Source organism: Falco cherrug, chromosome 3, assembly GCF_023634085.1.
Source record: "Falco cherrug isolate bFalChe1 chromosome 3, bFalChe1.pri, whole genome shotgun sequence".
Lineage (NCBI taxonomy): Eukaryota > Metazoa > Chordata > Aves > Falconiformes > Falconidae > Falco > Falco cherrug.
Window position 1 is genome coordinate 82,315,562 of NC_073699.1, and position 66,131 is coordinate 82,381,692.

Below are 66,131 nucleotides of genomic sequence, written 5' to 3' on the forward strand. Positions count from 1 at the left end.
TCACTTCAAAGTTCTACTGATATGCTAAGGAAACATTAAAACAAATCATGTAAATCTGTATCTAAAGCCTGCATTTCAGCCAGAAGCATGCAAACGCCATGCTGACACCTGTCAAATTTCACCAACAGCTTCCCCACACTAGTAAGCCTTGGACAAATCAGTGAGGATGGTAGTTAACACAAAAATAGAAACTGTGTAATTTGGACGTTTGACTTAGTCTTTTCCCTGATTGCTTTGTCTTTCAGTTTGATTGACTTCAGTTGAGAACATCAAACTAACAGCAGTGAAACTGTCATAGTGTTGTTTATTTATAACAGTTCCTTTTGTTCATGCTGCTGAATAAGGTGGCAATAAATATTCATTGCAGTTGTGTTTCACCAAATGGAAATTCAGAGATAACTCCTCACACTCTGAAAACTTTGCATTTCATACTTGGTGTTTACCACCACACTTAGCCTTCATTATCTTTTGCTGTCAATTATTCTTGTGTTTTCTTATTCAGTGACCTCACGTGTTTTAAATTATTTGTGGTTTACTAACAGAAATATTTGAAGTATGTTGCAGGTCCTTTTAGCAAAATCAGTGCAATGTAACTTTGAAATGAAATTTGTGACCAAATCTAATTTTTTAGAGGAGCTCTCCACCTGCCATTTGCATTAACAAGATCTGTAGACTTTTACTAAGATTCCTCTTCCGAAGTTCCTCAACAAAACCGAGACTTCAAATTCAGCACAAAATCCTTGCTGACATGGATTTGCATGCATCTTGGGAATGAAAGCAGACCATCCTTAAGAGAAATTCGAACCATTTCTTCATATATGTCGACATCGTTTAGTTCTGAGAACGTATGATAACAGTACAAATAGAGGTAATGCCTTATACTGGATGAGATTGTTCTTATTTAATTATTACATAAGTATAATTTTATCGTGTATTAATAGAATTGATTGTGATCCCACCAAATTGGGAGGAGTGATCAATATCCTGGAAGGCAGGGCTCACATTCAGAGGGACCTGGACAAGCTGAAGGAACGGGCCAACGGGAACTTCACGAAGTTTGGCAATGACCACTGCTAAACCCTGTACTTTGAGTGGAGGCATCCAGTTCATCAGTGCGGGCTGGGGGATGTCTGGCTAGTGTGCAGCTCTGCAGGAAAGGACTTGGAGGCCTGGGTGGACAGCAGATTTACAAGGGCTCAACAGTGTGCCCTTGTCTTAATGGAGACTAGCCACATACTGGGCTGCACTGGCAAAAGCATAGCCAACTCATAAAGGAAAGCAATTCTTTTCCTCTGTCCATCACTTGTAGTTGACATCTGGAGTACTGTGTCCAGTTTTGGCCCCCCAGAACACAGCCCTTTTTGAGAAATTGGAGGGAATCCAGCAGAGGGGCACCAAGACGGTTAGGGGTCTGGAGCCTGTGATGTGGGGGAAGAGGCTGAGAGAGCAGGTTCTGCTCAGCCTGGAAAGAGAAGGCTGAGAAGGGGCTGACTGCAGTCTTCTGCTACCTAGAAAGGGATTATAGAGGAGATGGAGCCATACTCTCCTCTAAAATGAAGAGCCAAAAAGCAAGAGACAGCAGATACAAGTTGCAGCAAGCAAGGTCCCCAGCTGGGTGGTGGGAAGAACCTTTTCACTGTGCGAACAGGCAAGCATTATTTAAGTTGCACAGAATTAATGGCATCTACATCACAGGAGATTTTTGAAACTCAGCTTGATAATGCCCTGAGTAACCTGATCCAGCTTTGATGTTATTCCTGCTTGAAGCAGGAGTTTGGACTAGATCTTTCCTTAGGTCTCTTCCAAACTTAGTGTTTCTTTGATTCTATTATATTTTTTATATTATAATTTTTGCTATTTGGAGGTATCAGGAAAACAAATTTTATGGCCAATAATATGCTTGTGAAGCTCTACCTGATTCGTAGGGCTGCTAACCTCCAGGAAGGGCCAGCTAATCAGGACTCCCTGCTTAGTGTGAAGTACCCCTTCCAAGCCCCTATGCTCTAACTTAACTGCATGGATGTAGGTGCATGAAGTTGTGCAAACACCTGTGGAAGGTGTCATTGATTAGCATACCCACACTAAAATTTTTGCATATGTACACCAGCTACCAGTCCACTGGTATAAATATTTTCCAAGTAAACAGGTGTTTTGAGAGAACTTTTAATTCTGTTTTCCCTGAAGAACTTTAACAGGTTTTTCATGTTGTCTGTTCCTCTGTGATGCAAAACTGAAAAATACTTCCTTTAGTAGAGACAACAGGAAGGAAACCACGTAAAGCAAGCCTGGAGCTTACAGATGGGATCTTCTGCAGGAAAATTCTCTACATTCTGGAAAACAAGTTACTGTAGTTGAAGTTGTCTCACATTGCGAGGCTGTCATGATTGCTAAGGTGAGCTATTCTTGAATTCCTAGGGCCAGAGCCCCAGTTCTCAGTCTTGCCCTGGCTTTACCTGCATTCTCTAAACATTTTGCAAATTAACATCTGAGGCAAAAAGGATTTTGGTGGCGTTTCTGACAGGGACTTTCACCTGGACTATACCACAGTGCAGTTTATCTGCTTGCGTCTGATGTCCCCATTGTGATGCACAGTAGACCCTAATCTGGTTGATACACATACTTGCCCTGTGCACCTTGTAGAGTCAAAGATGGCCAGCGTAAGGACCTGGATCTGTCTTTCTTTTCCTGCTCCCTGATGCGCTTTGCACGGACCTGGGTTTCTCTTTCCTTCCCTGCTCCCTGATACCCTTTGCATCACTGTTCCTGGACAGGAAAGGCTTCTCTGATTGCCCTTATTTTGACCCTGTTTCTGAGATAAAGTTGTGTTCTCAAGTACCCCTCCCTCGCAAGAGCAGTCAGAGCACTTGGAAAAACAAAAGGCTCGAACAAAGGACCAATGTATTCGAAGTGACTAGCCCTAGAGCACAGCTGTTAACGTTGCAACAGCGAACAGTGTTGTGATTCAGCTCGTTTATCCTCTGCACGGCGCAAAATGGAGTAACACTGGAAGTGCGGTGGGCTTGAATGTTAAGCACTGCAAGCACAGTTTTGCTGCTTTCTGTGCATCCAAGTGGTGCCCAGCCTCTACAGGGTCTCTTGCAAACAAGGTGTATCTATGTTGAGTTGCCTGTCACCTTTCCATCAAGTAGGAAAAAATCTGACTCTTGGTCTGACCTTCTGGACAGTTACCCTACAGGCACTCAGTTATTCTTGATGTATTTTTAATTTTGTATATATATTTTTATATTTACATATATATGTATATATACACATACACACATATGTGTGTGTGTGTATATACGAGAGGGAAGCTTGGACCCAAATCAAGACTAAAGCTGAAACAGACTCTTCTGGTATTCTTTCCACCGTAACACCCATAAGGCTTTCAAACCAGGACTGTAACTACATATACATCTTCTACGGCACTTGGCTTACACATGACAACTTTATCTCCGGGCCATTTATGCTCTTCTTTCTGTACTGGCAGTAATAAATTCAAATGTTCCTGCCCATTAGAAATAACCTGAAGAGAGAATGTATTTCTTGACAAGATTTTCACTGACAGATGACAGGAGGAGACAGCTGGGCACTGCTCGTAGCACCTGTGGGAAAAAAACTCCTTATGAGTGGTGAGGATCCACCATGGAGAACGTGGCAAAGGAAAAGTCAGCAACAGTCCCCACCAGTATACATGGTTACCTACCATAACTTACGGTCAGCATGCTCCTGGAAGAACTTAAGAGGTTTTTGGAAAGAAAATAAGCAGAAGTTATTGCAGCCTCCTGAAGGAGAAGCTCCAGTTTATGGTGTTGATTTCTCTTGTAATCTACTTTTGACAGAGAAAACCCTAAGTTCCTGTTGGTAAAGAAAGCCAGACTGGGAAAGATGAGAAATCAGAGGGTACCTAGAAATTGGAAAGACTACCAGAAAATTCTCCTTCATACCTTTTCCTCCTACATTACTTCACATGCCTGGAGCAGCCGTTCAGTTAAACACACCTTTCCACCTTCCCAGTGTTTTCCCAAAAGATTTGGGGCACATGTGGATCATATCCAAGAGGCCTGGTCACTGACACCACCATGGGGCAGCGTGGCCTCTGTTTAAATGAAAAGGTGTAAGTGCTAGTGGGAGGGAAAGCCCTCACAAATATTTGTGTGATCCCTCCATCCTCAGCCAGCAGGCATCTGTAACTCGCAGGACTCCCGTCTCCTTTGCGGGGCTTTATCTGATTTGATACATTTTTAGGTAAGTTTTGTGCAGTACCAGCTGCAAAGAAAGTGGGAAGTTGCCAGTGTAACAAGTCAATTGATGTGCTTAGCTTAATAAGCACAAATAAACATTGTTGCTGCCTTTGTGTGGTTTAAAGTTATCATCTGCGGGGTCAGGGCAATAGTGACAGCTACCTCCTGTTACAGCTGATGTATGAATCCAAGTGTATACAGCCCTGGTTTATCACATGGTCATGCCATCTCTGTCTCTGAAACCAATTTCAAGAAATAAATTCTCTCTTCAGGACACTTTTTCAAGTGATCTGAGATTTTTGTCACATGACATGTAACAATAGCTCTAATGTAATGGAGAAGTTGAAGCAGCATTCTATTTCCCAATGCCTACATCCCCTTGTCCTCTAATACTGACGCTATAAAACAAATGATGAAAGCTGAAGTATGCTCATTAGCTTATGAAGTTAAACAGCTGGCATATCCAGTTTCAACTGAACAGGGCAAAGCACCAAAGGTTTTTTAAATGTTTGGCCAGATTTTTCTCTATGTAACAGAAAAAAAAAAAAGAGTAAAAGGCTCAGAGGACCTCCCTGTTTCCAATTGAAAAATGTCTTCAAAGGATCTTAGGAACGTCCTTCTTACAGAAGCTAGATTTACACTAAGGACAAACAGCCTTTCAAACAGAATCCCCTGCCCCTATGCCCTGCTTCCAGCTCCCACAGACCTGTCCTGCCTGCGGTTCCCTGATAGACTCAGCCAAGCCAGGACTACCATTGCTCAGCAGATGACAACACTGGCAGTTAGTCAACATCAGTAATGTAAGAGATTATCCTCCTTGATTCAAGCAGCTAGTAAAAATGTAATCTTTTGTAGGCATTATTTCAATTAAATTAAATTCTTTCAATCTAGCAGAGAAGCATTTAGTTATTTTTGATGAAATACACCCACTTGTAAGAAAATACAAAGTTGTCTTACCTTCTTGACGTCAGGACGAAATAAGTGATAGCAGACTGCTTTTTATTTCACAGCTCCTTGACCAGAGAGATCTCTTTGTCTATGGGCCACATATCAAAAAGATTTATTTTTTCTTCATGTTTTTTCCCTTGCTTTCTCCAACAGAATCATCTGCTGCTGCCTAACAGATAAGCCTACCGAATTCCTTGTGGTGGGGTGGAAATGGAGGGAGGAGAGTAGGGCAGGGTGAGAGGAAAGGAAAGGAAAACAAAGTTAGCACCAAACAACTAGCAAAGGTGTTACCAATCTAGCCAAAGGGAGCAAAGGCAGAAGATCAGCTGGTGAGAAAATGAACTCAGCTGAGACAGAGAGCCACCTTCATGTCACTCCTGTACTCTGTTTGCCACTTTCTATCAGCAAGGCAAAAGTCCATTTAAATCTCAGCTCATAGGAAATACTTCACCCTCTCTTCCATCAGTCTTTTCCTTCCTGAGCAATGTAACACTTTGGACTGAACTTGAAAAATTACTTAAAAGAAAGATTCACCTTATAATCCATTTTCAGGGAAGTAATTTTTAAAAAACAACAAAAAAATAGTCCATTTTGTCAGCACTAGTCAGAGGCATGCCTTTTGCTCAAAAATAACTTTTTATGTAGTGTAAAGGGACCCAACTATTTCAGAAAGTGGAAAGTGGCCTTGTGGAAATCAGTGAGCTTTAATTGTGGACTTCAACGGGCCCTGTGTATCATTTGGATGACGTGATGGCTTCTCCAGATTGCTCTGAATGCCACAGCACTGGGGGTGTTGGATTGAAGGATGCCAGAAGGCACTTGAGCTGCCTCAGAGCTGTTCATACCCTCAGGGAGCAACTGAAGGGGATGGTAATCATAGAATGGCTTGGGTTGGAAGGGACCCTTAAAGGTCATCTACTCCAAGCTCCCCTGCAACGAGCTCAGAGCCCCATCCAACCTGACCTTGAATGTTCCCAGGGGCATTTGCCACCTCCCTGAGAAACCTGTGCTGGTGTTTCACCACTCTCATTGTAAAAAATTTCTTTCTAATATCTAGCCTGAAATCTACCCTTTTTTACTTTAAAACCATTACCCCTTGTCCTGTTGCTACAGGTGCTTCTAAAAAGTCTGTCCCCATCTTTCTTTAAGCCCCCTTTAAGTACTGAAAGGCCGCTGTAAGGTGTCCCCAGAGCCTTCTCTTCTCCAGGCTGACAAACCCCAACTCTCTCAGCCTGTCTTCATAGGAGAGGTGCTCCATCCCTCTGATGACTTTTGTGGCCCTTCTGTGGACCCACTCCAACAGGTCCAAGTCCTTTCTGTTCTGAGGACCCCAGAGCTGAACACAGTACTCCAGGTGGGATCTCACAAGAGCAGAGCAGAGGGGCTGAATCACCTCCCTTGTCCTGCTGGTGACGGTTCTTTTGAGGCAGCTCAGGGTACGGTTGGTTTTCTGGGCTGCAAATGCACATTGCTGGTGCCTGTCCAGCTTTTCATCCATCGAATCTTTACAGTTTGCAGTGAGTTCTGATTTTGTCTATTACTGCACCTGATCCCATTGGAAACTTCAGCATGCTCAAAGCTGATTAAAGAGGAATCTTAGTTTTCATATTGTTATGTGTGGGGCAGCTTTGGCTAGTTGGCAACTTTATTGCTAGGGCATTTGAAGACTCTGAATATGCTATACAAACATACAGGCTTTTCCTAAACAATGCCTGATGATATTTATATATTATATCTCAAAATCTTTCAAAATTACTTGCAAATTCCATTCTGTGATCATGAAGTGCAATAAAAACAACTGGTTTACGTTGTGTTAGGCAAGATTTGAAACAGGCATCTGGTTTGTATTTCTGACATAATATAGAAATGTCGAGATCAGTACAAATAAATTGTCCAGCTGGATGAGACAGTCATCTAATTCTGTATTCTGATGGCTCAGAGGGGAGCATCAGACTCTTGTCCTGGGGATAAGAATGATTCACGCTGGAATGGAGATGACCTTGTTCAACCCTTTGCTCCAAAAAGGCCAGCTTCAAGGTTAGATCAGGTTGCTTAGGGCATTGTCCATGCAAGTCCCAGATATCTCAAAAGGTGGACATTCCACCACCTCTTTGGGCAGCCTCTTCCAGTGCTTAGCCACCCTCTGGGATATTCACCTTTTCCTCCTAACTAGTATCATGGCTGCTGGCTGTTTTCTTCTTTCATGAGCACCTCTAAGAGGAGCATGCATTTGGGAGAAGAAAATAAAACCAGTTCAAAAAGAGAAAATAATTGTTACATGTTCCCAGTTTTTGTCTCAACATGGCATCTCAGTGCTTTATCCACCTGGAATCACCCACCAGACAGAGGTCTCCCCTGAGCTGCGTACAGTGGCGCCCAGATCTCACCACCATGTTGGTACTGTCCATCTAAAATTCAAAAAAGTGAAGAGTTCTATCTTTTCCCTCCAATGCTCTTTCCTTTGTATCCACTATGGAGAGCTGTTTGTCACAGTGTCCTCCAGTTACTTGTCTTTCATTAGGTTCTTCTTCATTTGACTTGCCTTGTAATATTCTCAGGTTTTAACTAAAACAAATAGCCATGTCGACTCCACAGATTTTGCTAATTTACTGCTCACATCATTTTTCCAGATTTTCAAGTATGTAATATGTTATGCAGATCCGCTCATGAAGCTTAAAGTTTTTAAATATTTTGATGTTTCTAATCTTTTGCCATCCTGAAAATAGATTTCTTAGTCCTACTCTGTTTCCTGTGTCATGGCCAGATTTGTAGCCATAAGAAGATTCTGCATTTTTATAGATGCTAAGAAAAGACTTCCTCAAAGGTTTTTGAATGATTAATTACATTATGTTGTCCTTTATCTGTTCTTTTTTTAATTTTTGGGGGGGTTTAATTCAAATGATCAATTAAACCTATTTGCCAGCTGCAGGCACAAGGTTTACTGGCTCTGGATCACCCAGAAAGCTTTTTCTTTAATCTAAAAAAAACCAAGAACAAAACAGACACTTAGCCTTTAACCCTCTAGCACGAAATCAGGTCTCAGTGAGAAATGAATTTTTAAATGTGTTATATATATTATTTGATAATTATGTAATACATATTTATATAGATATAATTTATGATGTAATATATGTAAATATATAGAAAACATGTTTACATTATATAATAAATGAAATACAATAATATTAAATAATAGATGCTATTATATAATTTAATAGTACATAACCTATGAATATTAACATATACATCTGTTATATGCTGAGTCATATAAATCTATAACAGTATACATACAGAATATATAGCGTATGTAATATAATTCATCATATATAATGCACAGTTTATAAATAAGTTAAATTTTAAAATAATAGATTTGAAGTATAAATGAAACATAAGGATTTAACATAAATTTAAATCCATAAATTTATTTTTTGTACATCTGTTTAATAAAAACATTGAATAAAAAGTATGCATTAATGTTTATGATTCCATTTGCAGCTCTTTGGTGTCAGGCTTTTGTCCTTTCCAAGCTCTTGAACACACCCTGACCGGGCCGATTGGAAGAAGCTACTCTTTTTTGTTCACCAGTTTGTTCTGGTACTTCCCGTCCTTACAAGACTTCATCATCACTCCCAAGCCCAGAACTGGCATGTGTTCAACACCGCCTGCAGAGGCAGTTGCCATTAAGAAACGATGCAGCTTGCTAGCAATGCCCTTAATTGCTCCCTTTAAGCACTCAGGAGATCAGCGCTTGCATGGACACATCTCCCTCAGGAGCTGGATCCAGTAAGTGCATCGGTGCTTAAATGTGTTGTTCGCTCCTGGAAAGCCAGCTTTAGTGCTATGCATACACATGATGCCCCAGGTGCATATCTTCCTTTTAACATTGGATATCTGACCTTCAGAATCCTTCCAATATTCCTCTGATCCACAGCCAGCCACAATTTCTCCATTTGCTGTTAGTCCAAATGTTGCAGTGCTCCTGTTCCTCCCAGCAATCTCTCCCCGCCTCCCAAGTTTCTCCTAGCGCTTATCCCTTGGCCATCCAGTTCATCACTTCTCCCCGAAGCTTCCTCTCCCTTGCAGCCTCCCCAGGGGACTCACAGCTCATTTCGCTTCCCTGCGAGGAAGCCCAGAGCCGTCTGTGAACGGACACATCCGCGTGAGGAGCAGCAGGCACACCACTTAAGAGCATATTCACAGCAAGGCCAGACAAGCGTTGCCCCTGCGCCAGGAGAGCACTGCCGGGGCACCCCTCGGAGGGAGCGGCTTCCACTCGGTGTTTGCAATAGTTCTGCTTGCCCACCTCTGAGGAAGCCTTGCTCCTGCACACTGCTCCACTCAAGCGGGTTTTCAGCATCCTGGGCTCCTCCAGTCCCATCCTCCAGGGGGACGAGGAGACAGTGCTCTTGAACAGTTTGTTGAACAAGGTCACCCCCCCTCTGAGGAACATTTACATAATAACTTGCAGAGCTGTTATCATGCGCTGCATATGCTTCAGCTTCTTTTGACAGGTTGTTTCTGGGCCATCTCTTACGTGCGCCATACGTAAGAGTGATTTGTGGCTGGCGGCACGCATCTTCTAAATGTGAGGGGTGAGCAGCTCGAGAGCTAGGGCCAGCCTTTCTATCTGTGACCTTCAAGCTGCGTCAGGGGTCTGGAGGCAAATACAGTGGGTTTCCTGTAATTGTAACATATTTGTTAGACTCCTGCCCCAGACCTTGTTTGGTAACAACAGTTGACAGCTTTGCTTGGTGCTACCAGCCATAAATTTGTGTCGTGCTTACCAGTCGTTTGAGGCTTTTTATCTTCTTTTTAGGATCAGCATCTGCTGCTCATTTTTGCACAGTAAGACTCCTCCACTGGCAGTTTTAGCAGTCAGCCTGACAAAAGGTATCATCCATATACATCTCTGTACATTCTGTCTGTAAATCAATGGTAATTTGTTGGTAATCACTCATTTCCTACGAGACCTCTCTGTTCGTCCATGTACTGTCTTTTTTTTTTTTTTTTTGTGTGCATGTGTGTGTGTTAAACACATATACTGTACTTCAGGAAAATACTGTATTTCAGTACAGCTGTGTAAAGAGCTAGCTGATTTTTGTTAAGCTGCACTTTGCTGAATGCCTTCCCTGCAGGAGTGGGTAAACCCTGGAGCAGCTGCCCAGGGAGGCGGTGGACTCTCTTCCCCAGGACATTCCCAAGACCCACCTGGACCCCGAGCAGCCAGCTCCCGTGTGGAAGCTGGCCCTCTGAGGTGCAGGGGCCACACTGCGCAACCTCCCTTCCAAACCCAACTTGTTAAGACTGTTTCTGTGGACCTGTGGTCTTGGTTCAGTGGACAGAGTTGATTTGAAACACAGCCTCGTTTGCCTGGAAAGAAATCTAGAGACGGAAAGTTATGTCAGCTTTTTGTAGATGGCTGACATACTACAAAGAATGTATCAGGAAAATACCCAGTTTCATGATGTTTACCTTTTCAGATTAAATCCGATTTAAAATGTTTTTCTATGAACTTCAGGAAAGAATTGGGCTGAGTTCGGCTCTCCCTTTAATGTAGTTCACAGAGGTCACCAGCATTACCCTGTTACTGGGAGCACTGTACCAAGACAGACTGGAGTACAAAATGTTAATGTTCTGCCCTCAGACTCCTCAGAAAAAAAATGTATTTTTCACCATTAGTATTACATTAGCCTTCCTATTTCTTCTCAGAGAGAACAGCACAGTCTCTTTAATAGCATGGTCAGAGATTTCATGTTATTTTAACCCTGAAAAACCTTAAGTTTTTAAGCATGCCACTTCCATGACCTGTTGCAACTTGTCACATGAAATATTAGAGAGTTAGTTCTTATTTGAGGGATTTCAGTGAGGTATCGTGAGTTTTCCTGAACACTGGATGTGGATTCAAATAACATTTGAATGTAAAAAGAAGGACAACTGGATTATCCATAGGAAGCAAATAAATTGTCAGTTGTGATCACTCCTTTTGTTATTTGATGCGCTTTCTCTAGGTTTTTCTCTAGCTCACATTTTTCCAGTGCAAGGTATACCAGTGCTGCTTGAAAAGGCTTTGCTATAAAAAAAAAAAACCACCAAACACCCTTTTTTTTCCCGAAAAAAACCCCAAGATTAACTGAATTGCTTCTGATATTAGCCAAACACTGAACTCCCACCCACAGGGAAGTAAGATTCAGTTGCCTTAATGTCATCTTCAACAGCCTTTAATATGTTCTAGAGCATCAGAAACATCTCCACGGGACTGGTTGACATCACATGGGACTGACTGGAGGCCCGTCAGCCCACTCATGTATTACTTCTCTCTACAGGCCATTTGTTTTAGAGATGGTCTCATGAGCCATCTAGAGCAAACAACTTGCTTGCTATCAACACTTTCCACCATTATTTCCTGCCTAGACAGGAACTTCCCAATCTCCTTGAAACATACTGTAGTCAGTCCCATCAGGATCAGTGAGTGACTCACAGGCTGTCGTTCCTTTCATATCGACACTTCCTTTCTGAAATGACTGAGAAACTGTATCTCCTGCGCCTCCTGATTTTACTGCATGCCAGCCGGCAAAGTCTTACATCCCCTCTGGTCAAAGCTCAGGCTGGGGCACAGTACTGCTGTGGTGCTTGTTAGGGTGGGTGGCCATCTCTTGGCCAAAGTCGAAGGGAGCATGGGCTTTCCTATGCTGCCTAATAACCAGATAATCCTGCCCTCATTTCAGTTTTTCTTGCAGGAGATGAAGATGTTCTAAAATTGCTCAGATCTGCCCTTTCTATCTGAAATTCATAGTCATTATGTACAACTCATCCTCTGCCTCCAGAGACAATGTAACATTTACAGCTGAACATATGACTTAACAAAAACAGGAACAATTCAGATCTGTAGATGCCTTGCATTACTGCAGTACCGCAGCTTCCTTCAGCTAGGAATGCAACATTGTGAGACACAGGACCCAATTCACCAGCCTTGTACCTTCTGTAGTGTACAAAAAAACCAAGGTGGAGGCTCGTCTCTACCATAGCAATCTAACATTAACCCATTTCATCAACAGTTTCAAATCAGTCCTCTTTTATCCTCTGATTTATGATGTAGTTGAATTAACAATAAAGTTATTGCTACTGCATTTTGGCAGGTTCCACTGAATTAATTTGAATTACAGTAAATGAAAAGCACTTGCAATACTACACCACTGTACATAGTCAGTAGGGGATCCAGCGACTGCGTCATTAAACCATTGCACTCCGGTTTAACTTGCGTTAAACATGTGCACATGCTTCCCTAATTGCTAGATGCAATACTTTGATGTCTGAACAGCCAGAGGGTGGCTGAAGCAGGGTGTATTGAGCAGAGGTGAGCACAGGAGCCTCAGAGGGCTGTGAGTGCCCATACATCACTGACGGCATTCACCTGGAGAGCCATCCTAGAATCAGAAAAGGACTAAGGCTTGAGTTGGCGCTGGAGGTTAAGCTGTTCCAACCCCCTGCTCAAAGCAGGGCTTGCTTCCTGGCTAGGTCAGCTTACTCAGGGCTTCACTCAGCCAAGTTCTGAAGATCTCCAAGAATGGAGACCCACCACCTCTCTGGGCAACCTGCCGCAGTGCTCCTCTTGCAGGGAATAGTATTTTCCTCATGTCCAACTGAAGTCTCCCTTGCTGTATCTTGTAGCCTTTGCGGCGAGTCCCGTCACTTTGCCCTGAGAAGTAGCTTTGTCTTTTCTATAGCCACCTGTCATTTACTGGAAGACAGCAATTAGATCTCGCCTACCATTTCTTCTCCAGGCTGAACAAAGCCGTTGCTCCCAGCCTGTCCTCAAAAGGCACGTGCTCCAGCCTCCTAACCACGTTGGTGGTCTTTCACTGGTGGCCTTTTAAGCAGAAAAAGGACTCATAAAAAGAGTGGAAACTTTTTCTGTTTGCTAAAGTGAAGGTAAGAGAACACATGCATGTAACGAAGAAGTATGTGCACAATGAGATTCAATCTAGCAAAAGAATTAGAGAATAACAAGAAATCATTCTCTGTGGTTTGTTCTTACCTTGTTGAATGGCCTAAAGAAAACACTGATAAATTCAAGGGAAGAGAATCAGTAGATGATTTCAAGCTGGATTGCCTATTACTTCTTTTGAATCTGTCCTCTCTAAATAGTAATTAATGTATCTAAAAAGATGAACTAGCCCTTTAAAAAGATTAGGCTGTTCATGCCCATAGTATCGATGAAAGGTCTCAGGCACCAGAGAAAGAACAAGTGAGAGAGTAATGAAATAAGTTAGACCTAATGAAATAAATTAGACAAGCCTGATAAGCATCATCTAAGAATACCTAGAGAAGCAGCTCTCACTGTCTCAGAAGCCTTAGCAGTCATCTGAAAACTGAGTTACAGGAGATTAGAAAAGAGCAGATGTCTTTGAAAGGCTGAAAGAGAGGAGCTGGGATATAATGGAAAAATCAGCTTAACTTCAAGGCTGTCAGTCTGGCACCTTTCACAAGCTCTAAATTATTTTTACCATAACAATAAAATAGAAATCCAGATAACCTAAGCTGATTTTTCAGCAATCAATTTAAAACCCCCCTCACTTCCCATGAAAATATATTACTAAGGTGTAAAAGAACACATAGTTCTAAGGTGTAGACCACTTCAGAGCAGCTGAGTGCACCTGTCCCTTTACACTTCTAAAAACTCCCTCAGATTCAAAGCTAGGAAATGATAGGCTATAGAAACTTATATAAAAAATAAGTTCACTATAAACAACACAAGGCCTGTGCCTATCCAAATGACAGGCTTAAAAACGGAGAACAGACTGACTGAGACTGCAAAACTCAAGGTGGTATTAAAAAGTCCATAGGAGCAATTAAAGTTGCACAAGAGAAGTAGCAGTGTTGAACCATACTGGAAAGCAGAGGGTTGTTTTCTTCTTGTCCTTGTCAACGGCCACTCAGGAGAAGGTGTCAACTCATTGTTTCTGTGGATTCACGCTGAAGATCCCATAGGCACTAAGAAATTACATTGCAGAAGACAGAGGGAGGTTTCTTCAGAAAAGGTGGATATCTGATTATGGGCCACTAACATCCACCTCCACCCGTTTTCTGCAGGAAAAGGTGAAAACTCAAAAAAGTAAGATATCCTCTTTCTCTGCAGCCTGGAGAGTTTTTTCACCAGTGTGATAGGTAACCTGTTGACACCAGAGAGACTCGTTGGCACTGTGAGGGCCATACACCAAATGGTGTCCGTACTCTGGCCACCCTGGCTATCTGGAGGTGTCTTTGCAACAGACCAAACCTAAGAAAACACATTATCTTCCATCTGCCCTTCTATCACAGTTATCCTTTCAGTTAACTTTTTTTTTTTTTTTTTTTTTTTTTGCTAGGAGAGAGAAGTTTGTTAGATTCAACCCCCCTCGGGATCAGAAACTCCGCTGTCTAAAATCCTAACCTGCAGGTTTAAAAGGATTTCAAACGGAGGCGGAGAAATCCCGACAGGACCTCAGATAAGGGGACGAGCAGCAGTCTGTGGTGCTGTGTCACCAGCACTTTGAGACTGTCCCCAAGAGCAGATCCATTATACACCAACCCAGGCCACAAGACTGAAAGCACCGGAACACTCTGCCTGCAGCACATATGTGTGTAGGCAGCGGACGAAGCCGGGAGCTACTGGCTGTTACTTTTTTTACGACAATGTAGTCATGCCCTGTGGCTCCATTCCGTACTGCAGGCAGTGCTGAGAAACACGTTTTCTGCCTCCATAGCCCATATTTCTAGACCAATGCATTGTTTCACTGAGTGGAGATCACGAGGCACTCCCATGAGGTCCAGTCCTTTTCTGCATTAGGAGGTACGTATTTTGAGTCAGAGAAGAAGGTATGTATCTTTGCATTAAAGACTATCCACAAATTAAATATTTTTTTAAATTGTCATTCAAAATAATTTATGAGTGTGTCACTACTTAAAAAGCCCTTAAGCAACGATTACTGAAAAATCTCTGCATTTCATTTTCTTCTTGAATCCAAGAGAAATTTGCACAAAGCCAGTTGTAACTTCTTGTTGTTCAGTAAATCAGCACATTTTGCACAGCTGCACAGATTTTTTTCTGTCAGCAAGAGAAAAGCAATTTGAAAAATTAAAATATGAAAATGAAGTTACAAGGCACGGAAACCCACCAAGAATATTCCAGAATAAATGCAGCAGCATTAACTTCTTGAAATATAAAACAGTCATGAAGTAGCCAGGGGTTTGAGGGTAGCGATCATTGTTCCCCTCTACTTGTTGCTTGTGAAGGTCCACCTGCAGTCACGTGTCCGGCACAGGGCCCCCGCTAAATCTGCTGATGGACCGGAGAGGCCCATAGTGAAGGCCCACCAAGATGGTTAGGAGGCTACAGTGTACAACAAATGACAAGGAAAAGAGCGTGCTGGGTTCGTGCAGCCTAGAGAAAAGACTGTTACAGGGGTTTCAGCTCTGCCAGGTAGCTGCAGAGATGATGGAGCCAAACTTGACAAGTGCGCACAGTGATAAAACAAGGTGCAACAGGCAGAAGCTGCAGCAGGGGAAACTCCAGCTGGACATACAGAAGAACTTCTTCCCCACAACAATGGTTAAGGATTAGAAGAACTTGACCAGAGAGGTGGTGCAAGTGCCATCCTTAAAGATTTTCAAGGCTGATCTGGACAAAGCTCAGAGCAAAGTGGCCCAATCTTGAAGTTAGCCCTTGTTCAAAAGCCAGCAAACTGGCCCAGTCTTGAAGGAGCTTGCACTAGATGACCTCCAGAGGCCACTTCCAACCTAAATCCTTCTGTGTTTCTGTAGTTTTATAATAAAAAAACCTCTGTGACTGACTGTTTCCTAATGTGCTGTCCTTAGCTGCTGTCTGTAGCATGTCTTCTCTGCAAGCTCTGACTGGCTCACCTCTCCATGGTCAGTACGCGGAACCTACAAGGCCACCTAATTTCACGTACAATTCCTGTAGCATTTCAGAAATAGCTGCTGAGAACCATCCTTCAGCTAGCTCACCTTGAATCATTTAAGGTGGTTAAGATACCCACCACCTGGCTTTATGTCCTACATGTCTGCATCGAGCACCATGAGTGTTACTTTACAGTTTCTGTTTTGCCCTCCCTTCTCTCCATTACTTCAGCCTTTTTCTTTAGCTGAGGAAACTAACCAAATACTGATACATTAGCAACTGGGTTTCAAAAAAATTTCAGAACATTTTAATTATGCTGGTTCTCATTACATCTGCATTTCTTATTGGGAGATGCCACCATGTTATAACAGCGTTAGGTTCAGTTCATGATGCTGTTTGCTACTGTGCAGGACCTGGAATTTCATTCCCCAGGAGATTTTGCATTTGTAAAAGTTCAGATGATGGAGAACGAAGAGTTGAAAAAGCAAAGTTTTCTACAGGGTAAAATGGCTTTTAAACATCACTTGGGACATCTCAGACCAACATTTTTAGTATTTCAGGCTGTTCCCTGTTTCCCCAACTCCTACTTCACTGCTCTAGAGCGTCAGCTGAAGGTATGGGCAGACAGCTGGCCAGAGAGACATTCAGACCTTCAAGGCTCAGAAATCCTGGCAATACAGTGTTCAGGGTATCACCTTGTTGCACAACAAGTTAGCTGGTGAATTTGAAGGCTGAGAAGCCATAGGAAATGGGAGTTTAGGGTGTGGTTCTCAAGAGCCTCACAGATAGACTTCTAGGTTGAGGAGCCCTGGAAAAGATTCAGGGGAGGCTGCCGCAAGTCTGACCGCTATGTTCCTAAGGACACTTCTTTTCCCCTCCAATAAGCTGATATCTTCCAGATGAAAAGCATTCTGTGAGGTTGTGTGGACAGATATTTAATTTTTTAAATATCAGAAAGAAAACACTAGACTCTTTGGTGCTTAGTCATCCTGCTCATCAGCATTTTGATGTGAAATTCTGCTCCTATGATCTTACTGTAATGAAACAAATAGCTCAGGATCCCTTCAGAGCTGCCAAGGACCTGCAGACTTCCAGAAAACTATTCTGGCTGGGACACAACGCAATCAGCAGCTATCTGTTTAGGTCCAGCTACAAAGAACTGCAGAAGGACCTTACAAGACTGAGCAACTGGGTGATAGAACAGCAAATGAAATTCAATACAGATAAAAGCGATTTATGTGGGGAAAAATAATGCTAACATCATATGTAGAACAACAGGTTCTTAACTGTTGCTCAGAACGTGATCATGAGATTATGATAGAAGATTGGAACTACATGATCTTTAAAGGTCCCTTCCAACCCAAACCACTCTATCATTTTAATTCCACTGAAACACAAACTTGATATTTAGTAGCATTTAAAAAGCAAATCAGACAACTGGAGGACAAAGCAGACTTGCACAAACATCACATCCTAAGCACCACGTGCAGTTCTGGTTCCCCCACCTAGAAAAGCACATAAAACCAGAAAATTTCAGAAATGTTTGAAAAAGATGGTCAAAGGTCTGGAGCAGCATCCATACAGGGAACAAACAAGTAAGCTATGACTCTTCAGCTTGGTAAAAAGATGACTGACGAGGGATATGACAAGACAACAATGAAATCACAAGCATCCTGAACAAACCAGTCAGCGATCATAGTCTCTTCCAATGCAAGTGCGGATCAATGCAAGTGCAGATCTATTAGCAGCCAAAATAAGCAAAAGGAGGTAATATTTCACACAACAGGTAGGATCCTGGGGCTCCCTGCCACAGGATGTTATTAGCACTAAAAGTCCACATGCTCTTAGGGAGCAACTGGCAAATTAACGGAGAAGAAATATACAAAGGACCATTAAATCCAAAGACAGTATCTCTTGTCCGAGAAACCCTTGAAGTCTGGGAGAATATTCTGGGCAAGGAACATTGTACATTTGCCCTGTTCTTACATAAATTCTAAGAATGTGTTTGGCTACTGTTCATAGGGATTTTCCATTTAGGAAAAGGCAAAAGTCCATTGCTAACACACTTGAAAGTCGTTAAGCCATAAGAAAAGAAAACTGGGGAGGAGTCAATACTTTCAAGGGATGACAAATGAAAAATGGGAGTGGAAGATGCAAAGCATTAGAACCACAGAGGTATACAGGTGAGGCAGGAGTGTACAGGCACATTCCTGAGGGATGGTTCAGTGGTGGAGTGCCTAGTTACCCATCCTGCCAAAGCCACACATGGGTAACTCATTCAGAAGAAAAAAAAAATATGATTATTGGCCAATACCTATGTAGCCAACAGCCTGCTTAAATATAACTAAATAGGAATACCAAGTGCAGAATTAAGAAACTTAATTTAAATTTCTAATGCTAGCAGCCACACCATAAGAAGCAACCCAGATTTTAGTAAAAAAAACCCAAACCAAACTCAGATTTAAGAAACACAGAGCAACAAATAAAATAATTAAATACAACCATGTGCTTGATACAAGTTTCAGCGGTAGGTGTGGAAAATCCACCTGGACTGACAGAGATGCAGACACCCCACGAGCAACACACCTTGAGGATACACGCAGCCCTCGGTCCCTCCAAAACGGGCCCTTGCTGGCACCCAGCACGGGCAGCGAGGTGCCTCGCACCCTTGTGTGTGCTGCAGGTCCCCTCACACCAACCGCTGCAAAGCGGAGTGGCAAGGCCATGCGGTGCTACCAGCACGCCAGCTGACTTTATCAGGCTGTTTGTTGTGAATAACAGAACTGCTGTTGTATCTGTGCTGCTTTACTAGGGGTTGTTTACAAGATTTGTCCTGGAGACAGCAGGGTAGGACTGCAGGCCAAGCTCAGCTCGGGCAGCAACGTGGCACAAGCACACCGACACCTGACGCATGCACCGATTTCCCTTCGCTGTGGCCTTGGATAGGGGTCATTACAGGAGAAACTGCTTCCTTTTACTGATAAGTCTGAAGTTTACAGACAGGAATTTTTCAAGGGGTCTGTATACTTTGAGAAATCTTGTTGACTTTTAATAGGATTCAGACATTTAGGAAAAAAAATGAAACACCCTGGTGGCACAAGATTATGGTATATTAATTTTGTGGCAAAGTATGAAAATTCTAACAAACTTCCAAAGCAATGACTAATGTTAGGTAAATACCGAAAAATGCTACAAAGGAGTAGCCGATGTGGTGTTTTCCCCTAGTTTTCTTTCCAGGTTTTTCACTCAAGATTATTTTCTGAAGGCTCCAGCAGAACATAATCAGACTATTAATTCAGATGCAAGAAACTTTTTCCTATTTCCCGTCTATCACATATAAAACTCCTGCCATCAGTGCGAAAATATACAGTCCTGTGTTTCTAAAAACCCAGCAGTTAACTAGAGAAATCTCACATTTAATATGCACTGCTTGGAAGGATGGACTTAATTTGTGAGCTTCAAACCTAGTAATTTTTAAAGACATCACATTTTCATACTTAACACAACTACATATTACTTCCTCATCTTCCTTATTAAACCGTCTGCAGCAACCCACATTTCAAAACCACCCAAATAGGAGGTTTGGCCACCTGACTTTCAGAGCCCCAGTAGGGCACAGCTCAGCAGACAAACAAAACACACCCCATTTCATCAGGCCCCCTGCCTGAGAAGCTAGGGACAGTGTTTTCAGCCACTACCTGGAGTTTTGGACATCTTCCTTTCTGGCAATCAAGGAAAGAGTAACTAGGACAGAGCAACTGGTGTAAGGAAACTTGCAGCTTTAAAAAAAATGTAAATAATCTGCCATCTCTGGGGTTTTCTGGAGATACAGAGTAAAACTGCTGTTCAGCACAAGAAAATTAAGACAGCCAGTTTCTTGGCTGAAATCTCCCACTTGCACTTGACAGAAAAAAACCAAACCCCACAAAACTCCAAAATGCCAAGAGCAAAGCAATTTCATAGATAATGCGGGAAAATGAGAATACTCAAAGGACTTAAAATGATGTAGATGCGGGCTCTTACTCTATTACAAGTCTAAGGTGTACCCAATTTCAGTCAGTTTATGATCCAACAACCTACTTCAGCTCCCATACACTCATCTTAGCATGCCACTGGTAAGCTCAGGCCAAAAAAATAACCAGGACTGTTCATCTTCTATACTGTTAGCTTTTTGCTGATTTGTCTGGATTGTCTGTATCAACAAGTATTCTTATCAGCTTAACTTGTCATAAGCTTGCATTTTTAGCAGAGTCACTGACTGAAATGAAGCTTGAACTGCTGCTGCTCAGGGGATGTCAGCAGATAGAGTAAAAGCAGGCATAATTCAAAACAAATTCTGGTTTCTTCACTTAAGTTTTAAACACTTGACCTTCTGCTAATTTACGGAGATCATCAGAGCATAAAAAGATTAGATGGATTAAAATCAGTCATCCTCAGGTTTGAGTACTGCAAACTGTGATGGTAATGAGGACTTAAAAAATGACACTGTCTTCCACCCTTCTTTCATTTCAAATGCCCAGTATGTCAGAACAAATATAAAGATACGAAAACCAATGTTAAGTTTCATGCTTCAAGTTTCAAGTTGCTAAATTTTTTCCCTCGTATACTTAAAGAATTAAAAATTATACTTTGCATATACCTCCATTCAAGAGAAAATTCTGCTATGCTGCTTTTCAGCCTACAGGCTGCCAAAAAAGCCCCTGTCCAATCACAGCCCCCGACCCAAAGAACAAACTCAAACATTAGCAAAATACAAGGGCAAAACCTGATTTTTTTATTAACCTACTTTACGGACTCTCAAGAGGAAAATGAGTCCCGTCAATGGTTCTTCATTCCATGGGACTAGTATCTTATCAGAGGACGTGGCATTATTTCACTTTTACATCTCTCCCTCAAGAATACTCCCTTTGATGAAGTAGTTCAAGGGCAGCCATTAGAAAAATTTGTACCAAGGCACAGCAAAGGGATCCAAGCCACATGAGGACTTCATCAGTAAAAACACACATGGTAAAATTCAGTTTGACAAACAACACAAATTATTTGCATCACCGTGGTCCCAGAGGAGGGCAATACCTTGTACCAGTGGTCACTTTCCTTTCAGGTCAAGTTGACGGAAGTACAAAGAGTATTGCTGAAACTAAGACACAAATGCTGGATTTTATATTGTAAGTTTCTGAGGTAGCCAACTAATTTTTTTTTTTTTTTTTTTAAAGTCAGATTAAGGAAATTACCCTTTTGGACCTTAATAACCTCTTTTAAACAGCTACTATACAACAATATATATACCACCACACTTCTTTTTTTTTTAACTATTATTTCAGCTATAAACAAGTACCTTGCAAAAATTAAAGATTACTCCCACTTGAAGAAATGACAAAGAAACAGATGACCGCAACAGATTTGAGGGACAGTCACAGACTCTTAAACAGGCACATTTCAAGATACGAGTTTGAGGTACACTCAGCATACCTGATAATGTACTTAATGGCATTCACCAGCTGCGCCTGTGAAGCAATTTATCATTCTGAAAAGGAACCTCAGGCATCAGTCTCTGGCAAAATGCATTCTGTATTTTTTTTCCAGGATGCTGTGCAGAGTTTTATTTTGAATAAATGTTAACCAGGCTGTTAGTTAGATATCCTATATATACATTTGTATGCACATTCACACTGATTCCTTTATCCATTAAAGAACCTGCGTAAGTAGTGATCGGATTGGGTGATGGGTGGGGTAAGCAATCTGAAAGAGGAAAAGATGTTTTTCTAGAACTTATGTGCTTTAAATGAAACCCCAGTTTTTTCTTCTGACACAATCCTTGCCCAGTTACACAGGCGGTTCATTTGTACAAACCATCATTCCATTTCAAATACGGGCTTTACATTTTACTGGTGCATGGTCCATTGCCAGCAATGGACACAGAAACCCACCAGTAATATGGAGCTTAAAATGATAAAAAGACGACACGCTTGAAGAGCAATCTCTTTATAGTTTTCATTTAAAAAATAAAATAGGCAAAACTTTAAAAGAGGAACCTCCCATTCCAACAGAAATTTTAAAATACACTTCCATGCTAAAAGCAGAAGTCTGGATGTAAGCCCATGGAAGCTGCCAAGTAATAGAGAAAGAAACCTAATCTTTCACATTACTTGTAACAGTGTCTTTGCTGTCCTGGCTTACATAATTGTTGGTATTTTTACTAGATTGATCTGAATTCTCTATTTTATTTTCTACTTCCATAGCACTGGTTTCTACAGGACTGTGGGAAGATTCCTCACCTATTTCTGCTTCCATTTTTGTGACTAAATCATGTTCTTTATCTTCCACATCCATTCCTTCCTCTGTTTGTGCCAACCTATGTTGAACTTCTTCCTCCGTTTTATTTTCCAATTCCTCCTCTTTCCTCTTTGCTTTAAACACTTCAACTCCCATCATCCTCAGGTAATGAAGTCTCTCATTCTTGGGCACGAAGGCACGGAGTGATGTCTTTCCTTGCCAACCACACAGCACTATAGGACACTGAAGATCATCAGGTTTCCTACAAAAAAGCAGTTGTGTTTCGTCAACTATGAGAAAGTTAATCTTCAAAACTTAATTTTATAGCCATATGCTATAAATAAGTGCACAATCTTTAACAGTGAATGCATTTTATAACTATTGGTAGAAGATGCAAGTATATAGATATAACTTCAATATCTAAACAGGTACCTGCTTGTCTACAACCAAGCAAGCAAGAAAAAATAAAGCTCAGTGCTACTAAATTTCTGCAACAGGGAAAATTTTCTGGCTTTGGTTTCAAAACTAATGTAAGCAACAGCAAGATGAAAGTTTGCATTTAAAAAGTTCTAAAGAGCTTCTAATACTACTTTGTCAACAAAAATGAACAATGAAAAAGTTTAACTTTTTCTATTCCAAATCCTGGACTTCACAGGGAAACAAACAAATAAATCACATGCAGTGATCCTGTGGACCTCTGGCAGAACTACTGGCTCTCCTTTACAAAGCTAAATCCTACAATCGTTTTAGGAATACACAGGCAAGACAGCTTCTTTCCCTGCTATATTCTTTGTATCCTGTCTGGCTTCACTGTTGACCTCACTGTATCTCTGTGCTTCCACTTCTGTTTTTGCTGAGTGAAAATAAATTCTTGCCCAAGTTTTAGAACTCTGTAAATGGAAAGCAACACATCTACTTACTCAGGGTCTGGGTCATACTTCAGAACTATACTTCCCATTGCTATAGGGAAGGGGGGTGGGGAGAACAAAAACAAAACAGATGTGTTATTTGGCACAATGTTAAAATGACTGTAATTTAAAAATGTTCATGAAAACAAGGTTTTTAGACAGCCACACAGCATGGGCTGACTTGCAGTTATCTACATCAGGATAGTTAAACTACAGACAGTATCAGGCTTTACTGTTGGGTTTTTTTTTTTCCTCCAAACCAAAACATTTATATAGTTACAAGAGCAACTGCCAAGCCTGTCCCCTCCCAAACCCCAAACAAAAAAATCTAATTGCAAAACCACATGATGGATTAATCTAATCAGTGAATCTAGCAAAGAACTTTTACTTAAATAAAATGAACATAAGAGTATGCCAGCCCAAATCTTTTCTTCAATTTTGTCTCATCAAACACTGAAGTACAAGGACCAGTGATCACTTGGAAATAAAACAACATAAACAAAAGGACTTCAGTCCTTTCAAGCCACTCTACATTTCTTCAAGCATCCAGCATAGAGGAAATAAAATTTAATGTAAGTAGACATTGCTCCCCATATTTAAGAAAATAAAATCTGAGTAACTGTATTTGCTACATCAAATAATGAAAAACAACTGCAGATGACAATTTCAAATGACAAACAATTTCAGCTGGAGCACTAACAGGCATAACCATCATTAGCATATATAAAATCTTTGTTAATCAGATACTTTAAATGCTGCATCACAGCACTGCTTCACAGAAGTCACAGGTTTGGCAACTCTTCTGTTTGCTGGAATTCATAAACCTTAAAGGCTGTGATCAGAAAGGACTACAGTTTCTCGTAGCACAGTGGGTTTCAGTAACGCTTACTTACCTAATTAACAAACATATTTAAGATAAATTTAGTCAAAATTTTTAGCACCGTTTATGTGACAGGATTTTCATAGTCTTCTGTGTACTGTATAATAATAATTTTATCATATCACAAATTAGAAGGCTTACCCATGTCTTTGACTTTCTTCTGCGTTTCACTGCTAAATTTACTTAAGAATGGATTTTCCTGGGTTAGCAGGATTTTAACATCTTCTATGCAGACATTTATAATCCTTGCATGAATGAATGGGTATAGAGTATAAATTCCCTGTTTAATAAATAAATACAATTATTTCAAAATACAATCTCTACTTTCTGACGGGAAAATGTTAAAAATGGTATGTCTTTTAGTTAATACCAGAAAACAATTTTCACATTTTAATCCATACCGAAAATGAAAATTGCCGTTAATCTGGCAATGTTAATGGCAGCTGTGCCATAGGCTCTAAGGAAACCAAAGTATCTCCTTTGAAAATACAATTCTAAGTAGTTACCTCTTGTGCTAATCTGAATGCGCATCCGAACTGTTCACCATCACTGTTGCGAGACCAGACTTTTATCCCTGTGTTAATAACCTGCAAAAGGCAAAGCCAATAAGCATCATTAAAGAGTATAAATTCTAAATTACCACTCTGAACTTTGTTTTTTTCTCAAGTGTTTGACTAAATGGAGGAAGAAAGGATAATTCTGCCATAACATTTGCACTGAACACTGAATTAAATTCATGTGAAAATTCATTCAAGAGAAAAAGGAATCCCCATTATCAAAACATAGCTCTCTTTCAATGGAAATGCTTTTTACTCCTTTCCATATTGAAAACTGAACACAGTGAGGAAGCTACTGTCTTAAAATGAGGGCAATTAACTACAAAGATCAAATTTTAATTTTAGTTTGAGTAAGAGTTTTCTGGGTGATTCCAGGAAAGTCAATCAAGGATGCAATTTCAAAAATGAAAAAGCGCTTAATACTAGGACACTATATCCTTTGTAGTACCCAAAGTCTCACTACCTAATATAATGCACCAGTTTCTTAAAATTTTGTCAATTTATGTAGCCATTTCCTGCATGTGGGATAAAAGGATAATTATTTATCCATCTCAAAAGATATGTTGCAAAGATGTAATTAATATCCTTGGAGATTTTCAAGATTTGACTGGATGAGACCCGGAACTATATCTGACCTAGCTTTGAAGTCAGACCTGCTTGGGGCAGGAAGGAAGCTAGAATAGATGATCTCATTCTAACTTAAATTATTCAATGACTTTTAAGACAAATCTTTAGTGTTTGCAAGGCATTTTCCATGGGGATTCATATAAAAAAAATTTTTTTTCAAACTCACAAAAACTACTTCTTACACCATTATCATTCAGCCTAACAACTTTTCAGAATGATCAGTTGTTGAAATCACTTTGAAACAATGTCCCCACATAACACAGCCAGCTAGTAATTCAGCTGAGGTTATCTGTTATTTTTGGTATTTAAAATTCTTAATACTCTCATAATTAAGGGGCTCATAAATACAACAGTGTCAATGTAAACTTGTGAAGGCACCCGAAAATAGGATGAAAATCCTCGTACACACACAGCAGTTACATTTTCCCTTCCTCTACTTTTAAGTTCCCTTCTATGTGCCAAAAAACATACTTATTTTAACTTCATTTCTTTAACAGAGGGACAGAGAGGAAAATGTTTATTCTAACTGAAAACAAAAAAGGCCTATCAGCTTGCTATAATCCTCTATATAAACAATAAACTGAGCAATAAAGTTCAAGGAGACATCCAGTGATGCTTACGATCTCTGTTGCAAAAAACCGAAGAGATGAACCATACCTTCATCTTCTCACTGTTGTTCAGAAGCACATTCCTTAGCTCCTTAGAAACCATGTACAGCTGTCTTTTCTTTCCTTCTTGAGTTCGAGTTAGTAAATTCATCTTGGGAAACGATGGGTCCAATGCATAAAACTTCCTGTGGCCATAATACTGGTTTTGATTAACTGAACAATGAAATTACATACTCAAAATGCAGGGGGTTGACCCACTTCCTTAAGCTATCTCTGCAAACACTTTGGGCTCCCAAACACAAAAGATCAGACTTTCTAAGATGCGTGACATCAGAAAAGACAAGCTGCCATAGACACCAAGATACACTTTCAAACTTCCAGTGCAAACTATCATTGATTCTTTTCATTTAAGAAGAGTTTAATTATTGGGGAGAGGGACACCTGCTGCAAAGTTAGGGAAAAATTTTTACATATGGCCAACCAGACCCACCTTTCATAATGAACTGAACTACTAATATTCCTAAAATACTAGGAATCTTACTGCCAAAAGAGAAACATTTTTTGCTTACTGGATAGGAAGGAACAATGGATCATCTTCAGGGAGAAACACAAAAGGGTCTTCTTTAAAACCAAACAACTTCATTTTTTTAGATGGTGGTGGTCTAAAAAGAAAGTATCATTACATTGTCAATTTTAGTAAGAGTGCTTGGTTTGAAATCAGTATATTCAGTTCATTTAGTCAACACTTGCCTTATGGTAATGACAGTATGCCAAACAGAATACTGACATTTTTCTGTGCTTCACTAAGACAACACTACCCACAATTTAACTTCTTACAATGAGGAAGTGAAAGCAATGCTTGAAAACAGAAACCACAAAAACAAATAAAGAGAGATTTCTGAGGGAGTAATTGTGAAGACAGTAAAGCTCTTCCATAAATTAACTTCCGGAAGTACTTTTTTCTTCAACAGAGGATAAAGGACTAACAGACTTTGCAAATGCTAATAAGAAAAGTGGTTATTTTCCTAACCTGCTGAAACACAAGATAGAAAATGTGGAAACGTAGGACGACTGAGCAAAATCATTAATTTTTCTTGAACAACTTCTAAATGAGTCCAGTAACTGAAGAATTCTGTAGAAGCAACTACAAAGCTGTTACAGGACAAATTCATAGGCTTGGTTCTCTTACCCACACACTCCTTCCTTTTTGCTTTGTTCAGTGTCTGAATTCTGCAATTCTTGCATTTTCTTAGACTCTTCATCTTCAGCAAGTGTTGGCTCTTCAGTAATACATTCAGAACCATTATCTGAATTCGCTGCTGTTACTTCAGTATCTCCTGTTTGTTGCAGTAATTTCTGGTGAACCTATTTCAGATTATAGTATTTTCAATAAAGCTAAAGTAGTATCTAATTTGTCTGTGTTCTCTCTTTGCATGTGCTTAATTCTTATCAATTTGTATGTCAGTGCTTAAACATACCCATTTAGGGAGCAAATCTCATTACTAAGTCAAGATACCATTGTAAATTGCATTTACCTCTAGTACTGATCTGAACAATTTCTTACGAACTGTCCAAGAAAGTTATTTTTGTACCATTCACAAAATCACGTCCTAGCACTCACAGAGAAGACTATTTTAAATCACGATCTGTTGTTTTCCTCCTAGAACTCAGTGACACACACATTCAGCTGCTGCACACTTTCTGTACGAGTGCTACAACATTAAACTTAGAACAGCAGAAGCTATTTGGATGACACTTGCTTCTGAATAAATGCTTATTCCTTCTTGCCACATACATGTTACTCATAAGGTGTTCTAATGAAGCAAATCAAATAGTAGCAGCTAAAACGGATTCACACAGGAAGTTTCTCTCAAAAAGACCATCTTAAGAGATCAAACAAATCCTGTCAATTTAAAATCGTGTCGACAGGATTTTAAGACAATTGACAACAAATGGATTAAAGTCAAATGGCTGAAGCTGCTACTGCTCCTAACAGTTTTATATCCATTCCCACTGCTGCTGATCTGCTAGACTAATCTGCTAGTGAATCACTCCTGAGCAACCAGAGTAAGATAAACTGAAATCAGAATTAGCTTACAACACAGCAGAAAAAAGCCTTCAGCAGAGGGACCACACACAGCTCAAGGAACTGACAGCTTTAGCTACCCAATCTAATCTGCTTCTGTAAGTCTTTCAAAGCCTGAACTTTAACTTCAAGTTTTATCTTGCTATTTTACTATGATTTTAAAATCCCCGCTCTTTTTTTTTTTTCTTCTATTTTAAAAGGAGACTTTCTTTTAAAGTTCTTAAGGGATTTAGGAATTTACTTTTAATTGACACACTGAACTACAACCGAAGGGCAGAAAGTTACAGGATGTTTTCAATTCTGTAAGCTTTCAAAAAAAATGTTATTAAAAGTTAACATTTTAGCTCTTTTAAAAGATGTTACCTTAGGCTGGCGTTTATTCCATGGCATTGGAGACTTTTTCACTAACACAGCCACAAAGAAACCTCCTGTGTTCTGGTGATGTGGCAATATCCTAAGACTAGGGGGAAAAAAAGAAAATAAAAATGTTGCAGTATATTCATCACCAGCACTCAGGCTCTCACAAAGTACTAAAAGTGTAACATTTACATTTACTTGGAGGGTAAACTAAGTATTCCTAGTAGGATTGTGCAGATTTATCAAGCTAAAAAAAGGATCTAAAATAGAGCATTCTGGCAAAATAACTTGCATCAGTGCAATGCATTCACTTAACCATTCACATCTGAGCTTTAAGACTCATTTCTAAACATTATTTTTAGAATAGCTGTGGGAAGTCTTTCATAGCAAGTAAGTCACACTGCTACAATGTTAAAGCTTTACATAGTTTTTCAGTAATTTTGGCTATGTATCTCTATTGGTCAAAGAATTTGACCTACCTGTGAGTACTTATTCCTTGTAAGCAACTTTCAGTAATTTCTCTCACTTCACTGGAACTTAAATATTGCGTACCGCCATTACATATGAAGCAATCAAAATATTCAGACCTACACAAGCACAGGTCTGTACTGCCACACGTTCTTAACCTAACCTAATTATAATTTGCCCACCACCATACGAGGTGATAATCAAAGCTTCATAAAATCTACTCTGGCAAAACTTACCAGCGCTCTAGATTCATTGCCTTTAGCTTCTCTTCATCTTTTATTGGAAACATAGTGGGACGTATTTGTGTTTGTCTGTTTGAAGGCACATCTTTCCACTCTTCAAACCACTGTCCATCTTTCAGCATTACCTTCATAGGAATAAATATAAATAGTGTGAAGAATACAGGTCACTATTTTACAAGTTTTAATTTAAATAAGTTCAAACCAAGGTTCAGATGCCAAAAAGAGAAGTTATTTTCTGGTATAGTAAGTTAAGTTCTTTGAAGTGTATGGTTCCTTTGTGCATTGTATAGGGACACTTATGAGATTCTTGCCAGCTGTACCTCTTTGCTCCACTTTGTATGCTTCAAAAAGTGTGCAGTCAAGTAAAGATCAACTGCAGTGATCTCTGGTAACCTGCTAGAACATACAGAACACCAAAATCCAAAGGAAGGACAGCGGTGGAATATATAAGAAGATTAGTAAGCCATAAGATTTAGGATACACTATTTTTTCTCCATTGGACTGGCTGTGAAGCATCCTGCTGTAGGCAGCTTCGAAGCAGTATACAAAGGAAAAGGGCTACTGCAGTCTAATAGAGACTAGAAATGAGGAATCCAAATTTCATTACATAAGGTGCAAGAGTGCAACACAACAGCTTGGTAAGCACAGAGCGCCATGATATAGGCATACACAGGTCACACATAGAGATGCTTTCAAGGAAAGTTACTGAGGAATCACGTCCCCATGAATTTTCTAGTGTAAGTATCTTTATCCAGGACTCAGAACAATATATAAATCCACTCTAAGATACTGTGTGGACATAACATCACATCACTCTAAGAGTCAAAGCTTTTGATGAACTCTTAAGATACAAGCAGGTTAGAGCCCCAACTCTTGCAGCAAGGCATTTTGAATGCTCTTTAAGCAAGAATACCAAAGGAAAAAAACCAACCAAACAAACCACCAAACCGGGAAAATTTGACTTCAGAGCTCTAGATGCCTCATTCTATACTGGCCACCAGCACTGTAAGAAAGGTCACATCCACAGATGCATGGGACAAATGCATAATATTAATGACTGAAATGAAGTCCTGTTTTTGTGGTTAAGTCAACAAAATAGATAAACCACAGCAATGGTGACTTCAGGACCGGCACGTTCGATGAAATGCTTTCATAGATCTTGCTGTGATTGACTTGAAGGTTTAATTAAGTGTTCTACTGAAAACTGAAACAGAACGTTTATCTAGATTACAATTTGACTGAGAATGTTAGAACCCAGATTTCAGCATCATGAAGTCTGGCATTTATCAGTCACTGATCAGATCACACTTAAAATATTGTGCCTTTGCATATTCCTAAAATGGAAATGACTGTACTTCTAGAATTAGTATTTCAAGTCCAAATATGCTACGTCATGCTGCTAGATGGAGGCAAGACAGACTGTGGTTCTGAACTGCTCTTCTTTGGAAGTCATGAGTTCAGCTTGAGAGAAACAAACAATGGGACTGATAAATAACTGGAAGCACAAACAACTCTGGAACTATTTTGGATGTACTAGAGTAACTGCCTAACAGTACTGCTCTGTTCAGTTTTGGTTTACCAGCCTAACCACACAATGTAACTGGTAGAATGACAAAGCATCAAAGAAACGTGTCGAACTCTTCTCTACTGCACATTTCACTAGCCTCTTGTTAGGGCAGAATTAAGACTAAGAGTGTTGCAGAAGTAGATTACCAGATCTGGAGGTAAAAAGATTTCTTCCTTCAAGACTCTGAAATAATTCATTGAAGTTCACTCGTCGTCTAGCTTAAGGAGAGAGTACTGAACGCTATTTCCAAGCACCTATGCATCCCCTTGAACAAAACCTTATTTTTATTTTGCTGTTTCCAGAGATCTACAGTCAACTGAGGCTCAGGAATATTCAATGTAATCACTAAGTTGCAGAGCTCCCACTGAACAAACGTTTCACAAGGAAACAGAAGATGACACCAAGTAAAATCAGCACCAAAGCAAGCAAATATATTCACTGATGAGCTAGACAATGAGGCTTTAAAAAATACAGTAGCAGCGAATAAGGGCTGAAGAACGTCTGGCAAACTTTTAAGAGATTTTATTAGCCTACTTTTAAAAATACCTATTAGGGAGATTTATATTTCAACTGCAAACACAGAAATAAATGTTACAGGGAATATAACAGACTTACTGATCTTCATATATATATAGTAGCTTTATACAGTTAAAAAAAAGTAAGATTGAGATCATAGAGCCACAGTTATGCATTTTACATTTATACTTCAGGTACAAGCATACCATTTATACTTTTGGAACTGTAAGAAGAAAGAAATCAGCTAGTTTCTAAGCTGGATTTCCAATGGCAGAACATAAGCAAATGTTTATTCCATGCGTCTTGTTCATTAGCTTATACACAGGCATAAACCTGCAGACCACCATTTCAAGAGACTAGTGAAATGGTGAGAGAAGACAGAACAACCAACGGCGTTGCAAAGGCACATGCTCATAATTAAAATTTAATCAGAGCTTCTTTCCTTACTACCAGGATGGCTTTCTACCCTTTCTTGATTATACCCATAACAGGATACTGAAACAGCTTTGGGATTTTTTTTGCTGCTCCCTACTAGTCTGTTTCCAGACTTGGAATCACATAAGATTTGGAACAAAATACATGACTATTAATATTCTAGAATTACTCACATCCCTGCAAGTTTTACAGCTTATTTCCAGGAAGGGTTTAACAGCTTTTACTTCCAAATAATTTAAATGAACCAGCTAAAGAACTATAGTATCTAACACTCACAGACTGTAAAGGACAGTGGAGGAGGGATAACTTTCAAAAGTGGCTGAAATTATGTTGCCATCTACAGGCCACATGCACACAGTAGAAAAGGGAATTAAGAAAGCATGAGAGACAGAGCAAAGAAAGCTGGAGGAAAATGAGGACAGCAGATGAAGAGACAAGAACTTACCACCAGAAAGATCTTTAGCCCTTTCCTCTACAATGCCATACCGTCTAAAACTCTAAACAGCAAATCACTATCATCACTTCAGCTTAATCTAATGTTTTGAAATGCTATTCTGCAAAATTTCCCTAATGTAATGTTCTACCACAGACCAAGAACTTCACAGAAATATCAGGTTAAGTACCTTCCATTTTGTAATTCCTGGCATCCTCTTCAAGCCTGGTAACTCAGAAGAGACATCAGCAAGTTCTAAGGCACCTGAAATTCCAAGAATATAAATATTTTTGAAAACAGAATTTGAGAGTCATGTTCCTAATTAACTTCTACAAAAATAGTTTTTCTTCAAGTTTTAAGACCACACTGCTTTTTAAAAATGTCAAGGAACAAAATATTATACAATTACTGTATAATTTACTGTAAACTAACAAGAAAGACGGTAAGAACTGTTCATAACAAATTAACTGTTCACCTCTAAATTAAACGAAATATAATGGTTAGATACTTTCTGTAGCGGCTGCAGAGAATAATGCTCTACAACTTGTATCATTAAACATTAATGTTCCAGGATGCAGTCACATAAGATTTTATTCTCACTTAGCATTTGGATTTACTACACTGGTTAAGTATTTTTCAGAGAAATACTCTTCCAGGATGACAAAGTCTTTTAAAATGCTTGATACATTCTCATTTTATGGACTTAGTCTTAATATATTCCAGTGTGAGAGGAAAAAAAAAATTGTTATTTTTTGAATGAAAAGAAAAATTCCAAAATGTTTAACCATAAGGTAAGTACTATCAACCTAACAGAACAAAAGGCTATGTACCCAAAATGTCAGATTGCTGTAAGAAACATCAACAGAGTTTAGCTTAATCTACAGAATAAAACCTTTAAGGTTCCTGAAGTCCAGAAAGAATAATATAAAAATATACTGTTTAAATAGGTGATCTCTCTAGCAAAGAATACCCTTTAAATTTCTTTTTTGTGAATACTTACTTATTTAAGTTAGGTAGGCTTTCCTTCCTGTCGCACAGAATTTATCAGCCTGTTCTACATGACTAACCATTTACTCTTAAGTGACAGTTTAAGCAAGTCTTTTAAATAAATGAGAAAGTGATACATGAATTCATGGACAAATTCCAAAATCATATTTCAAATCTGATTAAACTTGATGTCTGCATCTGTCCTTCGAATATTCTTGCCTACCTACAGCGACTTCAACTGATGCCTCAGGACTACACCACACTGATCAGGCACTAAACAGTCCACCAGAAGTACTACAATTCCCTGTAGAGAAACACGGTACAAAAGTGCCTTTTCCTTACTCTTTCAGCCCTAAGGGGAAACCAGTCTCTGACCTGCTCCACAAGTAGCAGTGTAACACAGTGAGAGGAACCAAGTTAACACCGAAGAACCAACAAAACTGGACTAACCTGAGCAAATCCTTGATGTCCAATGCCCCTTGCAGACTACTGCACTACCTCACCCTTCTTTAGTTACACGTATGTTCAAGCCCCAAGGATAACGTTCACTTGCTGGGACACACTGCAGCCTCCAAGTAAGCCTCAAAATACCTTTTTTTTTTTTTTTTTTTTTGAGGTATTTTCACATGCCACAGCCAGTCAAGATCCTTACTTCCAAGTACTGAATTTGCCCCGGATGCTGCAATTGTTGGCCTCCATGAACATCCGCATTGCTTCACGCTCCTAGCCAAACTAGTCCTTACTTCCTTCCAATCTTGTCATCGTTAAAACTTAACTCTGGTGTACCACAGCCTTCAATAAGCCAAGCATACCACAATGTACTGGAAACATGTCTATGCTGCTCTTTCACTCAGTCTGCCAAAGAAACTACCTCTAAATAAAAATGTCCTTTGGAAATTAAATATAATTCCTAATTATCTGCAGGCATTTAAGCTAAACTGCTGTTTCTGAGACAATGAAATTTCATGCACAATTTGGGGCCAGAATAGTGACTGGCACAAAGAAAACATTAGACAAAACAGGCCATTCTACTCCCAGAACCAGCTCAGCTCCAGGGGCAATACAGCTGCTCCTGCTCTGTACAAGGATCAACTTAACAAGGTCTGGGGAACTTTTAATGCAAAACCCAATTAAGATGTCTCCAAACTTCAGGTTACTGACACAGAAAAAACAGTGTTCGACAGCTCAAGGCTAGCAATTTGGGCTACTAACTCAACTACCACAAACTGATGCAGTGCAGCTTTCTCAGCTCAATTTTTCCACCTCTTGTTACTTGACGTGATGGACACTTAAGTAAGCTTTCATATGCAAGTCAGAAGTGTAAAAAAACCCACAAGCTTAACGACATTAAAATTCCAAACATCTCAAAATTTGGGTCAAAGGATGCTAAAGGTATCAGACTCCCACCTACTGGTGCACAACATTTCTCTAACTGTTTTAAGTACACTTTGGACTTCTTACCCCTATAGCATACAGCAGTAATGTCCCGTGCCGTGTCTTCCAAAGGAAATACGAATGTCAGACATGAACTCCAACCAGTGGAATGGGTTAGCAGAAGCCAGATAACACAGACTGAATTCCACTGATCTGCAGAAGTCTTTTGTGTACCACTAACCCAACTTCTTCAGGCTTTATATTTGCACCTGATTTAGGCCCATTCAAGAAGGCTGCCCAGATCAACACCAATGAAATCCTAACGGTATCAAAAAATTGCTGCAGTTTTGCATACTAGGAGCACGTTACCCACACTAAGCTTATTACTAGTACTATCATGCGTGTATCCTTTTTTGGGCTGAGGAAAAAAAAGATTTCTCCACTCCATCCAAGCTCGCATTCTCACCTTGACTCTTCTCCAGCAGAGATGCGATCACAGCTTCGTTCTCAATGGGATTCAACGAACACGTAGAATATACCATTCTCCCACCTTCCGCCAGCTGTTCAACACCACGGGTTGCAATTCTTAACTGCAATCTAACAGAACACTCTTGATTTAGCCAGGTATCATTCAGGAACCAGAAAGGTTTACCATCAAAGTTTTTGCAGGTAAAGCTATATTGCAGACACACAACTCTCCATGGACTAAACCAGCACTGACTAGGTTCCACAGCTGTCACAAGTACACAATTTAAAGTCAGTTTTAAACTAAGTCAGCTTAGTGCAGTCTATACTGCAGACACATTTACAATTACACCTGTTAAAACAGCAATTAGGTTAAACGTTAACACTGCATAACTTTCAACACAGCATGCAGTAATTTGTTCTTTCTAGTGTCCCATCAAGTTTATAGTAAAGTACTCAACACTAGACAAGTAACACCCCAAAACCTGACTTTTCTTCTCAGAAATCTAGTTAAAATGAGGAGCAATCTGACTATTACAAATATTATGGACAATACAGCTTAGCTAACATTGGCCTTCTGAGAAAAGCTTCACTGAGACAAACCACCAGCTTATACCCCACCTGCAAACTCACAACTAAAATAAAACCTGTAATTATGAGTTACCGAACGATAACAAGTCACCGCAGGTCAGCTGAGTTACAGTAACTGATGGCATTCCCAGCTTGTTACAAACACACAGCAAAACGTTCTAAACTTTTTCATCTGTGTGTCATGAGCCTGCACTAGCCTAAACACTTATCTACCACCATGTAACATAAATCAGTCTTAAGAAACCAAAACCATTTATGTATGATCGCTAGTATTCTAAAGACTTTAAAATATTACTATCAATCTTACAAGTTTCTGCATTTTCCAACAGTATTTTACCAGCTAAATGCTAGGAATCCCAACCAAATGATTTATTTCCTGTTTTATTAGCTACCTTGCCTAAATTAATTCAATGAACATTCATACGTTAGATATTCATAACAATACAAGCAATTTAGATCCACTACTCGCTTCTGGAACACTACACTTTCTGAATAGCACACAAGCTCTTCATTTGAGAGAAAAGCAACACTTCTTAGAAGTCTCTGCTTTGTCACATATTAACATGTGAATGCATGCAGATGTTAGAGATGTGGGAAAAGGAGGAGAGAGAAATGAAGAAGTGCAGATGTGTAACAAGCATTTTTACCCATGGAGCTGCAAACTGTTTTGTGTTGTCCACTTTTTCCATACATCAATGTTTTTCCTCATGGTTCCATCTCCACTGTAACAGATTGAACAGATTTCTATTATTTGTGGGTAAGACTCATTTCATATCCAAGTCATTCATAGCAGAAAATAAGTAACAGCCCCCCTCCCATATTAACTAGTTCTCCTATGCTGTACTGCTTGTTTCTACATTATCTTTGTACTTGAGTATCCCCAGTGTAAGTTCAAAACTTGAAGCCCTTCAGCTGACCAAATTTAAGTACCACTTGGAATGAAAAATGTTCATTCTAATTTAGTATCCCCTCACCTGAGACAGTTTAAGGCATTCACCTGTTTTGGAAGTTACTATAAATGATAACCAAGCAACACAAAAAGCGTAACTCAGCAACACTAAAATTCTAGCACTGCACTTAGTGCAATAAAATCTGTGTATTGAAGATTACATGCTAGATACCTGCAAGGGACGTCACATAAAATCCTGTCATAGAAGAGGACTTCTTTTCTTCCATCAACATCTATTTGTAGATTAGGAATACTGGAGGCATCATGATTTACCACCATGATGCACGGACTGTTTAATCTTTTAGCCTGATGAACCAGCAAATAGCAGCGCTTGTTGTCGACATCATTAGCAATTACAAAACCCTCTGGGAACATAAAATAGTGGGAAGATGCTTTACTATTCAACAGCTAAATAATTGTACATATTTTATTACCTTATCTTCAAAGCTTCGTAAACCTTTCACTACAGATTTCTACTTACAAGACTGCTTATGAATAGAGGACCCCTTAATGAATGTGAAATAACATAAAGTATGTCTAGGTTTAACTGATGTGTCAAATATAGTCTCAAGAGCACTAGCTTCCATACAGTAACAATAGAACACAACCAAGGGCCTTTCAACTTTTCAAAATAAAACCCTTGTAACAGAAAAATCCTCCACTGCCACTGATCGCTGTACATCAGCAGATTTTCAGTAGAACGTAGAAAGAATCCACTCCCCCTAACTTGATACCTTCTATTTTCTGGAAGCATCTAACTGAAAGTAAAGATTTTGAAGCTTAAAGAAAAAAGATAAATATCACGACCATTTTAAGGCTACAGCAGATTAATCCAGTGTTGCAGGATACCACTAAAACAAAGGGCTCACGGGCCACCATCTACTAAGTAAACCTGATTTATATACAAAAATTAAGCTCTAATCACATCTACCACAGTCTGAACTGTGAAGATATAGAGATACACCTACATACATATATATAAATTCACGTCTCTCCTTCAAGCCGAGGAAGCCCACAAAATTGTAAGGAAAAGGTGGGGTACTTCCTATCTCATATCACTCAACCACTCTGGAAATTCAGTATGTAGTTAAATGTAGTTACTTATCTGAGATACTAAAAATAATCCTCAAGAAAAAGCAGAAATTCAAAGTCATAGAAGTTTTTGGTAGTTTTTCCAGACTTACTGGGAAAAGGAACATTCATGTCTGCGTGCAACATTTCAATGAGTTGTGCAGTCTTAGATCCAGGTGCAGCACACATATCTAGAATCTACAAACACCAGAAAATTAAAAAAACCCACCTCCTACCTCATATTTTTTTAACTACTTCAGAAATTTTAAACTAAATATGTTTGAATACACTTGCACAACTAGGATTATCCTGAACACTGATTTGTAAAAACATAAAAGTACAGTTTCGTTCTTTGTATGCTTTATCTCTGAAGGTCTAAAATATAAAAAGGACTTTTGTTTGTAGGGAACAAATACATCAGCTGAAAAAAATCCGAAAGAAAAATCTGAATCTAGATACAGGGATATGTCCTTGTATCAGCTCACAGGCAATTCCGACTGAAGTTAACTGGAACTTCACATATACACACACACGTCAAGGGCAAAGTTACATTCAAAAGCAAGTAGTACTTTTCTTTATCTATCAATAAATTAATCAGAGGCTATCCAACACCGTTGATTAAATAGGTTTTATAAAAATGGACTGCTATCCCTCCCCACACCTTTTCATTTTAATGCAAAAAATTGGGGTAGCATAAACTGCTTGTTGCTATATCCTGGAAGCAGCACTTGGAAGTCTTCGAAATCACCCTCAGGCAGAACAGAACAGCATAGACACCACCACCTGATTTCTAGCATAGTTCTCCCTCATGGTTCATCACGAACTTGGTTTGTGATCAAGAGTCACTTTCACAGCAAACCATCTGACAGCTAACACTGCTTTCTTAAGGAAGCTTAAAATCTTTCCTCTTGCCTATTTACAAACTTTTCAGAAACATATGACTAACTTCTGGACCTTTAGCTCCAGAAAAAGTTAGCTGAAGTCACGCAACAGGGTAAAAGATGGGGATGGATTGGCTCAGACCCCAGAGAAATGCAAAGAGCATTTACTGAGAGCTTCAGAGAGCATGTGATAGGTGCTGCCACACAGCAGTGTTAATGCATCATGAAACACACTCAGTAATAACTGTGTCACATCTGCTGTTAAAAGTGACAGTTGTGATGATACCGGTTGCTACTGACTTTGTAGGCAATGCAAAAGATAATGAAGAATAAGCAAGCCTAAACATGCTCTAAACTTGCCCAGCAAACTAATGGTGAATGAAAACTAAACTGCGAAGGACAGATTAAAACCGCACACAACTACAGAAAGGTTTGACAGTCATCAAGTTTATCCTTGTGCAAGAATCATCATGTAAGACATCAAACATGTACAGAGAACATGCCAGTTAAGCACTAAAGCAACCTGCAATTCTGGTCAAAACCAGCAGCTCAGAAAATAAGGCACTAAAGACCATAAAAGGTCCTACATGACAACAGCCAAGGAACTGTTACAACAGCTATTCGCTATCTTGTCACAAGAGAGGATAAAGAACCTATTCTGGGTCTCACTTATAAGCAAATTCGTGAAATCTTACATGCATTTCTGCAAAGGGTTTGCTGAAATACAGTCACCAAAGTTAAACATTCAATGCAAAAAACCATACAGTTAGCTTAATATATGCAACATAAGGTGTGTACAAAAATATTCACACAACTTGTGTCTTACATTAAGTAGAACGCATTCACTACCCGTTCAACCCCAGATAAAACTCAAAACGTACATGTGACACATTAGTACTGAATATACCACCCAATTCATTGTTCATTCAAGAGAGATGAGAAGATCTTGCCTCATGTACAATAGCCATCAGCCCCACGTCATACATTGGGTTGGGGTGAGAACAGAAGAAACCAAACTGAGAAGTTATGTATGCTAACTGATGTTAATTCAAAACCGAGTATGTACAAACAAGCCTTTAAAACATAGGTTAAAAGTTTGAAAAACTTTAAATTTCAAGATGCACAACATAGCTGCTTGAGATAGCAAGGTGCTTGTAACTAGCTCGTTAACTTAACAGATTAAGAGAGTAAGGCCATGTGACAGATTCATTCTGCAAACACGCACAGAACATGCAAACTTCACTAGGGTTAGAACAAGAAGCTTGCTACCATATTCCACAATTTGCCATTAGAAAATATCACAGACATTCCTCAGACACCTTGGTTAAAGTCAGCAACCTATTTAGCCAACACCAACAGCATGTTTCAGCTCACCCAAATTATTCTGCCTAACGTTTATAGAGCAGAAGTTTGCAACTTTTTCAAAAGGCATAGAGGGGTAAAAACTATCTGGTAGAGAACATTATCATTTGGATCTGGAAAACTACATCTGCTCAAAGCGTGATGGATAGCAAGTAGTTAAAAGCAGTCATCTTACTTTAAAAGGAGGTTGAAACATGAATACATAACTTAGATGCAACTAAATACATTCAGACTTTGAAACTATATGATTATGCAACTACTAACCTAAATGTTTTTTACAGGGTATTATATAGCTGAAAAAGCAGATGTTCCTCTGACAGCGTATTTGTGATCTGAACACTAGTTGACTGTTGTTTATGTACAGAAAGCATAAAACATACCAACACAAAACAGAATTGTGTATCAGCATTGATACTGCTGTTGTAATTTACAGTTTAATTGAACTATCTTCTAGGAAAAAAACTAGTATGCAGTATATTCCAGAGTTACCTTATGATGAGGGTTAACGTTAAGCAGCAGAGGTGGGATCATACTAACAGCCTCTTGACGACTGATATTTCCCTTGAAAGGAAAAAAACAACCAAAACAACAAACCCAAACTTTTTTATATCACAGAAGAATGCATTACTTTTGCAATAAATTTTTTAAAACTCTATGTAGTAAAACAATAAAGCATTTTATCAAACACTATTATCATCTTAGGATTAAATTTTATTAACATTTAACAAAAAAATCACAGTATTTTACCCAACTGAAATTTCTGATGATTGCATACTTACTCCAATTTTATTAATTCTATTGATATAGTTTCCACTCAACAGAAATGAGAAACTGGCTTCAACCAAGTGAGAAACATCCATCACTAAAGGTAACTCTCATTACATACGCACACACACTTTTACCAAATTGAAACATCTGTTTTCAAACACCAACTATTTTACAGGGACTCATTTTCACATTCCCAAACAAAAAAAAAAAAATGCAGTTTGTTTAGGATAAAAATTTGTAACTGCAGTTACATGCTGGAACCATGGGATAAATCACTGTCAACATCAACATAAAATCCAGATTCTCCTGAGCTACTCAACTTCTGAGAGAAAAGGTACAGTCTCAGTTTCTCATAATGCATTTGAATAAAACACCGCTCAGGACAGGAGAGAAGAAAAAAAGAAAAAGAAAGTAAGATCTATCCAAAACTTACACATTCTGTCTCGCTAACCAGAAACTGATGAAACTTTTCCAGCTGTGGCGACTTGCGTAAGATTTTTCTACTCAAGTTGGTGTGCCAGGCTAACTCTTCTGGATACCTGGGGGGAAAAAAAGACGGAGAAAGGGCAGAAGTTGAAGACCCCAACCCCTCAGGCTCGACACCGGGGACACGCAGCGCGCCTTACTCCACGGCCAGCTCACCTACCAGCTCAGCGGCTGCGGCATTTCGACCTTCTGGCCATCCACCTCCAGGTCCTGCAGCTCTCTGAAGTACTTCTCCCTCAGGCAGTGCAGGATCTCCCTGGCGTGGCTGCAGGGCAGAGACGCGCACCAGGCGGCCGGCTGGGGACGCGCCTTTCCCCGCCAGCCGGCACCGGCCCGCCCCGGGACCCAGGGCAGCGGCACGCCGGGCCCCGCCCGCCCCGCCCCGCGGCCCTACCTCCGGTAGCCGGTGATGCGCAGCGTGGCGGGCAGCGGCTCCCTCAGCGCCGCCATGAAGGCGTCCCACTCGCCGGCGGGCACGATGCCCAGCTCCCGGTAGTACCGCTCGAACAGCTCGTTCTCCTTCACGATCTCGGGGTAGCCACCGGCCCAGCCCTGAAACACGCCGCCGCCGTCAGCCCGTCGGCCCTGCCGCGCACCGCCCCGCCCCACCCCGCCCCGGCTCTCACCGCTTGGTCCCCGCCGCCGCCGCCCCGCTCCTGCCGCTGCTGCTGCTGCCGCCTGCGGTCGCGCGCCCGGCGGCCCATGGCGACCAGGAAGCGGCCGAGCACCCTCGTCGCAGCGGCCCCCTCCGTCCTTCCCGGCCTGCAGCACCGCGGAACCTAGGCTGCGGCGCCGCGTGCTCCCGGCGCCGCGCGCATGCGCGGGCCCGCCCCCGGCGCTCTTTCCGGGCGGCAGCACGTCGCGCCGCCGCCGCCCCGGCGGGACTTCCGCTCTCAGGCGCCCCTCCCGCACGCAGCGGCCCCACCAACCGCCGGCCGGGGGCGGGAGGGGGCGGTGTAGGCCACGCCCACCCCCGCGCCGATTGGTTCGCGGTGCCGGTGGGCGTGGCTCCCGCCGGCCGGTGAATGGAAGCACCGCGGCGCGGGCGAGCTCGTGCAGGTGGCGGGGGATGGGGGCCGGCAACGCGTGCGAGTTCTGGCGGCGGGTGTCGGGCCCGGAGGAGCAGCGGCTGCTGGAGCTCCTCTCCTACGGGCTGGTGGCCCTGGGCGCCGCCTCCGCCGTGCTGCTCTGCTTCATCCCCATGCCCTACGGCCGGTACTCCTCGCGGCGCTTCGGCTGGCTGCTGCCCGCCCGCCCCGCCTGGACGCTGCAGGAGCTGCCCTCCCTCCTCGTCCCCCTGGGGCTGGCCGCCTGCGGCGGGGCGGTCGCCGCCGCCTGGCCCAACCGCCTGCTGCTGGGCTGCTTCGCCGTGCACTACGCACACAGGTGCGGCCCTTCGGCCGGGGCGGGGGCCGCCCTCGGGTGCTCCTGCTCGGGCCCGCCCGGGGGGTGGGGGGTGGCGGGGGGCGGGCGAAGCGCGGGTCGGGGTCCGTCTTGATGGACGCGCCCGGCTACTGCTTTCTGGCTGCAGGAACTGAAATTCCGATGCAAACTAATGTTTTTTAAGGAATGCAATAATCGGTGGAGCCTTTTGTGCCCCTTGAGTCAGGGAGCTCCGTGCCGGTGCTTGCGGCGCTGCTGCGGTGACTGTCGGCCGTGTCACAGGCGGGGGGGCACGGGGCGCGCTCCCGGCGGGGTGCACCGTCCTGCCCAGTTGCTGCAGCTCTTGGCGGTGGCCTCCCTTTAAGCAATGACTTGACCAGGTAGTTTTAAAGGACACCGTGTCCCAATATGGGGAGTTCAGCGCTGGATGCAGATATAGTTTTAATATGATAGGAAGTGGTGATGCTAAAGGGTCAAAAAGTGACGTCGCTATGAATGCTTGGCCACCACAAGCCGGTTATCCCCGTGATTTTATGATTCTGTCCTGTGATTACCTCTGTTATCTCCATGGTTCTATAATTCTTATTTTAAAGCTGTGAAACAGTAGATATTTTCCTTCCAATGATGTTTTTTCAACGCAGGGCTTGTTTCGTGAGTTGGACTCAATGATCTTTGTGGGTCCGTTCCAGTTCAGGATGTTCACTAAAATACTAGTGAAGCTTAAGCAGAGTGTCCCGCGTTGCCCTGTAGTCAATGGTATTTCGTAAAACTACTTGGGAGAAGGCGTTTAGCTGCAGCTCAGATACGGTTTTGCTGTTGCCTTCAGGTCTCTGGCAATACTCCACAGGTATTTTGCCACCATACTAATACAGCAGAGGGAGATTTGTCTGGCTAATTTTAAGCGGGGTGTGTGGCAGGTGATACGGTTGTCTTTCAGTGTTTGTTGCAAGAGGCTGTTGCTTTTGACCGTGAATATTCCACGTCCTCACAGCCAAGAGAGACGCAACATATGGCTGGCCTGGTGGCTGACAGGCTTTGCCAAACTCAGGAGTGTGTCTTTACTCCCTCTTTTTCCACTCTTGAGAGTAAAGAGATCAGCTTTGGTGATTAACTCATCTTTGATGTCTGGGCAAAAGCTAGAAATGTGAGGTGAAGGTTTGTACAGAAAGCAGAGCTGTACTGCGGTTCCTTTTTTCCAGCTGCTTATTGCTGTTGCCAGACTGAGCGACTGTTCTGAAGGTGAATGCAGACTGGAAGTAGACCTCTCTTATCCAATTCTGTTTACTGTAATGTAGCGGGCTTTAAATAATCATGTTAATGAATTTATCACTCTTTCTTGAAAGCTGTTAAGGTTTTGTTTCCTTTGGAAAGGCTCCTCTAAAGCAGTAGTCCTTGGTTAGCTGGAAAATACATGGAAGAATGCTCAGGCTTCAGTAGTCCTGTGCCTGTATTGTTATAGATTGTAATAAAATCAATAGGTGATTGGGAGTTGGCTAGTTACACCAGAAAGACCATAAAAACCTTCACCTGTTTTTCTTGTTTGGAGCTTGTTTATTTACTCATGTAATCCCCTGGGAAAAGTGATTGAGATTCCTTTTCCAGATGGTATGGCAGTTGTAGATTTATTGCATCTTGCACAGGTGTCATAGGGAAGACCAAGATTATCAAGACAAAGCAATTAATGTTTTTAAGTGACTTTTAAGGCAAGGAGGAAACTGAGCTCAATTAGGTTAATTTCAAGGGGACTGACTTTCCTCCTGGAAGTGCTGGTGCATTTGGAGTAGAGATTGCGAGAGCTGGCTCATACCAGAAACCCTGGTGATACTACTGAGGGTTTAGGAACAAAGGAAGACAAAAATATACTGTGCTTAACCTCAGCTGCCTTTGCTACTCTGGTCAAAGTAATTGCCTTGGATATGAAGTTCAAAACTTGTGTCATAGGGGAGAGAGGACTGATCTTGTCATTCTGATGAGGCAGCAAAATCAACATTTAGGTGTTAAAGCAAGCATAACCTTTGAACTGGGATCAAAAACTCCACTGACAATTTGGTGAGCAGGATAATTTGGAATACGGATTACAGTTTAGGACATCAAAAGTATCTTTTCTGTTTGTTAATGCAACAATTTTTTCTTTTCTTATTTGCTATAGGGCACTCATATTTCCTCTTCTGATTCGGGAAGGAAAACCAACACCGTTTTTCACTTTTGTGCTAGCGCTTCTGTTCTGTGTTTACAATGGATACTTGCAAGGCCGCAGCTTGAGCAACTACGCAAAATACCCTTCAGGCTGGTTAAAAGATCCATGTTTCATCACAGGTGAGTTAAAACATGTTATGAGAACATTAGGTGTAATTTTCCTTTGTCTTCACAGCTTTTTATTTTTTACTGTAATCTTATGGTCTCTTCAATCCTATTTTATAGCTTTTGCCATCATTAATTATCTTGTTTGCTGTAGCTGTAAGCCTTTTAACCTTTTTTTTATTTTAGAACTGTGAACTCACACTTCCCACAATGTCAGTGCTGGATGAGCTGACTATCATCTTTATTCATTAACACCAAAGTAAATATGGGTCATGCATTTTTTTTTTGGGGGGTATAGGAGCTTAAAGCCTGTCCTGGTTACAGCTGGGATAGAGTTAATTTCCTTCTTAGTAGTTAATACAGTGCTGTGTTTTGGCTCTGATGTGAGAACAAGTTGATAGGACACTGATGCTTTCAGTTGTTGCTGGGTGATGTTTATACTAAATCAAGGACTTTTCAGTTCCTTGGGCCCTGCCAGCGAGAGGGATGGAGGGGACACAGCCAGGACAGGTGACCCAAGCTAGCCAAAGGGATATTCCATGTCATATGACATCATGCTGAGTATATAAACTGGGGGAAGAAGAAGGAAGAGGAGAACATTTGGCATTATGGCGTTTGTCTGCCCAAGTAACTGTTACGCGTGGTGGAGCCCTGCTGTCCTGGGGATGGCCGAACACCTGCCTGCCCATGGGAAGTGATGAATGAATTCCTTGCTTTGCTTTGCATGTGTGTGAGGCTTTTGCTTTACTGATTAAATCATTCTTATCTCGACCCATGAGTTTTACATTACTTTCAGATTCTCAAGTGTGGGGCTTGGTTGCTGGCTGGGGTTAAACCATGAGGCTTTAAATGGAACCAGCCGCATACCGGTTTAGAACAAAGCAGGTTATCCACATTACATGTAGATTAAATGGAAATCCCTTGTTTCTTGATGTCATATGTACTGCAGGTTTGTATGTGGTCAAACAGAAGTGAACAAATTAGTGGAGTAAAAATCCAGTAAGGGTAGCTGCTAAATACCAAGATAACACTTCTGGTGCCAAAAGTCTTTGATGTTGGGATATTTACACGTGCGTGCACACAGACACCAACCCACCCACCCTTGTGATAGGACTGGGCTTTGTCCAAGAACAAAACTGCCCTACAAGGAAGGGCATGGAGGGATTGAACATTCACCTCTATTGGGAAGTGAGGTTACATTTATACTTGAAACCATGCTTATGGATTAAAAAGCTAAGATTAAGTGACAAATTATTGTCTTTGCTCTATTCTTTTGTTTTGTAGGCATCTACTTCTGCCTACTGTCAAAAACATAGTATCCTTTCCCAAGGAAATCTTTACTGAAAGATCACTTTGATCTGAAGACAAACCAGAATGTTTGGCCTTGTCAGTCAAAGGTATAATACTGAGCTGTGTAGATCCCTGATCTGAACCAATGTCGGGGTTTAACCCCAGCTGGCAACTGAGCACTATGCAGCTGCTTGCTTGCTTCGCTCCAATGGGATGAGGGAGAGAATTGGAAAAGTGAGAACTCATGGGCTGAGATAAAGACGGTTTAGTAGGTAAAGCAAAAGCCGTCCACGCAAGCAAAGCAAGGAATTCATTCACCGCTTCCCATGGGCAGGCAGGTGCTCGGCCATCCCCAGGACAGCAGAGCTCCAACATGTGTAGCAGCTGGGCAGACAAACGCCATCACTCTGAACATTCCCCCACCCCTTCCTTCTTCTCTCGGCTTTATATGCTGAGCACGGTGTCGTGGTATGGAATATCCCTTCGGTCAGTTGGGCTCAGCTGTCCCAACTGTGTCCCCTCCCAGCTTCTTGTCCCCCCTGCCCCAGCCTGCTTGCTGGTGGGTGAGGAGCAGAAAAGGCTTTGGCTCTGTGTGAGCACAGCTCAGCAGTAATGAAAACATCTCTGCATTATCCGTGGTATTTTCATCACAAGTCCTATACACAGCCCCATACTAGCTACTATGAAGACAATTACCTCTATCCCAGCCAAACCCAGCACACCCAGTACAATTCTTGTTGTTATTCTGGAGCCAGAGAAAGTTAGTGTTTCTTCCAGATTTCCTAAGCCTTTTACAGCAAGAATAAGTTTTTATCTGTATTATGGTGTTATAGCAGATGACAATAGAGGGCCACTGTGCTAAATGCTGTCATGAATGTAAGACTGAAGAAATTTAAATTGAAATAGATTCTTGCCTGCCAAGATTAGGAGGCAGTACTGCTTGTGCTCTAAAAATGGAAAAATTGAAAGTACAAGGGAATGACTTCAGTGGGCACTGGGAAATTGGATATACTTTTGAAATTCCAGTCTCCTTAAACTTTGATCCAACAAAAAACTTCTTAAATGATCTGTTGATCAAAATTTAAGACTTTGATGCAATGCAAACTTTGTTTCCAGTGTCCTAATTTAGCATCTAAATCAAAAAATATCTCAATACAGTGTTGTAAACAAGTAATGAGTCAGGAGCCATACATCAATTCCTTCTTACTGAAAGATCTTAAATTAAGGTAATAAGAATGTTGCTCAGGTTTCCTTGGGTGTTCTAGGTTTTTTTGTGTTTTGTTTTGTTTTTTTATTTTCAAGCATTTCTGAAAGGGATAAATGAAAATGGTTAGGTTCATATGCCTTCAGTTATGAATACTTCCGTGTATGAATTAGTCTGGCTTGCGTTTAAGTTTTGCATTGTGGGTTGTGGTTTTCCTCTCCCCACCGCGCCCCCCCCCCCCAATGCTAGTTTGCAATATCTACTTAAATGTATTTTTTTTCCAGTACTGCTAATCATAAGCAGAGTGTTGCTTTCATGATGATTTAAAGCAATACTTTGACTTATAAAAGTTATCCTGAAAACTAAGAAAGGTTCTTGGTATACATAGCAACCATTTCAATAGTATCACTCACTGGCTTTTTTGACACTGTTATTACACAAATCTTTCCATAAAGTTTGGTGTGGCTATGAAACAGGCAAACCTAAGACTTGTTTCCTTTATTCCTGTAACTAGAATATCTTTTGGGCTTTTTTATTTTTGTTTTGTAGTGGACATCAACGTAATTGGAACATAGTGGATAGATATAATTGCTATTTGGTATTTATCCCAGCTAGGTACCTCCAAATATCTGCAATTTATGCTTGTAGCTTTGGTCATCTGAAATGCAGAAGTGCTTTATTGTATACTGGATGCTCCCTGAACAACTGGACTGTTATGTTCTAGTTCTTCAGAAACATCTGGCAGTGCCTTTAAGCCTCTGTTTGAAGTGACTAAAATAAAAAATAATTGAGTAGAAGACTAGAAAATAACAATAGTAAGAAAGCATATTTGCTGAGGGCTAGCAAGATATTTCTTCAATCTATATGAAGTTATATATGGAAGGGAAATGGGAGAGTGTCTACAAGTAGCAGCCAAACGAAGTTCAGTAGTTGGAAGCTGAAAGGAGATAAATTTGCAGTGAAAACAGAAATTTGGAGAAATTAGGCTGATTAACCATCATGGGTGTGTGGGTGTGTGTGTTCAAACAATGGATGCATTTGGTCTGTGGAACCTTAGTTATACAGATTGACTGTTTTCAGATGTTTAGGAGTTAATTCTGGGAAAGTAATAACTTATATCTACACTAGCAATTAATTTGGAGCAGCAATACAGTTTTGATGTGGTTCTTTCATGGTTTCTCTGGACAGTATTGATTTAGTTCAGAACACTGAACTCTTCCGTTTTCAGAAGAAATGGAAATGTTCAGTTTCAAACGCAGTACAATGGTTGATAAAACCATAAGCTTGCAAACCAATGTGAGAACAACTTCATCATCTTGCAGCGTGTACCTTACATGTATGTGCTAATAAAAAGCTTGTGAACTTACCAAGAGTACCTGCATGTTTCACCCTTGTGTTTTTTCCTAATCTGTCTGCATCTCTAACTGGAAACTCCTTCCTTTGCTTGCTTTAGCTTCATCAATCTCTTGGCAATATGTTGTATGTCTTTTCTTACTCCTTTAAATCCCCATTCAACTACTTTCTCCTAATGTTGATGGCTAACCCTTCTGTGCATCAAACCACTTTTCTTCGCAGAGGCTGTGCAAAGCAGAGAAGTACCTATAACTCGGAAGGTGCAGGTGATGGAACATCAGAACCTAGTCTGTTGCGTGAAGCACTTAATCTGTCAGTCAGGCAACCAGGCACACATGGCATTTCTGCTTTCTACACGGAACAGACATGGAGGGAGCATGGGCATTGTCTCCATCTGGATATGGTCTTGTGATGGAGGGATGGGGGTTAGTCAGTATCTCTCCTAATATCTACAGGCGTCTGGATGATCCAAATGATTCTGTGCCTTCTTGGAATGACTAACTACACAGTATGACATGAGGCACTGGTTCACCTGAGGTGTCTACCAGGCACCTTCAGTGCAGCTGTAGAAACTGGCCTCCTGATGTTTCTATACAGCATCTGGCACTATGTATTTTCGAAACCCAGAGTGGGGAGGTCAGCCAGACAGCAGTTCCCATACTGTCACTCTGAAAGAGCCTGCAGAACAAGAGCAGGCTCATTTTGCATGAGATTTTTATATGGGCCAGTGTAAAGAGGACACTGGTGCAACAGCGCACCTGTGCTTTTCTGTTGCACTAGTTTGTTTGGTAATACAGACCTAGTTACTGTCCTTCTTATGCAAATGTTCTGGTACAAACCCAGGACTTAATCTCCAGTTTTATCCTGATGAAGGAAAAAAGCCTGTTGAGTTTAATAGCCTCATGAGGTCATCTACGTCGTGTGGTGCATCCTGTGGCTCCCTCCCTGTTTACATATCTGTTTCCCTGTGGTGGAAGCCAAGTCATGCAGGTCATGGTGCGTAACCAGCTCTTGGCTTTGTAGAGTGCAGTCCTGGGACTCTGCCATGGTGGGAATCTGAGGATGAGGACAGTGAAGTACAATGCCCGGAGAGAACAGGCACAGGGAAGTGGGTCTTCAAATTGAAGAGGAGTGCTGTGAAAATAGCCCATGTTCATCAGCTTGTTGTCCATGAAGAGAGATTTGTTTTCTTCTGACATGTGGTAGTTTTCAAGTAAGAGGAGTAAAAATGCACAGAATCAACTGATCTTATGTAGTAATTGGGCACTCCTAAAGCAAGCTCCGGTCTTTTTTGCATTATCTGGAAAGTTCTTAGTAGCTCATATATATTTTACAAACAGACACCAATTTAGAGTACACTAACATTGTCCAAAACTACGGTGGCATTTCAGGGAAATCAAAGGGTCTCTGATTTCCTCAGGAGGAAATTTAGTGTTCTTTCTAGAACTGCTACTACCTTTCAGGATAGATTTTTCTTCATGCCAATACTGAAGTAAATTAGTAGAAACATTGTTTATATTTAAGTAGCATTAATCTGTTCAGAAATTTCCTTTCAAATGGTCTTATGGATAGACATAACTTGCTTATTTAGTTGTATGAATAACATCCCTTGTTTTCCAAGGTAGTCTCAATCTTCTCTGGCAATTTGCAAACTGATACATAATTACTAATGCTGAGAGAAACAAACTATTTTTGTTGCTGGATGCAGTGGGGATCCAATATTCTCTATTGGGATAAAGATCTCTTTTGCAGGGAAAAGAAGTTAAAAATTACCTCTTCCTCAAAGTAGAATTCGACAGCATTTGAAGTATTCTCTCAGTTTTGGAATGCTGTCATTACATGAATTGGTTTGTAAAATCCTCATTACGTTGATCTAATCTGTCTCATGATGGTATAATTACATTGATTATATAGTTGAAAGTATTATGGTAGATTTCCTATGGAAAACACTTTGTGGCATATACACACCTTGATTGCTAATTGAAGCTTCTGGCACTGTGCTGTATAAACAAAAAGTTAAGAAACGTGCTTTTTCTGCAGAACTAAATTCTGCTACTAGTTTTTTAATGTCAGCAGATTGTAAGAAGCTAATTGAACAATGTTTTTATTTATATAGGTAAATATGGAGAAAGCTTTCATGCAGAAACCTCTATTTCTATGCAGAGCAGTCATTTATTTCCTCCTGATCCATGTGGAAGCAGACAGCTAAGTCCTTTAAAGTAAACACAGCCCACAAAGGGCTGAGAGAAGAAAGCTGTCTATCTAATAACTTGTTTGAGAGGCAAGATCCACTTACATCTGCAGCTTCCCTTTGAAATTGGCTTAAGTTTTGGTAAAGTATGCTCTGACAACTTGCAAGATGGCCTTATACCTCTGGATGTCTACTTCATGTCTTTGCTGAGATGGTCGTACTACTGGATTTCTCTGAATTGAGAGCAAGCCATCTGAAAGACTTGAGTGATGGGTGCAAAAAAGCAAAACTTTCTATATCTGGCATGTTCTAGAAGAGCATCATTGGCATTTTCTTGGTAATTTAAATAAAAATTGATAACTTTAGAAGTGGTTTCAAAACAATATAATGGATCTACCCTGACAACCTGAATCTTGTCTGCTCATAGTAACAAGGAACACTGCCTTCAGAGGAAGATTTACATAGGTAACATGTAGCCAAAGACTGAGAATGGAAGGGTGAAAATACTGAATTTCAATCCTAAATTCCTTTTTGATTTATCCCATACAGTTATGGCAACAAGATGTAAGGATGTAGAATGCAACAATAAGTTCAGTTTCTGTGAAAGCCTGGTATAAATCATGAAAACATTTTGTTGAATGACATAAGTAAATAGTGCGTGAATTCCTTCCAATTCTATTATTCCTTTTATTGCATGGAAGTCTGCTGTGGAAACTCTGGTATATTTTCAGTACAAAAAAAAAAGGGAACTAAGATGTGTCCCTCTGGCAGGAATGAGATTGGCTGTTTCTTTGGCTGTTTAAGATTTTGGTGTATTTGTTTTTCTATGTGGAAGTTAGGGAAATAGACACATTACATCTGTATATATGCACATGGATACATTTATATAAGTCTAGCAACACAGGGATAGTACTGTGAGTATATTCTTATCTACAAACCTGTTAATTACTGTGAACTCTGCTGACTTAAGAGCTCAGTGTGGGACTGGGATTGTGCAGGATGTCACCAGAATTGCTTAAGCTGCTTGCATTACTACTGCTTTGAGATAACGTGCCTAACGTGATATATGACTGTGGTTTGTTTTCTGAACAAGCACTTTGGCTCAGTATACTAAAGATAGTATTTTAAATATTTCTCTTCAGGTTTTATAGGGTGGCTGATGGGCATGGCAATCAATATTCATTCTGATCATATTCTCAGAAATCTGAGAAAGCCAGGAGAAACTGGTTACAAGATACCAAGAGGTGAGTAAAAATGTTACAGAAATTTCTGTAGCAATAAAATATCTCTCATGAGGAGAGGTGGAGAGAGCTGGGACTGTTCAGCCTGGAGACGAGAAGGTTCAGCGAGTTCTTATCAATGTGTATAAGTACTTGATGGGAGAGAATGAAGAGGAGGGAGCCAGGCTCTTCTCAGTGGCGCCTGGTGACAAGAGCAGAGTCACTGGGCAAAAAATTCAGAAGACCTGAAATCATATCTGAACACAGTGTTTGACTACCCTCACAGCAAAAACTGGAACAGGTTGCTCAGAGGAATTGTGGAGTCTCCATCTGCAGAGATACTCACAACTGGACTGGACATGGTCCTGGGTAACCTGCTCTAGCTGACACTGCTTGAGCCAAGGGGGTTGGACTACGTGATCTCAGGAGGTCCCTTCCAACCTAAAATGATTCTGTGTAAAGATGACCTTTTAAAGCTTGGGTTTTTTTAGGGAAGATAGTAATTTGTGATACAAGGGGAAACTGGAAATAGTAGTGGTCTATTCAGAGAAGTGATTTCATAGCGTGGGAAACACTTCCCCCCTCCCCTCGCCCTTAAGCCAAGTATTGTAAGGGATCTATTTCATGATATCATGTGGCTTGTGCAAGTCATTTGATTTCTTGACCAACTTTGGCTGCATTTTTAGAAAGTGTTAAAAATGTAACATAGCATCCCACAACTTTTATGAGACTCAGCAGGTAGGTGGAGAAAGATGACCTGAATTATCATCCCAGTGCGGGGGCAGGAAGGGAAGGCAGAAAGTACTCAGCAACTATGTGTGGCTGGCCCATCTTAAGCTGTCCCACATATGAAGAGGGAGGGATCTTAGGTAACTGGAGAGCAGCTACTGCCATAAGAGACACATGGGGAAAAGAGGACAGAAACCCAAAGGAAGTCAGGCACTATAAATTCTGGCCTTCCTGGGAAAATGAAGAATATGAAAGGACTTCTTAAGGAGCCTATTGAAGTGTTAAAGTTTATTGACACTTCTGGAAATGTTAGATTCTTCTAGGTATATTACACTCGGTGAGAGCGTAAAAATAATAGCTTACCTCTGAATTCTGCTGTTTATCTAAGTGTTTTCCTTTAGCTGTTGCTTTCTTAGTTTTTAGTGAGATTTCTTAATAAAACTGGTAGAACTAGGTATATAAGGCAGTGGACTTATTCGTCACCAGGAAAGGTAACTTTTAACAGATGCAAATCCAAGTGCCCATGAGTAAAAGAACATGAACATACTGTATTATGTTCAGTGTACAAAAAAATTCTGAAGGAAATAAGATATTTGCTGCATGATCAGGAGGAGTTGATGTTGTTGATATTGATTATCCAGTTTAAGTGCTAGAATTCTGCTTTTGTCACGAAGGTGAAGTAAATTAAAGCAAAGTCAAAGCATGTCTTTTATTACACTTGGCAAATACTTGTTTAGGCCTGCTGCTAAAGCACATACCAAGATGTTACCAGTTTTTACACTAACTTTGGAATTAGGGTGAAAGTTCTTACTTTATAAAATTCCCAGCAGGTGAGTACTGATTGTTCATGCATAATTGGCTGTAAAATACATTTAATGTGGACTGCCAATTACTTCTTTCATGGAGTGTCAGGGCCAAAGCAGTAGACCTGAAAGTGGAGGGGAACAAAAGGGCAACACATTTTAAACTAGAGGATAACTTTGGAACTGTAAATTAACTAAGAATTTAAAGAATTAAATTAATTAAATTATGTATGTTAACTAACCCTATGAATATTTTCTGGGACTCTTGAAGGGGAGCATATTTTCTATTTTTACAGGATTTAAGAAAGGTTTAGTTTATGATCAAAGAGCTAGTTTGATATCAGTAATTATTTAGAGGCATGAACTCACTTCTGATGCTGATAAATCTGCTTTTCTTTCATGATTTGAAGAGGCAAAATGACGCTGGGGAAGGTCTGTCTATAAATGAGGTATTAAGTAATGCTTCATAGAATAGCTTGAACTGAAAAACTGGATTTAAAAATCGGACATTAGTGATACAGCTCTTATTTGACTTACAGTGAAAGATAGCATTGCACATCTCCTAGATTAAGGTGCTTTTAAAATTACTCTGTCCTGCTTTCAGGAGGAATGTTTGAGTATGTCAGTGGAGCCAACTTTTTTGGAGAGATCCTGGAATGGTTTGGGTTTGCCCTTGCCTGCTGCACCATTGAAAGCCTTGCATTTGCACTGTGTACACTTTTCATCTTGGGTTCAAGGGCAAAACAACACCATCAGTAAGTGTTTGTGTCTTATAATTTCTGTACACTTCATTTCCATTCAACAAATTATGCCTCATTCCATAGGGATGTTGCACAGCAAGTCTTGTGAGGCTGCTACTGTAGTGGAGAATATGATAGAGAATACTTTGAGTAGCATCAAGCACTGCAGAATTTCAATGGGAGAATACTGAGCATAAACACACAGTGTGTACAATGAGGTAGTCAAAATAATGTTTAAATGACCATAGTTCATTCTGGATCTGTAAAGATTATAGAAAAGTTTGGGAAAATTGTTTTAATTGATAATACACTATACTTCCCCTTGCAGCTCAAACTTGTTTCTATAATACTAAAATTTGAAGTTACAGAAGACAGAAGGATCATAATTTGAGAAAACTTGTTTCTTGAAAGAATTGCCTTTAAGGAATAGCATGTTTAGAAGAATTTGATCACCTTAATCTTAATCTAGTTACTTTCAGTTTCCTGCTTAGATTCTTGTGCTGAAACTTAGGGGTATAAAAGCAAATAAACATGAGTATATGGAGGAAGTAAGTTGAAAAAAATGCAACTGCTAACAGTCTGTCAGGGTGGCCATGGCTCTGTCTAGTGGAGTCTTGAAAACCTCCAGAAACAGAGGTTTTCCTGCACCTTGTTTGTAGTGTGTTCCAGGTCTGCATTACCCTACCAGTGAACAAGTTTTTCCTACTATCCAACCTGAACCATCCAAGCCTGTTGCCTGTGACCATCTTTCCTTGTTTTACCACCAGCTATTACTGAGAAGAGTCACAGGATATCTTGGGTTGGGAGTAGCATCTGAAGGTTGTGCAGTCATCTGGTGTGACCTGCTCCAACCAGGGCTAACCGCAAGGCTATACCTGGTTGCCCAGGGCCTCATCCAGTTGAGTGCTGAGTGTCTATCTCCAGGGGTGGAGGCCTCAGCACATCTCTGGCAAAGCACTGGGACAGGAATTTTCTCATTCCCATGGGGAAGAGGTTTTTTTTTTTCCTTATGTCCAGCTGGATTTTTTCCATGTTGCAACTTTTATCCCCTGCCACTTGTCCACTTGCTGTGTGCTCCCAGGAGGGGTATGGTTCTGCCTTCTCTCCGACACCACTGTAGGCAGTGGAAGACTGCAGTCAGATCTGCCTCTTAACTTCTTTTCCAGGCTGAACAAGCCTAGGTCCCTCAACTTCTCATATGTTCCAGCTATGCAGTTGTCTTAATGACCATCTGCTGGATTCTTCTCCAGCTTGTGGACATCTTTATTGCACAGGAGGCCAAGAGCTGGAGGCAGTAAGGCAGATGCAGGCTCTCAACTGCTGAATAGCACAGAATAAGCACTTCCCTTGAACTGATGCTCTATACTTGTAGGCAGGCCAGTATGCAGTTAGCCTTCATCGTTGCACAGACCCATTACTGACTCATGTTCAAAATGTTCACCAGGATGTCTGTCCTTTTGTGTAGAGCTGCTAGCTAGCCAGTCAGTCCCTGGTCTCCACTTCTGCGTGAGGCCATTGCGTTCCAGCTACAAGACTTTGCATTTCATTCATAGTTTTGCTCCATTGTCTCCCCTTCCAGTACCCGTAGGCAGCAGTAACAGTGCCCCTTAGTCCCTTCCTCACCAGACTAAGCAATGTCAGGTTCCTCAGCCTCTCCTTGTATGATGTTCTTCAGGCTCAAATTCCATTGCTGGTTCCTGTCTGTTAAGCCTTGACAGCACTCTTTCAGAACTCTTGACTTAGAAAGCATTATGAAAAAACTAAACTTCATTAAAGGAAGTAATTTGCACTAAAGAAAAAATGCATAAAAATGGAAGGGGGGTACAGAAAAAACCCACTAAACAAAAAACCCGAAACACGCTAACAAATCTGTGTAAGTGAAGAAATAATTTTGGTGTAGTGTGTTTAGTTTGAAAAACTTAGATAAAGGGCTGAAAAGGATAAATACTGTAATGCTGATATTCCACAGCTGCAGGTTAGCATGCATTTTATGTTTTGTTCTCTGCTTATTCCAGCTTTATTCTTGCAGTTAGCTAATTAATAATATGAATACCTGTACCTTGGAGGAGCCCGGATGAAGTTCATTCTTTTTTTTATTTTAAAGAAGCAGAGGAATAAGTACTTGAAAATGGGAGTAAAATTGTTTTATAAGGTGACCAGACAAATAATATTTGGTAGTGCTATGCATTTATTCTCTTAACATTGTCTGATTTGAAAGCAGTGGTGGTCTTTGAGGGGGATTAGCAGTAAGGTTAGTGTAATGTTTGCCATGTTAAGTTTGATTATCCAAATCCCGACTGGAACTGAAGATGTTTCTATCTAGAACAGTGACTGTCATCCCAGTATGTGGAGTATCCCCTGCTTCCATGTGAAGTCATTGTACAATTTGATATGTTAGCCCCTTGGATGTTTTTTTTATATTATTTTTTCCCCTTGACTGCTAAAATGCGAATAGTCAGGATGCATAACAACATACATTTTGAAAAAACAGGCTATTCCTTTCCTGTCTGCTTTCACCACATCCGTTGGTTTGATTTCCCACTGCTGGCAGCAGTAACTGTTTCGTTCGTAGTTGGTGATTAGATGTCATTAGCATGGGTGTGGTAAATGGCAGTTTTCCATCCAGAGTAGGTTCTAAAGGCATTTTTTCAGTTTGTATCCAGAAAATACATGGATTAAATTGAACACATTGTACAATTACTTAATTACCTTGCCAGCATTTTTAAGACTCAATACTCATTGGATTTCTGTCTTTGCTTTTCAGATGGTACCTTGAGAAATTTGAAGACTACCCAAAGGGCCGAAAAATTGTGATCCCTTTTGTGTACTGAGCTGTGTTTTTAATACTGTTTTTGAAATTGATGCTTTCTGTAACAGATAATACTTTACAGGTTAACAACATAGTCTGATCATTGCTGTGACAAAGCCTTTGCATCAGTGCTGCTATTAGTTACTACTTTTCTTTTTAATGTAAACCCAGAATCTAATGGACACAGTGAATAGGAACAGAAATGCTTTTCCAGCAGTGGAGCATCATCATAAATACATGTTAGGCAGTGTATTTGAATTCACATCATGGAACCTTCTGTGTAGGATTTCTGGTACTTCCTTCTCTGCAGGTCCACTTGATCTAGACACGCTGTCCTGAGGATCATGCTGTGAACCAAATCATCCTCCCTGCAATCTGAGTAGTGTGTTCTGCCTGTTATTTGCCTGCATACACAAATAGGGTTTACTTTTTTTTTTCCTTGCCTTCCTAATCTTTTCTTCCCCCCATCTGCATTTCCAGGAGAACTGGGTGCAGACCAAGGACATTAGATGAATGTAGTTGCTGTTAAGTGAGAAACAGTGTTATTCCTCCTCTTTGCGCTCTTACGCAGGTATGGACACTGTATAGATAATACTTAATGCCATTTACATAAAGAGTTGTAGTGCTACCTTTCCCAAATAATAGATTAAGATTGTTGTCTACCTCTCAAACTTGATAACCATCTGATAACGATCTCAATATTCAATGTGTTTTCTCACTCAACACTATTTTTGGAAGGCATTCTTTATTTGGGATACTTAGGCCAGTGTAACACTGTTAACAATTGTGTAAGTCTTCTAACTTACTATATAAAGAAGAAACACCTTAAGATTTTTACAAAATTCTCTTACTATTCTGTTTAAAAAAAAGTGTCTTCCTTCTCCTGTTGATAATGGTTTAGATGATTTTTGTAATCCAAAAGTCTGGAATCTGTGCTGCTTATTTTTATTAATGTCAGCTCTCATACCATTACATTTTTGTCCCGAAGGACTCCAGAAGGGTTTCAAAAACTTAATAGGATCCCAAGCATACTGACTTTGGAGTTTCAGGCACATCTGTGTCCTTTGCTGCTTGTGATATTAAAGAGTTTTTTGGAATTGCTGAGAAAAGAAATCTAAGAAATTAATTCTACAGAAAATAAAAAAAAAAAAACCCCAAACACAGACAAAACCCCAAACCAAGAACCAAAGAATAATAATTAAAAAAACCAAAAACCACTACAAAAGCAAACAAAAAAAATGCCGAAACTGCTGTTAATATACTTCGGAAATCAAACTTTTACCAAGTGTCTTCTGATCTGTTTACACTTTCTATGTTGGGTTATGTTTTTCCGAACAAATTGGTAATATGTTTGCCAGATGCAGACTTTTCCTGTATGGTATCGCAGTAAGCTTTGTCTAAAGCTCAAAATTCTGTCTTCGCTGTTGAGTTACTCTTCTGTAGTAATCAAAATAATGCATCTGGTGAACTTAACCTTTAATATCTTAGATATTAGTTAAAAAAAGCACATTTTGGAAATGAGCTGTGAAAAAAAGGACTTTGTGACCCAAGCTTCTGCTTAACAGTTGTTTTGTCCTCTTCTTCTTCCTGCCATGTTTATACAGTACTTTCTTCACTGAAGTCTTGGCTATCAGTAAGGATTTATTCAGTAGTGTAAGTGTAACAAAAAAATCTGTTATTGACTGAATTAGTTAAAGGAAGGCGGAGAGAGAAACTGACAGTCCTGCAGTGATGATAACTTACCATACTAACTAACCAGCAACTGCTGGTTGCTCCTTATGTTCACTGGGATGATTGATCCTGCTCTCAGCCAATATTCAAACAGAACAGCTTTGGGAGAACATAGGAATACCCCGTTCCTTTGACACCTTACTTGATTCTGAAATTGTTTAATAATTTCTTTAGTGTTTGCATCCTTCCTTTAGTGAAGCTTCTCCTGTTGTTTTAGTTATCATGCTGTAATTTGACATTTGATCCTAGCTGTTTTGATGAACACTCAGTCATAAAGTTCCCTGGGGAGAGGATAGTGGGGAGGATGTTTTACTCTTCAATGCTAAAGTGGAGTTAGTAGACAATAAAAGTTCAATAGGACCACTTAAAGCATATTCTGAAGAGAATTTTAGAAACTAGTCTTGTATATTGAGATGCTCCCAAACCCTCCCACATGCCCATGGCAGTTTTTTAAATCTTGATATCAAAATCATCCAGCTATCAAAATTGTTTTAGGGGAAAAAAATACACTGTTCAAAGAGCACTGCCTCCTCTAGGTGTTTAAATACCTGCATAGCTTATGGTGAATTAATATCTTGTGTCTTTAGGAATATTTGTTAAAAAATCACTAATGGGACAACCAACCAGTAAAAAAAAAATCTGGCTGCAGCACTTCAGTCTGTAATCCACCACCTCCTTTTACATTTTTCGGCCTTTTATGAAAAGGCAAATCTTCTCTTAATAGTAAACAATAGGAAAGAATGCATAGTGTTCAGTATGTCTCCTTATATTCAAGAGCTGTAGCTCTCTGTAGTCAGTAGTATTTATCATAGTTTACAGAAAATCTGTACTGATGCCTCAGTTATGCTCTTGTGCTATGCTTCTAAATATTTATCATGATAAAAGTTCAGCTGGTTTGCTCACATAAAGTTAATTTATGGCTTACCTATAGCAGGATAGGGGTCTGAAACTTGATGCTCTGACAGCTTATCAGTGTTCTTTCTGTTGTTACAGAAAAGGAAAAGTAAAGGTCTATAAAGTGTGAATGTCAGTGCCTTTAGGAATTTCAGTTAACTGGATTATTAAAAAAAGAAAAAGAGGAGATTTCTGTTCTTTGTGTGTTCATATTTTATTTTCTTATACTGCTGGAACCTTAAGTACAGAATTTGAGGATGTTCATTAGAGAATATTATGAGGAGCAGCTGAGGGAACTGGGGTTCTTTAGTCTGGAGAAAAGGAGGCTCTGGGGAAACCTTACTGTGCTTTACAGCTACCTAAAAGGAGGTAGTTGTAAAGGTGAGTGTCAATCACACTCTTCTCCCAAGTAAAAAGTGAGAGGATGAGAGGAAATGGACTCAGGTTGCACCAGAGGAGGTTCAGATTAGATATTAGGAAAAATTTCTTTACCAAAAGGGTTGTCAAGCATTGGAACAGGCTGCCCAGGGAAGTGATGGAGTCGCCATCCCTGGAGGTGTTTAAAGCTGCGTAGATGTGGCACTTAGGGACGTGGTTTAGTGGTGGGCTTGGCAGTGCTAGATTAACAGTTGGACTCAATGATCTTAAGGGGCTTTTCCAACCTAACTGTTTCTGATTCTTGCATTTCAAGGCCAAGGTACACTGGTGAAAAGCGTATGATCAGCTTGGTCAAATGCTAGAACCACCTTTTGTTTAAACAATATCCCATTTATTTGTCATACTTCACTCGTGCCCCCTTCCCCTTTAAGCAGCCTTGACAGAATTTCTCTATTTGAAAATATTTGATACTGAAATTTTGTTCTTGAAAATACATTGTATGAAAATGAACTCCGTTCTGCTGATTCCAGAAGGAGAAAACACGTATGCTTGCTATTGTATAATATCTGTAGCAATTTTTAACAGAGACACTTCTATTCAGATTGCCTACATCTTTCCCAGGAATCCCTTACTAATAAAATATGGTTTGCACTGTCTTGCTTGAATACTTTTTTCCTGTTAATAATCCTTGCTATAACTTGTAGGGGTTGACCAAGGCTTTTGTACCAGCAATTTCATTATTCCAAATGAGGACTGTAGTAGTAAGGTTGTATTAGAATAACCTAGATATACGTGAACTTGACAAAATGGATTCAAAGAAATTATTAAAAGTCACAAGATATATTTGTCTAGTGATAGATTCTTAATTATGTAAAACAAAGTATGTAATGTCCTATGTTCGCCGTTAGAACAAAGACTAACAGGAGCAGGGGCTACTTATTTGTGTTCCTCTGCTGCTGCTGGGTCATGGTCAACTTTTCATTCAGAACAACTGTAACAGCTGCCACTTCAACAGTTTTAATTGTGGTTCAGCAGCATGTTGCCTTTTTGAGGAATGATGATAGTGGGAAAAATGGCTTGTCATGAACCTGTATTCTTTCAGCAGGCAAGAAATCCTGAATGCCTACTGCAGAGTTTTTACAGTCTGTTTGGGAAAAACACTTCTAGCAAACACCTGTTAATTTAAATTAATAATTTTATAATGAGAATGCCCCAGCCTGTTGTGTGCTATTAAGTTTTATCATGGCAGTTGCACTTGTCAGGGTAGCTTTTCACACATACATCAGTCAGCTTTGTGAGGGAAACAGGCCTCTGGGTAAAATTGCACCATGTTTTGCAGTGATGCAATGGATCTATCAGCAGGTATGTATCCACACAAAAGCATGTGAGCAAGCAATTGTTTTGCAGGACAATTGAAGGTATAAGCCTAAAACAAGGTTTGCAGCTCAGAGAGTTTGAGAGAGTTGCACAACTGCAACTTGCTGTTGAGCTTCTTAAAAGAACATGTTTTTGTACATCCATTGCTTGATTTACCATATTTGCATTACATTTTGTACAAGTGGATGCTGGAAGCAATAGGTTATTTGTTCACAGAGATAAAAGAATACCTGTATAATAATTGGTACAGCATTTGGTATAATCCTTCTCCAGAGATGCTGCATTACCAATGTGCTAGCAAGAACCTTGCAGTGATGATGTTTTTTTTCCTGCTCCTTAATATTTTTAGCCTCTTTTTTTTTTTTTTTTGGAAATGGACATGGGTGGCTGGATCCAGAGAGGGAGCACTAGCAAAGCCACATGTTCTAGCTGCTCTGGGAGGGAGTGCTCTATTTCTCCTGGGCTATTGAAAAGGAAAACGAGTACAAACTTAGAAATGAACTCTACCAGAAAAGAAAGAGCTATGCGATCATATCCATGAACCAGGGTTCAATTGTTGAGCAACACTGTCAAGACTAAATAAAGGCCTGCCCAATATGAGCTAGCAGAAACTACCCCAGGTGCCTGCTGGCTGCTGGGATCCAATCTTTTTAATCCATATTAGTGTGAATTGTCTGAGAGGCTTCCGGCTATGCCTCCCACGCACTCCAAGTGTGTTTGCTACAGGAGACCAAGAACCAGATGCTGTGCGGAGCCAGGATTTTGCTAATATGCAGCTGGCCTTGGGAGAAAACCCTCTGAGAAAGAAGCCCAGTGCACTAATGCAGATCTGCAGGACTTAAGTTTTGGGAGGACAAATAAGTTTCCTTTTCCATTATCTGCATGTTTCTTTGAAAATTGTGGCTGTGTCAGAACAGGGGAACTGACCTGAAGGTCCCCAATAGCATTTTGAAAGTGTTCAAGCATTAAAACAGTCATTAATATATACTAACATCAGCAACCAAAGATGATAATAATAGTCTTTAGGATGTTTCAGGTAGTCCTTAAAATTTTACTAGGCCTCAGAACTGAAGACTCATAGATTAATTGTAGTATTTAGCATAAACCAATATATTGTATCATCATTGTTGATAGAATAAAGTAATACTAGGAAAATAGTTTAGAAAACATGAATAGTTATGCAGATGGCATACAGCAGCATAGTCTTATAAATAGAAAGCTAAATGACCAAAAAAAGCTTAGCTGGGATATTTTCATGGACAAAAAGAGAACTAGTTTGTTGATGAACAGGATATATTTTTTATTAATTTTAATTGAGATAAGATATATATGATTACTTAGACTGTGATAATTTCATATGAATCATTAAAATAGTAAGGGAAAAATCTGGCACTACGCATTGAACCTGCGCTCACCCAGAGGTTACCATCCGAAGACACTCAAAACCCTCCTTGAAACACAATCTCTAGGTGCAGATAAATAAGGTGAAGTTTTTCTGCTTTAAGAGTTTAATTCCCACTAAGTGTTCCCTAAGATTCCTGTAGCGTTATTCCTGGACATCATTTTTAGATCCATGGCTTAGAGTGGTAAGGAGGAGAGTGTCACAGAGCATGTGTCAGCAGCTCTTCTTATCTGAGGCACGCTTGTTGAATTGAGCATAGCTTTCTCATTGCTTTCTAGCGTGTTCCCAGCAATGTCTCCAAGAAAATATACTTAGATCTATTAGAGCTGTTTCTGAGAAGGGATGCCATTTGGCCTGCTGAGGGGAAAGACCTCTAACCCAACTCTGAAGAGGTACCGTTGGAGTGATAGGATGGAAGCACCTGGGACACAGCACAGCCTTTCACCCCCCAAATCTCACCAGACAAAAATAACATGGTTGTGAAACTGGTTTATCTCTTTAACTATGCAGTCCACTGAGTTATATATGCATGTGTATTATTTTGGTTTTACTCATTCATAGGTTTACCTTGTTTTGGTTTGGTTTGTTTTTTTAAAATGATCAGTTCAATTTCTAATAAAACTAAATATAAAAAAAGTGAGGTTCCATTCAAAATCTCTGTACCCATGATATGTGATTCTGTCAGTTCTCACCTTGTTACTTTGCTCATGGAGGTCTGGAGTCGTCATTAGGTATCATGTGGCTATTGATGGTGGAAGAGTTTCTTCCTCTGATTTCTCTTCCCTTTAGTCCCTGCGACTTCCTGGTTTGTTGATTTGCTGTCCTTTAAAACCTTTGTTAAAAGTGCCTACTTTTTCCTTGTGGTGGGTTGACCTTGGCTGGATGCTGGGTGCCCACCAAAGCTGCTCTGTCACTCCCCTCCTCAGCTGGGCAGGGGAGAGAAAATAACAAGGAAAGGCTTCTGGGTCGATCAAGGACAGGCAGAGATCACTCACCAGTTAACATCATGGGCAAAACAGACTTGACTTGGGGAAATTAGTTTAATTTATTACCAATCAAATCAAAGTAGGATAATAAGAAATAAATACAAATCATAAAACACCTTCCCCGCACCCCCCGCCTTCTTCCCAAACTCCACTCCCAACTTCTCTACCTCCTCCCCCCAAGCAATGCAGAGGAACAGGGAATGGGGACTGCGGTCAGTCCATCACACATTGTCTCTGCTGCTCCTTCCCCCTCAGGGAGAGGCTCCTCACACTTGTCCCCTGCTCCAGCATGGGGTAACTGACAGGAGACAGTCTTCCATGTACTTCACCAAGGTGCATCCTTCCCACAAGCTGCTCCAGCATGGGTCTCTCCCATGGGGCGCAGTCCTTCAGGAACAGCCGGCTCCAGTGTGGGTCCCCTGCAGGGTCACAAGTCCTGCCGGCAAACCTGCTCCAGTGGGGGCTCCTCTCTCCACAGGTCCTGCCAAGAGCCTGCTCCAGCATGGGCTTCCCACAGAATCGCAGCCTCCTTTGGGCACCCACCTGCTCCTGTGTGGGGTCCTCCATGGGCTGCAGGTGGATATCTGCTCTACCATGAACCTCCATGGGCTGAGGGGGATAGCCTGCCTCAGCATGGGCTTCACCACGGGCTGCGGGGGAACCTCTGCTCCGGTGCCTGGTGCACCTCCTGCCCTCCTTCTGCTCTGACCTGGGTGTCTCCAGGGTTGTGCTCTCACATACTCACTGCTTTCTTCCAGCTGCTGTTGCACATCAGTTTTCCCCTTCCTAAAGATGTTATCCCAGAGGTGCTACCACTGTCACTGATGGGCTCAGCCTTGGCTGGCACTGGCTCTATCAGACACGGGGGAAGCTTCTAGCAGCTTCTCACAGAAGCCACCCCTGAGTTCCCCCACTACCAAAATCTTGCCATGCAAACCCACTAAAAAATTTTATTTTATAAAATTGCAAAATAAAGCAATTACATGGTGCTTGTAGGCAGAAGTCTTTTGTCAATTGCTTTAAGCAGTTTTCTTAAACTGAAACTGTCATATAATGTTTTGGAATATAGACATTTCAAACCTCAATGGATAATATGCCATAATTGCTACTTATAAAAGGGTTACCAGCAAAAGTAAGTCCATAAAAGTGAAGTAATTGTACTTTGTTTCCTAATTGTTCATACTAGATGAAATGCCATTGCAACAGCTTTTAATTTCAATTCAAAGTAGACAAAACAAGCAACTTCTTGCAAATGTAACCCCGTTTGCTACTGTGGCTAAATCTCAAGGGATTTTCTTGACTATTCCCATTTCTGATACAGATCAAAAAAAGTAAATCAGAAGTAACACAAGCCATGCCTTATTTATCGAGTAATAATGTCATCTTCTAGCACTTGGTGTCTGCATTAACGCTAAGCTAACTAGAAACATGAACTGATAATCTAACTTACTTTGTTACATGTAAAATCCAGTCAGAAAGTTCTCAATTGTCTTACTGTGGCACTACACAGGCGTGGGCTTGCAGGGTACCTATTGCATCACAGCTTCCAGGCCCCAGTAAGCACTGCCTACAGCAGAAATTGCTAGTCACAGTGGCAATTCCAAGGACAGTCCCCTCTAGTTCAGCATTATGCTTCTCCCAGAGGTGGACCACAGAAGAAGATAAGAATATACCCCAAAACAAGCATCCAAATGTGATCAGCAGAGGTCTTCCCCAGTCATCTGTGGCTATGTTGCATGTGTAGAACAATACAGGGATGGTAACCTTCCTGCTCATGATCCTTTTTCTCCTCCGGCCCCCGAGTATAGCAGCCCTCAGTAAGGTGCACCAGCCTCTACAAACTTGCTGGTAACTAGACCAGTTCCTTGCCAGCACCTAGGGCATAGACCCTCACCTGCTATCATGATGCTTAGCCAAGCAGGCCAGGAAAGGTGGAAACCCACAGAGAGAATTTTTAAATTCAGCCTTTCAGAGCCTTACAATTTTTGTTTGGGTTTGGAATTTTTTGGTGGTTATTTTGGGTTTGGGTTTTTTGGGTTTTGTTTTTGGGTTGTTTGTTTTTTGTTTGGGTAGGGTTTGTTTTTGGGTTGGTTTTTTTTTTTGGGGGGGGGGGGGGCGGGGAGGGGTGGAGCTGGGGGAGAGAGGGCCAGCAGGAATGAGCTCTCCTGCCCAGAGTGGACTTAATTTTTTACTTTACTGTGCATGGGGCAGCGGTGCTGGGAGCAAAACCTGTGTTTGGCATTAGAGAGACATCCAGGCGAACAGGCCTGAAGGCCCATGGGATAGGTAGGGAACTGGGGATCTCTCCAAATGTTGCATGGTGTACACACAGAGCTCTCTAAAAGCACTTCGTTTTGAGACAA

General features: G+C 40.6%; 2 protein-coding genes across 2 annotated transcripts; one reads left to right on the plus strand and one right to left on the minus strand.

The window, feature by feature from the left end:
- Positions 1 to 22,052: 22,052 nt before the first annotated feature.
- NSUN2 (NOP2/Sun RNA methyltransferase 2) lies at positions 22,053 to 41,799 on the minus strand. Its single transcript, XM_055705277.1, has 19 exons — positions 41,604 to 41,799; positions 41,372 to 41,529; positions 41,138 to 41,242; positions 40,925 to 41,030; positions 40,213 to 40,284; positions 37,594 to 37,678; positions 36,582 to 36,774; positions 36,108 to 36,182; positions 34,871 to 35,001; positions 32,234 to 32,307; positions 29,087 to 29,217; positions 28,389 to 28,485; positions 27,129 to 27,304; positions 26,509 to 26,601; positions 25,989 to 26,124; positions 24,654 to 24,734; positions 24,289 to 24,427; positions 23,280 to 23,319; positions 22,053 to 22,621 (listed from the first exon to the last, which is right to left on the minus strand). The coding sequence occupies exons 1-19, from the start codon at positions 41,679 to 41,681 to the stop codon at positions 22,216 to 22,218; spliced, it is 2,376 nt and encodes a 791-aa protein (XP_055561252.1). The 5' UTR covers positions 41,682 to 41,799; the 3' UTR covers positions 22,053 to 22,215.
- A 204-nt stretch (positions 41,800 to 42,003) lies between these two features.
- Positions 42,004 to 60,659, plus strand: SRD5A1 (steroid 5 alpha-reductase 1). The gene is made up of 5 exons (XM_055705963.1): positions 42,004 to 42,363; positions 44,510 to 44,676; positions 51,842 to 51,943; positions 54,056 to 54,206; positions 56,956 to 60,659. Exons 1-5 carry the CDS (start codon positions 42,047 to 42,049, stop codon positions 57,020 to 57,022), a joined length of 804 nt encoding a protein of 267 aa, XP_055561938.1. The 5' UTR covers positions 42,004 to 42,046; the 3' UTR covers positions 57,023 to 60,659.
- Positions 60,660 to 66,131: the final 5,472 nt, after the last annotated feature.

Bases quoted from the DNA above. Each gene is read 5' to 3' on its own strand.
- NSUN2 (XM_055705277.1), bottom strand. From the start codon at position 41,681: ATGGGCCGCCGGGCGCGCGACCGCAGGCGGCAGCAGCAGCAGCGGCAG. The intron at 41,031-41,137 runs GTAGGTGAGCTG...TTTTCCCCCCAG, and splicing joins ATGCCGCAGCCGCTGAGCTG to GTATCCAGAAGAGTTAGCCT. The intron at 26,125-26,508 runs GTAAGCAAAAAA...TTATGGCCACAG, and splicing joins CCATTGTTCCTTCCTATCCA to GAAGTTTTATGCATTGGACC.
- SRD5A1 (XM_055705963.1), top strand. From the start codon at position 42,047: ATGGGGGCCGGCAACGCGTGCGAGTTCTGGCGGCGGGTGTCGGGCCCG. The intron at 42,364-44,509 runs GTGCGGCCCTTC...TATTTGCTATAG, and splicing joins GCCGTGCACTACGCACACAG to GGCACTCATATTTCCTCTTC. The intron at 44,677-51,841 runs GTGAGTTAAAAC...ATTTCTCTTCAG, and splicing joins AGATCCATGTTTCATCACAG to GTTTTATAGGGTGGCTGATG.